General features: G+C 36.7%; 1 protein-coding gene across 1 annotated transcript; it reads left to right on the forward strand.

Moving 5' to 3' along the window:
- Nucleotides 1-24,135: 24,135 nt before the first annotated feature.
- On the forward strand, nt 24,136-24,650 carry LOC126061349 (uroplakin-3a-like). The gene is made up of 2 exons (XM_049857860.1): nt 24,136-24,274; nt 24,358-24,650. Exons 1-2 carry the CDS (start codon nt 24,136-24,138, stop codon nt 24,648-24,650), a joined length of 432 nt encoding a protein of 143 aa, XP_049713817.1.
- The last annotated feature ends 47,439 nt before the right edge of the window (nt 24,651-72,089 follow it).

A 72,089-nucleotide genomic window follows, 5' to 3' on the forward strand; every position in this document is an offset into this window, starting at 1 on the left:
TGTTGATTTTCTTACTAGAATATTAACTATAAGGAAAAAGGACCTGGTCTCTGTTTTCTATTATTAGATACCAACTCCCCTATATTATTTGGGATATAGAAGGTAGTCAATATATATTTATTTAACAAATGAATGAATGTACTGTAGTTTTACTCAAATAACACGCACCTTTTACATTTGTTTGCCATCCACGCCCTTCCTCTGCGAGGTACTTTCATAAGTGCACTATACTAATTTTTTTTTTTTTTTTAACAGTAACATGTAAGTCTGCTTAGGATTCACAGGTGGGTAAATATTTGGACCAAGAATCTACTCAGAAGACAGGCATCTCAAGCTGAGAAAAATACTAAGTGTAAGGCATTGAGAGGAAATCATAATACCCTTTGTTTAATGATCTACTAGTAGCCTGGTTAATTTAAGAGACAGAAAAAGAAGTGGAGCAAGAGTCACACAGGTGTTACAGGAAGAATTTGTTATCTTCTGCCCTATGGACTATAGTTGAAGAACTTTAAGCAGTAAAGGAGTGTGATGTGTGGACATAGTGTAGACATTACCTGTAACTGTAAGATTGTTCAATTAAACTGAATGATTGGATATAACATGTAGAAAGCTCATCATACCATGTAGAAAACTTGCTATTAAAGATAGAGAAGTAGACCTGATAATCTTGTGGAAATATTAAGAAAATTAATGACATAATAAAAGCTACAGCTAGTGAAGGGGAAATGGCACAACACAATTTAAAAAAGACTAATTTTTCCATTCATGAAAATAACCCCTGCTTGTTATTTACTGAAATTTATTTGGACTATTTCACATAAAACATTAAAAAATACAGTTGATATTTTGGATTCTTTTCTTCCATACATTTTCATATGAACTTTTACATTTGAAATCATATTATAAAATTAATTTTATTTCCTGCTTTTTCACTTAAACTGTAGCAAGTTTTTTCCATCTTCGAAGACATACTCTGTAATGGCTGCTTAATACTCCATTGTATGGAGACACTATAATTTACTAAAATATTTCCCTTTTAATATTTAGATTGAATATCATGTAAATACGTTGCTTTTCTGCAACAAAGTTCAAGCATAACAACGAGTGTAAGGATGGCTCAGGACCGGGCGGTGTTTCATTCTGTTGTGCATAGGGTCGCTATGAGTCGGAACCGACCCGATGGCACCTAACAGCAACAATACGTTGCTTTTATATCGTTAGGTAAGTACTTGGTTGGCATACACACAAACACACACATAAAACGGTAGCTTAAATAAGACAGATCCTTATTTCTTTTTTCATGAAAAGTTAAAACTAGTATTTGGCTATACTCTTGGAGGGATCTCAAGCTCAGGCTCCTTCTGTTTTACTGATATACAATGACCTAGATCGTTGGCCTCATCAACGGTCAAATTGTCAAAATGGTCCACCATATTAAACGTAAGCATAGAAGAGGAGAGAAGTGAAGACCACTTTGCTTCCCTATAATAGCTTAGCCTAGAAATTATACCGAACATGTCATTTCAGCTCTTATAAGATTTAGTCATATAATCACTCTAGAAAGGGAGAAGGGGAAATGCAGCCTCTTTTCTAGGAGGTCGTGTGCCCAGGTAAACTGCTTTTACAATGGAAGAATGAGAGAATGGAGAGAGGCAAATAAATAGCAGTCTCTCCAATGCCTCAAGTTTCTCATTCCAACAATGCCGGTTGTCTCCCAATATCTTGTTAAAATTATTGAATTAAAAAAACAAAAAGGGCAATGGCCTAAAATATACCTGTTTTTTCATTGAGATACTTTAGAATATTTAGGTAATTACTTCTTGATCTGTTAAAAATTACATGGTATTTAAGACGAACTTTGTTCTGTGGCATTGTTGATATCAATTTAGGCCAATTTGCTTTGAGGTTCAAGGTTTATTTACTTTGAAATTCATCATGTAAGTATATTAATATATTCTAGGAGGTGTTTTCTGATCAGAACATTTAACAAGAAACTAAACATTTAACAAGATTTTTCTTCTCTCTTCAATTATTTTTAGTATATAATTAAGAAGCAGATGAAATATAATTTAAAATTCCAAAAACCAATGTTTGGGATAAAATTTCTTTTTAAAAATTCTGAAAAAAAATTACTGGGTACAGAAACTGTTTTCCTGAGTTGGTAGGAAAAAAAAAAATAGATTTGAGTTGTGTCTAATAAGTATTTTATAGCCATACTATTTAAAGCCTGAACAACACAGATATTTTACTTCCAGTGGGATCCTTTCTCTTTTTTTAAATTTTGCTTTAGATGAAAGTTTACTCAGCAAATTAGTTTCTCATTGGTTGCTTGGCAACCCCACAATATGTTAACACTTCCCTTCTCAAACTTGGGTTCCCCATCACCAGCTTTCCTGTCCCCTGCTGCCTTCTCATCCTTGCCCCTGGGCTGGTGTGTCCATTTACTCTCGTTTTGTTTTATGGGCCTGTCTGATCTTTGGCTGAAGGGTAAACCTCAGGAATGACTTCAGTACTGAGTTAAAAGGGTATCCAGGGGTGTCCAGGGATTTCTCCAGTCTCTGTCAGACCAGTAAGTCTTTTTTTCTTTTTGTTACACATTTTTCTCCAGCTTTGTCTGCGACCCTGTATTATGATACCTGTCAGAGCTGTCGGTCGTAGTAGCTAGGCACCATCTAGTTGTACTGGACTCAATCTGGACTCAGTCTGGTCGTGGCTATGTTAGTTGTGGTCTCTAGTTCTTTGGACTAATCTTTCCATTGTGTCTTTTGCTTTCTTCATTCTCCTTTGCTCCAGAGGCCGCTCACAAGCTTTTAAGACCCCAGATACTACTCTCCAAAGCAGGATATCGAACATTTTCTTTATAAACTATGCTATGCCAGTTGAGCTAGATGTTCCCCAAGACCATGGTCCCCAGCCCTCAGCCCAGTAATTCTGTCCCTCAGGGGGTTTTGATGTGTCTATGAAGCTTCAGTGGGACTCTTTCTAGTTTTCAAGATACAAAATTTAATCTTTAACTTTTTTATTGTTGTTGCAAATATACATAGCAAAACATACACTTATTCAACAATTTCTACATGTATATTTCGATGACATTGATTATATTCTTCAAGTTACAAAGCCATTCTCACCCTTTTTTTCTGAATTGTTCTTCATCCATTAATATGAACTCACTACCCCCTAAGCTTGCTATCAGACTTTCTAGTTGGTTTGTCAGTTTTAACGCATATAGATCATTCTTTAACAGAACAAAATGCTCAAGGCATACATTCTTTACTAATTAAGCTAATCTGTTTGGTGGCGCAATGGTTAACTGCTCACCAGGTAACCCAAAGGTTGGTGGTTTGAGTCAACCAGTGGCTACTTGGGAGAAAAGAACTGACATTCTGCTCTCGTAAAGATTACAGCTCAAGAAACACTGTGGAGCAGTTCTATTCTGTTCTATATGGTCACTATGAGTCAGACTTGAATCGATGGCATACAACAATAACAAAAACACAACATTGTATGGTTTAAAGAAGTCTTCAGGGATATTTTAGCTTAAGATTTAAGGTTTAAAAATTGTCTCAGGGCAATAGTTTCAAGAGTTTATACAAACTCAATGGCTCCAGAAAGTCTAGATTCCATGTTGTTTGTTGTTAGATGCTGTTGAGTTGGTTCTGACTCATAGCAACCATATGCACAACAGAATGAAACACTGCCCAGTGCTGCACCATCTTTACAATCATTGTTATTCTTGAGCTCATCTCTATAGCCACTGTTTCAACCCACCTCATTGAGGGTCTTCCTCTTTTCCTCTGACCCTGTACTTTGCCAAGCATAATGTCCTTCTCCAGGGACTGATCCCTCCTGATAACATGTCCAAAGTATGTAAGACTCAGTCTTGCCACCCTTGCTTCTAAGGAGCATTCTTGTTGGTAGTTCTTCCAAGACAGATTTGATTGTTCTTTTGGCAGTCCGTGGTATATTCAATATTCTTCGCCAACACCACAGTTCAAAGGCATCCATTCTTCTTCAGTCTTCCTTATTCATTGTCCAGCTTTCACATGCATATGATGCCATTGAAAATACCATAGCTTGGGTCAGGCAAGCTTAGTCTTCAAGGTGACATCTTTGCTCTTCAACACTTTAAAGAGGTCCTTTGCAGCAGATTTACCCAATGTGATGCATTGTTTGATAACTTGACTGCTGCTTCCACGGCTGTTGATTGTGGATCCAAGTAAAATGAAATTCTTGACAACTTCAATCTTTTCTCTGTTTATCATGATGTTGCTCATTGGTCCAGTTGTGAGGATTTTTGTTTTCTTTATGTTGAGGTGTAATCCATACTGAAGGCTGTGGTCTTTGATCTTCATTAGTAAGTGCTTCAAGTCCTCTTCACTTTCAGCAAGCAAGGTTGTGTCATCTGCATAACACAGGTTGTTAATGAGTTTTCCTCCAATCCTGTTGCCCTGTTCTTCATATAGTTCAGCTTCTTGGATTGTTTGCTCAGCATAACAGATTGAATAGGTATGGTAAGAGGATACAACTCTGATGCACACCTTTCTTGACTTTAAACCACTCAGTATCCCCTTGTTCTGTCCGAACAACTACGTCTTGATCTATGTGAAGGTTCCTCATGAGCACAATTAAGTGTTCCATGAGAATTTGAAATTCCGCTCTGCGTCTTTCCCCCTTTTGATCAAGATTCTTCAATAGTTTCTTTAGAATCAAAATGTTTAGTAATGGTAGCCAGGCTCTGCAGAGATGTTACCCTCAAGAAATGTGGTCTATACCACTTGCATTTCCTGTGGCTCATTTCATATATTCAGTAAGATAAGTGGCAGAAACTCGAGAGACATAGAGGGAATATCAACTCTGTATATACTAGAAAACATTTAAGAACTCTCTGCTGTGGTGACTGATACGTAAAGACTTTGGAATCATTTGAATTCAGTTGCTTGGTCCATGGGGCTGTGGTGAGAATGGATGGACTACAGGAAAAGATGAGCAGCATTATTAGATAAGAAGAATTCATCTTTCCTTTGTTTAAATGCTTAGAGAAAATTTACCTTTGGTAGCAAAAACATTTTCTTTTCTACTCTTAATTGGTTATGACATATTTGGACAAAATGCTGATTATACCTGTGTTGTGAAATTTTTTACACACTGGATAATTTCTCAGCAACATGATGAGTGCATAATAAGTCATGGCCATAGTAATTAGAATATGTAAGAGAGTGAAGTCAGAAAAAGAGAAAACAATAAGAATGAGAATGAGGGGTAAAGGATATGAAAGATGAAGGTGAGGAAGAAAATCTAGGTCTTATTTCTAAATAAGTAATGCTGTTTTGTATAGTTTCAATTAGATTTTGTGATTACACATTCTTCTCATTTATCAACCATCTCTTTATCCAATATTTCACATTTACAACAGTAGTAGAAATCTACTATCCAACAATTTTTCATGTTAACAGTGTAACTATGTCTGGCAGTAATGAAGGCTGAGGTGCAAAAAAAAAAAAAAAAAAAAATGCGAGAGTAATGCTGGCTGTGATGGTTAAGGTTATGTGTCAACTTGACTAGGCCATGATTCTCAGTGGTTTGGTGGTTACATAATGATATAGTCACCCTCCATTTTGTGATTTGATGTGGTCATCCTCCATTTTTGCATAATGCTGGTTTTGCATAATGAGTTGATCTTTGGACCCTAGCCATGTCAATAAGTGAGGAGAAATAAATTGAGATTTAACTTGCTATATTTACCCCAACATTGATCTATTTTTATTACATATAATAGTATTGTTAAAAGTCACAAAGTTCAAAATTAATAACATTGTAAGGTGTGGGGGCACACTTAGTCATAGGGGACTTATTGTGAAAACTTCAGTTACGAAACTAGAAAAAGTGCTTTAATACCAGCAAAGATTGAGTGTGCTGTTTTATAATTATATACTCTCTGCATTTTTTCTCCAAACTGCGATGATGTTTATAATTAATTTCACTATACTTCAGGAGGAAAATAGGGCATGGAAAGAAGAAAGCCTAATCACTATTCGTAGATATGTTTGAGACTAAAGTGCATAAAAAAAAAAAAAGTGCATAGTTGTGCTGAATTTGGATACCTCCTCAGCCCTTTATCTTCAACACACTCATCTTCTCAAATGTGAGTTCATGTCTCCTCTCCTTTTTCATACACAGCTACCAAGCTAGTAGTCATATCTTCTGAACACCTTTCCATACCTCCACAATAAGGTATTTTGGGTTTTTAACTTTATTTTTAAAGGATTTCTCTTAATCACTTGCTCATTTAAATATTCATAGTTAGTTTAGTGTCCTCAGCAATTTGCAAATACAGATTTTTCTGATTTATAAAAATAGCAAATTAAGTTCACACCACCAAAGTAGAACCACTGTACCTTGTTAAAATTCTGGAGAGACAAGGAGAAATTAAGAGATTCATGTGGAAAAATTCCTAGACAAGCTAATCATAAGAAAGCTTTAACTTTTTAAATTGATTGTCTCATATAAGAATGTCCTTGTGACTTAGAAACTGGAAATCTGTGGCAGTTTTGTAAAATCTAATTGTTCGAATGAATGTTTAGAAACTAATTTTGTATTTTACGTGTTTTACTATCACTGCACATTTCTTAGTAGTTTTTTTTTTTTTAATTTCAAACTTCTATGTATGACATTTCAAGTGTCCTTTTATCTCATCTAAATATGACATTTCAATTGGCCTTTATAGACCTTTTTAGGATTTTTATGACATTTATGCTCTATTTTCAAAATAGCATGTTTGATAATAAAAGTGAAAAGTAAATACTGATGCATTCGAATGTGTTTCTTCTTGCAGTGTAGCTACTTATGCAGATTAGATTTAAATGTTAAGTTTCAAATATTTGGTAAAGTTTCAAAGGCTTGGTAAAGGGCTTCTGTTTTACACTCAAAATAGGTTTAAGTTTTAAGACACATGCCTTAGTGAACAGTTAACAATAACGCATATTATAAATCATATACTGTCCCCAGATATGCCCCCTGCTTTGGACAGTGGCATGTGAGATGATATGATCGAGCAATATAGTGATTGACCTGGGGGTTCATACTTTTCTTTGAAGAACTCTGAACTTGGGCAAGACCCTTAGCTTCTGTTGTTGGTTTCTTCATCCTTACATATTCAAAGTTCACTTATCTTACTAATTCTTTTTAGCAAATTGTTATCCATGCTCTTAACTACTGTCAGTGTTTTTACACAAACAACACACACCTTCTACATTTGTTTTCCAACTATGCCCTCCCCCTGCGAGGTGTTTTTGTAAGTGCCACTATGCTAATTTTCTTTAACAGCAATATGTAAAATACCTTGTGGGGGAAGGGCGCAGTTGGCAAACAAACTTGCATGGTAGGAGTTATTTGCGTAAAACTATGGTAACTGAAATTCCCGAACATTCCTAGTAACTAAAGCATACTAGGGTGACTATATGTAGCATCTCTTTAACACGGGTTTGGTTTGGGCTTACCTCTTCTCTTTTACGGGGTGCATATACTTACTAACATTTATAATAATCTTATATGCTCATATCGTTAGTTCACAGAAAATTCAATGCTTGTAACGTTTGTGTACATTATACATATATAAGTGTATATATGCGTAGTTTTGTTCAATAAATGTCTTTCCTACTATGTATGATCTGGAAAAGGAGCCCTGGTGGCACAGTGGCTAAAGCACTCAGCTGCTAACCAAAAGGTCAGCAATTTGAACCCACCAGCTTCTTCTCAAGAGAAAAATGTGGCAGTCTGCTTCCGTAAAAAATTACAACCTAGGAAACCCTATGGAACAGCTCTGCACTGCCCTATAGGGTCTCAATGAGTCAGAATCAACTCAGTGGCAATGGGTTTGGGTTTTTTGGGATATGATCTGGAAAAAATTTGTCAAATTTTGCCATATAGGTATTGTTGTTAGCTGCCGTTGAGTTGGCCACTGACTCGTGGCAACTCCATATACAACAGGTCAAAATAATGCAATAGGCACTTGTGACCCAGGGGGGTTTTGTTGGCTGATTTTCTGCAAGTAGATCACCAGGCCTTTCTTCCTACTCTGTCTTAGTTTGGGAACTCTGCTGAAACCTGTCTAGCAACAAGCAAGACACTGAGACAGGTAGTGGTTGTGCTTGAGACGCATTGACCAGGAATCAAACCCAGATCTCCTGTGTGATAGGTGAGAATTCTACCATGGAACCACCAATGCCCTCTGTATAAAAGAAACCTGTTGCCATCCAGGTGATTCTAACTCGTAGTGACCCTACAGGACAGAGTAGAGCTACCTCATACAGTTTCCAAGCAGTGGCTGGTGGATTTGAGCTGCTGGCCTTTTGTTCAGTAGCCAAATGTCTAACCACTGTGTATTACCAAAAACCAAACCAAACCCATTGCCATCGAGTCGATTGTGACTCATAGTGACCCTATAGGAGATAGTAGAACTACCCCATCGGGATTCCAAGGTTGTAATCTTTACAGAAGCAGACTGCCACATCTTTCTCTCACAGAGGGACTAGTGGTTTTGAACTGCCGACCTTTTGACTAGCAGCCCAGTACTTAACTACTGCACCACTAGGGATCCTTACATAGGTATTAGTCGCCTTTATTAAAATCACTGGTTATTTAATACCACTAGAGATTTCCTGAAAACTCTATTATGTTAGCTAAAAAACCAAAACCCATTGCTGTCGAGTTGATTTCAACTCATAGCAACCCTACAGGACCGAGTAGAACTACCCCAGAGGGTTTCCAAGGAACGCCTGGTGAATTCGAACTGCTGACCTTTTGGTTAGCAGCCGTAGCTCTTAATCACTACACCACTGTATTAACTACCAGTTGCAAATTCCAACATAAAATCAACCAAGCGAAAAATAGTTAAGAAGACTAAGGTTGTGTACCAAAAATGTTATTGTGTTAGTCAAAAGCTAGGCAATTGCATAATAAAACCAACCATCAAATACACTAGTTAGGGCAAGGCCCCTTGTTGAAAAATACAAGGAGTTAAAGACAGTTACACAGGATTCTATTGAGAAGGTTCATGTTGACAAGCTGTCCTTTTGCTCTCCCTCAGCCTTTAAAAAAAAAATTAGCCAAGGTAATTTCATTTCTCTCCCAAGTTACCTTAATCTTGTAGGATAGAACAATACCTAAACGTTTCACTTCCTTGAGCATGTTCAGGAAAATCTGTTTGTTTGGCATAACATGTTAGCTTATCCTGAACATCAGCCTATCCCTCTAACTGATTTATTTCTAACCAGAATAATATGAGTATAAAAATACCTGTAATGTGAAGTCTAAAGTATTGAAGTCCTGGATGGATTTATACTGCTTTAGAGTATATGATTTAAAGCTAGTGGAGGATCTCAACGTTTTATAGGCATTTAACTTTTTGGAGAAATCGCATCCTCAGTCACAGAGCATGTTATGATTTTAAAATATTATACAGTGCCACATTTTTGGAGGGCCATGGGTAGGTGGTTAGGAGAGCCAAGCAAATAGGGATTCTTTGTAATTTATTCTTACCTTTGTCTGATGGATGGAAAAGATGTCAACATTTCAAATAAAATGTTCTGGTTTTGTTGTTGCTGTTCTAAAATATAAATTGCTCATATTCTAAGTACTAAGAATGAAAAAATTCAAGTTAATATATCCTGCCACAGATAGTATACCATTTTAGTAATTAGCAATTGAAAATGCCTTGATAAAAATATTGGAGGATAAATCTGCCACTTGGGGACTGACAGTAAAATAAAGGCAAAGAAATAAATTTCTCTCCTCTGCACTGTGATCTGTAAACACATTTTCTGTCTCCTTAAGGAGAAACCTGGTCTTCAGCTGGTACTGCAATGTTTTCTAAAGGCCAGAATAATATTAATTTATTTTCCACTTCAATTAAAATAATTATTTCTGATCTTTGAGGAAATTTGACACCAGATTTAATTTGTCTTGTCATGTGTCTTGTCAGAAATATTTTCATATCAGTATTAGGTCGACTAACCACTATTGAAAAAAATCAAAATCTCAGGGGTTTACCTGCTAACATCGTATCCCAGTGACTGAAGGGCTGTGTTCCTTGCAGCGATACAGGTTCCTTTACCTCTAGTGCCTCTTTAAAAGAGAAAAGAAAAAACATAGCCCTCAAGTTGATTCTGACTCTTAGCAACCCTACAGGGCATAGTGGAACTGCCCCACACAGTTTGCAAGGCGCAGCTGGTGGATTTGAACTGCCAACCTTTGGTTAGCAGCCAAGCTTTTAACCACTGTGCCACCTCGGCTCCCAGTCAAATCCAACCAACAGCTTCTTTTTGTATGATCCTAGAACTAATATATATATATATATTTTTATAGGCTGTCAAAAATAAACAAGGAAAGCTATTGTTAGAAATCTCATGTGTTCTGCAGTGCATATGATATACAACTTTTTTTTTTTTTTTTCTTTTTAATATGGCCCGTTCTTTAAAGAAAAAGGTTGCTGATCCTCCCCTAGTGTTTTGGAGTCCTCAGCTGGATTCTTTGCTTGGCCCAGCTGATATGAGACTAGAGAAAATGCATGAGAAATTCACCAGAAATTTTCTTGGGCCTGCAGATTATGTGCATCACTTATTCCAACATTCCGTTGGTCAAAACTCAGGCACGTAGGTATTCATAACCAAAAGGGAAGCTCCTTGAGCTGGATGCTCAAGAGGAAAAGGAAAACGGTTTGGCTAATAACCAGGTAATCTCTGTCATATTTTAAATGTGACATTAAAAAGTGCCCACTTGTAATAGATAATTAATGCTATATTTTGAAAGAGTATTTTTTGGAATATGTGTTTTATTAATTATTCTGCTTAAATGAAGGAAAGCCAGAAACTTCTAGGATATACTGTTCTCCTTTCTTTCTAGTCATCCTGGTGAGCACCACCACTCCCATCTGTTAACAGTTAGGAGCATGTGACTAGCTCTGTCAATAAATTGGTACATCATTTTGGTAGCCGTCTTTAACCTACTTCACAATACTTAGCTTACAACTACCTCTAAATTTCTCTTTGTTTACGAGCAATAAAGTAGAGGACCATTTATTACCTCACTGACCATATAATTTGGTCAACATATTAACTATTGATACATACAAACTTCCCACAAATCCTGTTATTTGGCCTGTGAGGACCTCATAATTCCTTTTCCAGAAGGCCACATCTCCGTAAAGGGTGGGAAGAACAACATTTTTCAATAACAAAACTATTAGGTCCAGTTGGATTACAGTGAATCTATTTTTTTTTAATAATTTTTATTGTGCTTTAAGTGAAAGTTTACAAATCAAGTCAGTCTGTCACATATAAGCTTATATACACCTTACTCCATACTCCCACTTACTTTCGCCTTAATGAGTCAGCCCGCTCCCTCCTTCCAGTCTCTCCTTTCCCGATGGTTTTGCCAGCTTCTAACCAACCCTCTCTACCCTCCCATCTCCCCTCCAGACAGGAGATGCCAACAAAGTCTCAAGTGTCTACCTGATACAAGTAGCTCACTCTTTGTCAGCATCTCTCTCCAACCCATTGTCCAGTCCCTTCCATGTCTGATGAGTTGTCTTTGTGAATGATTCCTGTCCTGGGCCAACAGAAGGTTGGGGACCATGACCTCCAGGATTCCTCTAGTCTCAGTCAGACCATTAAGTCTGGTCTTTTTATGAGAATTTGGGGTCTGCATCCCACTGTTCTCCTGCTCCCTCAGGGGTTCTCTGTTGTGCTCCCCGTCAGGGCAGTCATCGGTTGTGGCCGGGCACCATCTAGCTCTTCTGGTCTCAGGATGATGTAAGTTTCTGGTTCATGTGGCCCTTTCTGTCTCTTGGGCTCATAGTTATCATGTGACCTTGGTGTTCTTCATTCTCCTTTGATCCAGGTGGGTTGAGACTAAATGATGCATCTTAGATGGCTGCTTGTTAGCATTTAAGACCCCAGACGCCACATTTCAAAGTGGGATGCAGAATATTTCATAATAGAAATATTTTGCCAGTTGACTTAGAAGTCCCCTTAAGCCATAGTTCCCAAACCCCCACCCTTGCTCCGCTGACCTTTGAAGCATTCAGTTTATCCCAGAAACTTCTTTGCTTTTGGTCCAGTCCAGTTGAGCTGACCTTCGGTGTATTGAGTATTGTCCTTCCCTTCACCTAAAGTAGTTCTTATCTAGTAACTACTCAGTAAATAACCCTCTCCCGCCCTCCCTCCCTCCCCCCTTCATAACCACAAAAGTATGTGTTCTTCTCAGTTTATACTATTTCTCAAGATCTTATAATAGTGGTCTTATACAATATTTGTCCTTTTGCCTCTGACTAATTTCCCTCAGCATAATGCCTTCCAGGTTCCTCCATGTTATGAAATGTTTCACAGATTCGTCCCTGTTCTTTATCGATGCTTAGTATTCCATTGTGGGAATATACCATAATTTATTTAACCATTCATCCGTTGATGGACGCCTTGGTTGCTTCCAGCTTTTTGCTATTGTAAACAGAGCTGCAATAAACATGGGTGTGCATAGATCTGTTTGTATGAAGGCTCTTGTATCTCTAGGGTATATTCCTAGGAGTGGGATTTCTGGGTTGTATGGTAGTTCTATTTCTAACTTTTTAAGAAAATGCCAGATAGATTTCCAAAGTGGTTGTACCATTTTACATTCCCACCAGCAGTGTATAAGAGTTCCAATCTCTCTGCAGCCTCTCCAACATTTATTATTTTGTGTTTTTTGGATTAATGCTAGCCTCGTTGGAGTGAGATGGAATCTCATCATAGTTTTAATTTGCATTTCTCTAATGGCTAATGATCGAAAGCATTTTCTCATGTATCTGTTAGCTGCCTGAATATCTTCTTTAGTGAAGTGCGTGTTCATATCCTTTGCCCACTTTTTGATTGGGTTGTTTGTCTTTTTGTGGTTGAGTTTTAACAGAATCATATAGATTTTAGAGATCAGGCGCTGGTCGGAGATGTCATTGCTGAAAATTCTTTCCCAATCTGTAGGTGGTATTTTTATTCTTTTGGTGAAGTCTTTAGATGAGCATAGGTGTTTGATTTTTAGGAGCTCCCAGTTATCTGGTTTCTCTTTGTCATTTTTGGTAATGTTTTGTATTCTGTTTATGCCTTGTATTAGGGCTCCTGACATTGTCCCTATTTTTTCTTCCATGATCTTTATCGTTTTAGTCTTTATGTTTAGGTCTTTGATCCACTTGGAGTTAGTTTTTGTGCATGGTGTGAGGTATGGGTCCTGTTTCATTGTTTTGTAAATGGATATCCAGTCATGCCAGCACCATTTGTTAAATAGAGTATCTTTTCCCCAATTAACTGACACTGGGCCTTTGTCAAATATCAGCTGCTCATATGTGGATGGGTTTATATCTGGGTTCTCAGTTCTGTTCCATTGGTCTATGTGCCTGTTGTTGTACCAGTACCAGGCTGTTTTGACTACTGTGGCTGTATAATAGGTTCTAAAATCAGGTAGAGTGAGGCCTCCCACTTTCTTCTTCTTTTTCAGTAATGCCTTATTTATCCGGGGCCTCTTTCCCTTCCATATGAAGTTGGTGATTTGTTTCTCTATCACATTAAAAAATGTCATTGGAATTTGGATCGGAAGTGCATTGTATGTATAGATGGCTTTTGGTAGAATAGATATTTTTACTATGTTAAGTCTTCCTATCCATGAGCAAGGTATGTTTTTCCACTTATGTAGGTCCTTTTTAGTTTCTTGCACTAGTACTTTGTAGTTTTCTTTGTATAGGTCTTTTACATCTTTGGTAAGATTTATTCCTAAGTATTTTATTTTCTTGGGGGCTACTGTGAATGGTAATGATTTGGTGATTTCCCCTTCGACGTTCTTTTTGTTGATGTAGAGGAATCCAAGTGATTTTTGTATGTTTATCTTATAACCTGAGACTCTGCCAAACTCTTCTATTAGTTTCAGTAGTTTTCTGGAGGATTCCTTAGGGTTTTCTGTGTATAAGATCATGTCATCTGCAAATAGAGATAATTTTACTTCTTCCTTGCCAATCTGGATGCCCTTTATTTCTTTGTCTAGCCTAATTGCTGTGGCTAGGACCTCTAGCACAATGTTGAATAAGAGCAGTGATAAAGGGCATCCTTGTCTGGTTCCCATTCTCAAGGGAAATGCTTTCAGGCTCTCTCCATTTAGAGTGATGTTGGCTGTTGGCTTTGTGTAGATGCCCTTTATTATGTTGAGGAATTTTCCTTCAATTCCTATTTTGCTGAGAGTTTTTATCATAAATGGGTGTTGGACTTTGTCAAATGCCTTTTCTGCATCAATTGATAAGATCATGTGGTTTTTGTCTTTTGTTTTATTTATTTGGTGGCTTACATTAATGGCTTTTCTAATATTAAACCAGCCTTGCATAAAAAAAAAAAAAAATTTTTTTTTTTTTTTTATACCTGGTATAAATCCCACTTGGTCGTGGTGGATTATTTTTTTTTGATATGTTGTTAAATTCTATGGGCTAGAATTTTGTTGAGGATTTTTGCGTCTATGCTCCTGAGGGATATAGGTCTGTAATTTTCTTTTTTTGTAATGTCTTTACCTGGTTTTGGTATCAGGAATATGGTGGCATCATAGAATGAGTTAGGTAGTATATTCTGTCATTTTCTATGCTTTGAAATACCTTTAGTAGTAGTGGTGTTAAGTCTTCTCTGAAAGTTTGGTAGAACTCTGCAGTAAAGCCATCCAGGCCAGGGCTTTTTTTTGTCGGGAGTTTTTTGGTTACCATTTCAATCTCTTTTTTTTGTTATAGGTCTATTTAGTTGTTCTACTTCTGATTGTGTTAGTTTAGGTAGGTAGTGTTTTTCTAGGAATTCATCCATTTCTTCTAGGTTTGCAAATTTGTTAGAGTACAATTTTTCATAATAATCTGATATATTTCTTTTAATTTCAGTTCGGTCTGTTGTGATGTGGCCCATCTCATTTCTTATTCAGGTTATTTGTTTCCTTTCCTGTATTTCTTTAGACAGTCTGGCGAATGGTTTATCAATTTTGTTAATTTTTTCAAAGAACCAGCTTTTGGCTTTGTTAATTCTTTCAATTGTTTTTCTGTCCTCTAATTCATTTAGCTCAGCCTTAGTTTTATTACTTGTTTTCTTCTGGTGCCTGATGGATTCTTTTGTTGGTCACTTTCTATTTGTTCAAGTTGTAGGGACAGTTCTCTGATTTTGGCTCTTTCTTCTTTTTGTATGTGTGCATTTATCGATATAAATTGACCTCTGAGCACTGCTTTTGCTGTGTCCCCGAGGTTTTGATAGGAAGTGTTTTGATCCTCATTGCATTCTATGAATTTCTTTATTCCCTCCTTAATGTCTTCTATAACCCAGTCTTTTTTCAGCAGGGTATTGTTGAGTTTCCAAGTGTTTGATTTCTTTTCCCTGATTTTTCTGTTATTGATTTCCACTTTTATGGCCTTGTGGTCTGAGAAGATGCTTTGTAATATTTCGATGTTTTAGATTCTGCAAAGGTTTGTTTTATGACTTAATATGTGGTCTATTCTAGAGAATGTTCCATGTGCACTAGAAAAAAAAAGTATATTTTGCAGCAGTTGGGTGGAGTGTTCTGTATAAGTCTATGAGGTCAAGTTGGTTGATTGTAGCAATTAGGTCTTCCGTGTCTCTATTGAGCTTCTTACTGGATGTCCTGTCCTTCTCTGAAAGTGGTATGTTGAAGTCTCCTACTATAATTGTGGAGGTGTCTATCTCACTTTTCAGTTCTGTTAAAGTTTTTTTATGTATCTTGCAGCCCTGTCATTGGGTGCATAAATATTTAATATGGTTATATCTTCCTGGTCAATTGTCCCTTTAATCATTATGTAGTGTCCTTCTTTATCCTTTGTGGTGGATTTAACTTTAAAGTCTATTTTGTCAGAAATTAATATTGCTACTTCTGCTCTTTTTTGCTTGTTGTTTGCTTGATATATTTTTTCCATCCTTTGTGTTTTAGTTTGTGTCTCTAAGTCTAAGGTGTGTCTCTTGTAGGCAGCATATAGACGGATCTTGTTTCTTTATCTAGTTGAAACTATTTTTGTAGCTAAAATTTGCATTGGTCTAACTAGATGTGATGAGATGTTTTCCCATGGTCTTTTACTATAGGATATATCTGAAGAGGGAAATAAATTTGAGCTTGCCTAGTTTTTGTAAGGAAGATCCACTTCTACAGATTCTTTACTGTAGAAATATATATATATATATATATATATATTTTATTTCAGCACAAATGTGATTGCCTTTGAGACCACTGGAGATATCTGGGAAAGGTGCAATTATGTATCATAGATTTTAAGTAAATGAGAATGTAAAATCTTATTACTTTTATCATGACCTCATTGTGACTAAAAGCTGTTAAGGCCTAAACAAGTTTGGTTTCAATCATTTCTAAGCGTTTTGATATATCTTGAATCAGTTTTCAAGGTGGAGTTTTTTTTTAATCTCATTACAACTATTCTCTTTCTTTTGTATGAGAATATGTCAGCTATTTTATTAATTTTAGCTGTAAATGCCAGTGAACACCTACTATATTAAAAACAGCTTCTTATTTAAACTTCCAATAATAATTTTAAAAGATAATCAATACCTTTGACTTAAAACAACTGAATGTAAGAAATATGAAGAAAGATTACATGAAAAACTTAAAGATGTGAGTAGAATTCTGATATTCCTAATATCAGTAGTCATTGTGGTCATCAGAAGTGTTTAGTCAAGGCAGTAATATTCTTTGATCTTCACTTTTAGATTAAGAGTTAAAGAGACTCAAATCTGAAGACCAGAGAAGGGGCACTTATAGTTGTTTACATGAAATATGGAGCTATTTCAATAAATGGCTTCATAACTTGATCATTAAATATATAGAAGAAATGAGGGATTGAAGAAAGAAAAAGATGCCTTCAAGCTTTTAAGCTTGGATTATTGGAAAATGAAGGGGCTATGAGCTAAAACTGGAAAATGAGGGAGATAATGTGGTTTAGGAAATGATGTGCTCAGTAATAATTCCATTTGAGTTTAAATGTCCACTAGACAGTTAACGGAGCCCTGGTGGCATAGTGGTTAAGAGCTCAGCTGCTAACCAAAAGGTTGGCAATTTGAGTGCACCAGCTGCTCCTTTGAAACCCTATGGGCCAATTCTGTTCTGTCCTACAGGGTCACTATGAGTTGGAATCCACTGGATGGCAATGGTTTAATGGATTAGACAGTTGAAAAATGGATTGAAATAAATATTAGAGTAAAATCAATGGTAATAATAGCAACTTTTTATGGAACAAAGGAGCCTCGATGGTGCACTGGTTAAGCACTGGGCTGCTAACTTACTGAAGATTGGGAGTTTGAACCCACCAGCAGCTTCACAGGCGAAAGATGCAACAGTCTGCTCCTGTAACGACTTATAGTCTTAAAAACCCACTGGGGCAATTCTGCTCTATCCTATAGGGTCACTATGAGTCGAAATGCACTTGACAGCAAGAAGTCTGTGGTTTATTTATGGAACCCGTATTCTAGGTTCCATGCAGATTGTTTAATACATATTTTTGTACTTAGTCTTCATTAAGCTTATGAAGTAGGTATTGGCATTCTCCTTTATATATAAGAAATTGAACATTTGTGAAGTTAGCATAATAAGTCCCACTCTGTTATTTCTAGAGATGGAATTTAAATCTATATTTGTACAACTGCAAAGCCTGCATGCTCTTAGCCCCCAAGCTCTGCTGCCTTTTATGATGATGATGTAAATTTTCAATATGACAGAAATCAGAGAGGTAATAAGCAAATGTCTGGAGATAAAAGATAAAAGAACATAAGATCTAAAGAGCTGTGTGGGGAAGGGGAATAGCCATGTAAATGAGGCCAAAGCAGAGAATCCATCAAGAACAAAACTCTTGGTATGAATCTCATGAAATTCTAGGCATGGGAAGGGCTTATGTGAGGCCAGAAAAATCAGTTCTTTCTATTATAAGCTCTTGCCTTTATTCATCCATAACCAGACTCTCCAAAATATGTTAGTATGAATGTGAGGTGTGTGTGGTGTGTGTATACATGAGTGTGTGAATTTATATCAAGTGTGAGCAGAATATCATATTTCGATAACAAAATTATCAGATCCAATTGAATTATAGTGAAACTATTTTACCACTAAAATTTGCATTGGGCTACCTAGAAGTAATCAGATGAGATGTTTTTCCACAATCTTTTACTCTAAGCAATATCTGAAGAATAAAACAAATTTGAACTTGCCTAGTTTTTTGTAAAATAATAATAATAACAATGAACTATCAGAGAGTGAAAAATTGTCCTGAGGTTGATCCCAAAATTTACTGAGCCTAAAAGGACATGCGGAATTAAATGGTAGTACTAAAAAAAAATAATAAATAAATAGCCCAAATGTTCTTATTTCATGTCCCCTTTCACTATTCCAGTTTAAATTATTTAATTGCTGTTTTATTAATGAATTTTATTTTATATATTTAGTTTTTGCAACACTTTGTGGTAAAATTTTCTTTGACTTAACATCTCTACTTCAAAGCATACCCAACTCTAAATTTGTATTGTTGGGTATTTATTATTTTAAATGTAAAGTGCTCCTTTAGACAGCTACTCTCTATTCCCAAATGAACTCAGTTTCCCTTTAATCTACTTACTCCCCTCCATGAGGCAGGCTCTATGGGAGTCCTCAAATGGATCTGCCTTTGTCCTTACAGGCAAATTAGTTAAAGCTTTGATCACACCAAAGGAGAAACACTAAAGAGCAGCCTTCTCCTTCTGGGAGCTTCCCTCTAGAGACCGCTAAGAAAAGAATTCTTTGTTTCCTTATATTTAAGAATTAAGTAATCCCCAGGGGAAAGAATGATAGGTCTCCAAGTTACTAACAATCTTTTATAAGCCACCGAGAATTTTTTAAATAAATAGAAAGCAACACCACTGCCAGCAAAATGTGGACCAAAGCTCGACCATGGAAAACATTGGAGATAAGCCTAATGCATTCTTTCTACTCTTAAAAACCTAATTCAAGCCTATTTTCAAGGGGAGTTCTTGACTTTTAAATTACTTCCTGTTTATGCTTACATGAAATATTACTCTTTTGGCATTCAAAATCATGCCTAATGATGTGTAGCTGACAGTTGCGTAATGTTGTTGTTGTTCTTGTTAGGTGCCGTCAAGTTGGTCCTGACTCATAGCTACCCTATGCACAACAGAAAGAAACACTGCTCAGTCCTGCACCATCCTTACAATCCTTGTTATGCTTGAGCTCATTATTGCAGCCACTGTGTCAATCCACCTCATTGAGGGTCTTCCTCTTTTCTGCTGACCCTGTACTCTGCCAAGCATGATGTCCTTCTCCAGGGACTGATCCCTCCTGACAACATGTCCAAAGTATGTAAGACTCAGTCTCACCATCCTTGCCTCTAAGGAGAGTTCTGGCTGTATGCCTTTAGACAGATTTGTTTGTTCTTTTGGCAGACCATGGTATATTAAATATTCTTCGCCAACACCACAATTCAAAGGCGGCAATTCTTCTTCAGTCTTCCTTATTCATTGTCCAGCTTTCACATGCATATGATGCAGTTGAAAATACCATGGCTTGGGTCAGGCGCACCCTAGTCTTCAAGGTGACATCTTTCCTCTTCAACACTTTAAAGAGGTCTTTTGCAGCAGATTTACCCAATGCAATGTGCCTTTTGATTTCTTGATTTCCATGGCTGTTGATTGTGGATCCAAGTAAAATGAAATCCTTCACAACTTCAATCTTTTCTCCGTTTATCATGATGTTGCTCATTTGTCCAGTTGTGAGGATTTTTGTTTTCTTTATGTTGAGGTATAATCCATACTGAAGGCTGTGGTCTTTGATCTTCATCAGTAAGTGCTTCATGTCCTCTTCACTTCAGCAAGCAAGGTTGTGTCATCTGCATAACGCAGGTTGTTAATGAGTGTTCCTCCAATCCTCATGCCCCGTCCTGCTTCATATAGTCCAGCTTCTCATATTATTTGTTCAGCATACAGATTAAATAGGTATGGTGAAAGAATACAACCCTGACGCACACCTTTCCTGACTTTAAGCCAATCAGTATCCTCTTGTTCTGTCCAAACAACTGCCTCTTGATCTACGTAAAGGTTCCTCATGAGCACAATTAAGTGTTCGGGAATTTCCATTCTTCCCAATGTTATCCATAGTTCGTTATGATCCATGCAGTCGAATGCCTTTGCATAGTCAATAAAACCCAGGTAAACGTCCTTCTAATATTCTCTGCTTTCAGCCAGAATCCATGTGACATCAACAATGATATATCCCTGGTTCCACGTCCTCTTCTGAAACTGGCCTGAATGTCCGGCAGCTCCCTATCGATATACTGCTGCAGCCGTTTTTGAATGATCTTCAGCAAAATTTTGCTTGCGTGTGATATTAATGATATTGTTCTTATAGTTTTCACATTCGGTTGGATCACATATACCAGTTGGAAATGTGGACAATGTCTATCAAAAAAAATACATCTTATTGTCCAGAATGAGCAGATGACTTAGGAAACATTTCATATTTCACAGATACTCATTCATCATGTCTTCTTCATTGGGGTTTGCAGATAACTTTTTCAAGTTAATCATATTATGAGAACTTAACCTATATTTTAAATCCTTTTAAGGTAAGGCCCTAAGAATTTTGAGCTTTCACCCAAATCTTCATCAATCAAGAAGGCAAGGATTTGCCTGAGGTACTCAGAGTGACAAGAAAAAAACAAAAGAAATTACTCTATAAACTACCTGTGTGGCTTCCTGTTACAACTGAGACACTTTGCCTCAATTGGAAATAAAAGCATAATAACATACTCCCTAAGGTGAGGATGGTGCAGTCTGATGGATACAAGCACAGCTGGAAGAAGGCTATGGCTGCTTCAGCTACATTGGAACCAAAGTTCATAACTTTTTGTGGCTGAACACCTATGGAGAAATACTATTCAGACAAAATATTTTACAAAGGGATTATATGTTTTTATAATTAGCAGTTCTTGCTGGGAATTAGATTTGTTTTGAGTAAAATAATTGAAAGAGAGACTACTCAAACACCAATTCATATCCTAATATACATTTCTTCAGTGTGACCACCTTTATTTCACCTATTCTGCTTCTAAACTCTAAATCATAGATTCTACTCCTTTGACCTTAGCTTTTACTCATTAACATCTGAGGTGCTGAAGGGCAAACCGTCTGAAAAATTATAATGAGACTATCATTACTTCATGGAGCAGAATTCTTAAATCTATATATGTTGGACCTAAACTGTTGAGAAAATGTTTAATGAAATTTATGTCATGCCTTTAGTGAGTGTGTGTGTGTTGGGAGGGGCGTAGGTATGAGTGTGTATGTCCATTTTTTAATGATGGAGGATGTATATTTTAAAATTAAAAATTCAAAACATTTTTATAAATGTGATGCAAAAACCCAGAGAAGAAGAATTGCATGCTTGGGATTTGCCTGCTCTGGTCAAGGCTGCTGTTCTAATCAGAAGCTGGCAGAGCAATTTTGTTCTACGTGATTTATTTTACCAAAGTAAATTGTGTACTTTTCAAAGATTTGTAGATTAAAAAAATCACAACATTCAATAAGCAAACAAGAAAAATACAATTTGGCCATGCCACACCTTTCCCTGGTCTTATGGAATGATGCCAGGTAGGGATGTGCAACACAAAAACAGGCTAGTGATATCAAGAAAGGTGGCAACATTAGTAATCCATTTGCAGTATAGTATTTTGTGAATTTGTATTTTTGGAAATAAACTCAAACACCATACTATGCACTTAAAAATCTAATGTTTAAAATAGTGTTTATTATATCACTAAAGACCACCACCCATCTTTTGGTTTGTCTTACTGTGGTGTCTTGCAGGTTGCTGTGATGCTAGAAGGTAGGCCACTGGTATTTCAAAGACCAGCAGGGTCACCCATGGTAGACTGGTTTCATTGGAGCATCCAGACTCATACAGACTAGGAAGAAAGGCCAGAAAATTAGCCAATAAAAACACTATGGATCAAAACAGAATATTGTCTGATATAGTGCTGAAAGATGAGCCCCTAGCTTGGAAAGTACTCAAAATATACAGTGGCTGCCACAATGGGCTAAAGTATACCAAGGACCTTGAAGCCAATGCAGGAACAGGCAACAGTTTTTTTTTTTTTTCTTGTACATAGGGTCATCATGAGTACTTGGTGACAACTAACAAAAGCAGTATGGCATAATTGTAGAAGAATGTTGAGCTGAACTTTCCATTGTTCAGAATCCTAGCTGAAGTCGAAATCTAAAACCGTAAGACAATAAACTACTGATTCTAAAAACTGCTACCCTTAAGCTCCCAGACACTTGAAAAATCTGCCCAACCACTTTCACCAACACCCCACACAATCTATATATCAACCTATATAAGACAGAGAAAGAAAGGAAAGTGTGCTGTGCCTCGTGGGGAGGGCAGTGATTGAGGTAAGAAGCCAATTTACTGCCAGGAGAGGCTCTAGATAATTGGTGGTGGTAGGAGGGTTGTCCTTGGGAAATTGCTCTCAGAGTTTGTCCTAATAAGGAAAATTTGCATCTACTTTAACATCCCAAGGATATATGTCAAACTGCAGAAATCAGCAAGAACTCACCACCCCCTCACAACCACACAGAAAGGGGAATTGGAGGCCTGTGCTGATGGGAAAATTGAAGAATAAGTAGGCAACTTCTCTGTAAGAGGATTCTTAGCAGCAATAAAAGAAAACGAAGCTTAAAATTTCTCCAAGAACACCATGTCCTCAACCTATGGGAATGCATTAGTACAAAGGTAAGCTAAACTAGAGAAGAGAACAGGGTCAAAAACCACACCAATATGCAACCAACTAGGTGCTATATCCTTTGCACAATCCCTCTTCCCTGCCTTCAACACTAGAGGATTTTGTATTCCAAAGTCTTGGCATAGCTGCACCGTTCCTCTATTCTTCTAAGACCCACTGAACCAAAGAATAGATTTGACACATTGAACACTAAAGATCGAAGACCAGACAAGTTGTGGAATGACATCAAGGACATCGTATATGAAGAAAGCAAAAGGTCACTAAAAAGACAGGAAAGAAAAAAAAAAGACCAAAATGGATGTCAGAAGAGACTCTGGAACTTGGTTACTGAGTAGCTAAAGTGAAAGAAAGAAATGATCAAGTAAAAAAGCTAAACAGAGTATTTCAAAGGGTGTCATGAGAAGACAAACTTAAGTATTGTAACGAAATGTGGAAAGACTGGGAAGGGAAGGGAAGAACACACTCAGCATTTCTGAAGCTGAAAGAACAGAAGAAAAAATTCAAGCCTTGAGTTGCATTGTTGAAGAATTCTATGGGCAAAAAATAGAACAGCATAGGAAGCATCAAAAAGAATACTGAAGGGATACACAGTGTCACGGAACCAAAAGGAATTGGTTAAGGACCAACCATTTCAGGAGGTAACGTATGATCAAGAACTGATGGTACTGAAGGAAGAAATCCAAGCGGCACTGAAAGCATTGGTGAAAAACAAGGCTCCGTGAATTCACAGAATATAAATTGAGATGTTTCAACAAGCAGATGCAGCACTAGAAGCACTCATCATCTGTGCCAAGAAATTTGGAAGACAGCTGCCTGGCCAACTGAGTGGAAGGATCCATATACATGCCTACTCCAAAGAAAGGTGATCCAACGGGATGCAGGAATTATCAAACAATAACATTAATATTACATGCAAATAAAATTTTGCTGAAGATAATTCAAAAAAAGTTGCAGCTGTGCATCGACAGGGAACTGGCAAAATTCAAGCCAGATTCAAAAGAAGACATGAAGCAAGGGCTATGCTGATGTCAGCTGGATCTTGGCTGAAAGCAGAGAATACCAAGAAGGTGTTTACCTGTGTTTTACTTATTGTGCAAAGGTATTCAACTGTATGGATCATAACAAGTTATGGGCAATATCTCAAAAAATGGGAATTCCAGAATGCTTAATCGTGGTCATGAAGAACCTGTGCATAGACCAAAAGGCAGTTGTTGGAACAGAACAAGGAAATACTGCATGGTTTAAAATCGGGAAAGGTGTGTGACAGGGTTGTATCCTTTCACCGTATTTATTCAATCTGTATGCTGGCCAGTGTGACCTTCACCACTAACAACCTCACGCTCACCACTGTGGCATTGGAGAAGCCGCTCTGCATGTTTGAAAGCAACGCTGCCCTTGTTGGCACCTACGAGGTCTACCTCTACATCTTCCCTGAGTCGGGTTCAAGTATGTCCTCGTCAATATGTCCACTGGCTTGGTACAGGACCAGACCCTCTGGTCAGACCCCATTCGCACCAACCGGCTAACCCCGTGCTCAGTGATTGACAAGTGGCCTGGGAGGCGGAGGGGAGGCATGGTCGTCATCACGGCCATCCTGGGCTCCCAGCCCTTCTTCCGGCTCCTGGGGTTCACGGGTGCCATCCTCCTCAGCTCTGTGGACATGGGGAGTCCAGATGGGGAAACGGCACATGACTTCCAGATCACGCAGGAGGCCGTCCCCAATTCTCTGGGGACCTCAAAGCCTTCGTACACATCTGTGAACCGGGGGCCTCCCCTGGACAGGGCCGAGGTATATTCCAGCAAGCTCCAGGACTGAGCTGAGCCCCCCACCTCAGGGAAGCATTCCCCACCAACCTGCTGAGGTTCATTCACTCACTTGACTATGGTGCACTTGACCTACAGTGAAATAGTGTGTGTTGTTCAGCAGCAGGAAAATGTTCGATAATATCTTCCCAGAGATTTGGGTTTAATAAAGTTTACAGAACAAAAAAAAAAAAAAAGGTATGCTAAGCAAATAATCTGAGAAGCTGGTCTATATGAAAAAGAACACAGCATAAAAATTGAAAGAAGACTCCTTAACAACCTGTGAAATGCAAATGACACAACCTTGTTTGCTGAAAGCAAGGATGGCTTGATGAATTTACTGACAAAGATCAAAGACCACAGCCTTCAGTATGGATTATACCTCAACACAAAGAAAACAAAATCTCACAGCTGGACTGATAAGGAACATCATAATAAACAAAGAAAAGATTGAAGTTGTCAAGGATTTCATGTTACTCGAATCCAAGACAATGTCCATGGAAGCAGCAGACAAGAAACCAAACGAAATATTGCGGTGAGCAAATCTGCTGCAAAAGACCTTTGTAAAGTGTTAAAAAGCAACGATCTCACTTTAGAGGATTAAGGTGCTCCTGAGCCAAGCCATGGTATTTGCAATCGCCTCATATTCATGCAAAATCTGGACAATTAATAAGGAAGACTGAAGAAGAATTGATATCTTCGAATTATGGTGTTGCCGAAGAATATTGAATATTCCATGGGCTGCCAGAACAAACAAATCTACCTTGGAAAGAAGTACAACCAGAATGCTTCTTAGAAGCAAGGATGATGAGATTCTGTCTCACATACTTTGGACATGTTATCAGGAGGGACCAGTCCCCGGAGAAGGACATCATGCTTGGTAAACTAGAGGGTCAGTGAAAAAGAGGAATACCCTCAATGAGGTGAATTAACACAGTGGCTGCAACAGTGGGCTCAAACATAGCAACAATTGTGAGGATGGTGCAGGACCAGGCAGTATATGTTTGTACATGGGGTTCTTATGAGTCAGAACCAATTGGTTGGTACCTAGCAACAAACAACAACAAGACCTAATCACAAATTGATATGAAAGATGGATAATGAAGACTTCGAATAAGTTACAAGATAGGGCGTATCTTATTTATTGAAAGTGTACACAAAGTTATGGAAACTTGTAAAATGCCACCAGAGGGTTAAAAAGAGGATTTGGTATGCCATGGTTAAAAGCAGCTTGTATAGCTGATTTATGTTTATCCTAAGTATTTGAAATTCCTCAATAAACCAGGTATGCATGACATTTTTCTCCTAATTTTCAGTTCCTTTTTTTTCATTGGTCATACTGATGATCTTACTATCTAATAACTTTGTACCATTTTTGAGAGGCAGACTCAAGAATTAAGCAGTGCATTACTCTCTATTCTTTGCAGTTAAATAAACCTAAATAAAATCTATGCAATATAATTTAAAATATTTTCTTCAAAGCATAGTTTGAGATATGCTTATTAATTATGAAAATACACATCAAAACCAGACAGGAAAGGTACCAAAATGGTAGGACATTTACAAATAGTGGTGGAATTATGAATAGTTTCTTCTTATCATGTCTTCCTCCCCAATTTAATAATAATAATAATAATAGTGAGTATTAATTAAACATCTAATAAATGTTAGGCACTCTTCTAAGTACTTTACATATACCCATTTAACTCCTCACAACAATTCCAAGAAACAGAAAAAAATTATTAGCCTCATTTTACAGGTGATGAATATGAAAATATATTAAACAGATTTAATATTTAAAATATTAATTATATTTATATGTTTGTATAATCCCTGAGGAGATTTTATGACATTTCTAAAACCATACAGCTAGTAATTGACAGAGCCTGAATCTAAACTCACGCAATCTTACTACAGAAGGGTGAGGCTAAACTTTTTTTTTTTAATGTGCTTAAGGTGCCAAATTTCATTTATCCAGAAAATGTGTTGTCTTAGTCTGGCTTCTTTAAAAAAAAAAAAAAATTTTTTTTGAAGGAAAATCATGAAGCGTAGAGAGAGGTGGATATTTATCTAAAGAAAATGGCTCATGTGGTTACAGAGGCTGGCAAGTCTCACAGTCTGTGGGTCAGGCATCAGCTGGAGGCTTCTTCTGGCTCACATGGCTGCAGGGGCTGACAAACCCAGAATTAGCAGTTCAGGGGGCAGGCTGCTTGCTCACAGGGCTGTGGAAGCTGGTGAGCCCCAAAGTCAGCAGATCAGACAACAGGCTGCTGGCCCATAGGGCTGTGGAGCTGGTGAATCCCAAGGTTGGCAGGTCAGATGACAAGCTGCTAGCTCAAGTCCTAAGAACTGTAAGTCAGCTGATGATGAGCCAGAAACAGGATCTAGAGCAAGTAAGTGAACTTTGACTGAACGTCCATGTATACCTTGGGTACAGGCCACACCTCTGGAGAAAGAAGTCCCCTCACAACTGATTGGCTGATCACATCAGATCACATCATGGAAGTGATTACATCATATCACAAAATGGAGGATAATTACATCAGATCACAAAAATGGAGGATAATTATATAACACTGAGAGTCATAGCCTAGGCAAGTTGACACAACATTAACTACCACATGTGTCAAGAACTGAAGAAGTCTGAGGTTTTATCCTACTTGCAAGCTAAGAATTTAGACTGCCACAGTTTCATCGATACTAGGATAAAGCGCGAGACTCCTGGGTCAGAAACATAGGACAGTATATTACTCACAGCAATAGTAGTAACAAGCATATTTTTGTCTTTCTCGTGTCAATTCTCTGAGTCCCACAGGGTAAGGTGAAGAGGTTCCAGTGACATCTATACACACTGTGGGTTGCGTTAGTGGAGAGAAACCTTGCACTTATCCTGTACTATAAGCATGTTTAACCATTTCTCCAGAGGGAGACACTATCTGTACTTTCGACGGCTGTAAGCAAACCTGCTCTTCACTCTAAAGGGAAAAACTATTTATGTTTTTCAAGGCTGTTCATTATATAAACTTCTTGAAAAATTAGTCTGGAACGAACACCAAAAGTGCTTCTGCTCACAAGATCTGCAGAAACATGACAGACCCATGGAGAACTATCTCCCTATAAAGGTCTGTAAAAGTGACTATCAATGGTGATGCTATGAGAATGCTACTTGATACTCTGGGAATGGAAATGGGTTAAACGTTTCTTCCTGGAATTTTTGGCCAATTAGAAAAAACATATACAACAAAAGATAATTGATTTTCTTTATGTCATATTTATATTGTATCATTTATATCTGCTTTTTACAATACATATGCCCCCAGAAAAAGATGCTCCTTCATCTTTCCAACCCTGAAAGCATATTTCACCCCCTTTCAGGAGACCCCAGGCTTTGTATCTTGAAATATATCTCCACTTATAACTGTAATTTACTCTGACTGAGAAAGACTAGTCTATTTTCGTTATAAAATACGTGATATTTTGTAACAAACTTGTACTGGAAGTACTTGGTTTTAACTACCTTTATGAATTAAAAATGACTTTCTTCTGCTATTCAGTAATCTTCAAAATAAATACAACTGAAAGATATTTAATATAGTCATCGATGACCTGGAGATTGAAAGATGCCATGAAAGTCTTATAGCATTAATGATTTTAATGGGGGCATATTTTTATCACATATTTAAAATATGCTTAAATATACGATGTGTTGAAAATGAAGAGTGGATCACTGTGTACATCCAAAGAGAAATCAGGAGGGACAAAGACGAGATAATTAGTATTCACTATCTTTTTTTTTCTCCTATTTAGTCTTCCCAGCAATCTGCCCATAAGGAAAAACTCTGATTCTCGTCACTATCAGAAGCCTCTTTTCTTAGACTGTTCATAAAAGGATCCTAGAAGGAGATAAGCAGGGCACATAAGGATGTATCTTGGAAATAAGGATGAAGTTGTTATTTTATTATGAATCGATAGTCATAACCGCTTACGATTGCAAGGGTCTTTACATTTTACTAAGCATGTATACATGAATCTCCCTTCAATCCTCACAATAAAATAATGATATATGCGATGTGGTGTCTTTTTTAGGTAAAAAACTGAAGTGCAGAGAGTTTATCTAATTCTACTAACGTCACAGGTTGCTGAGCAGCAGCCATGAGGTTCAACCCTATTTTGTGTGAGGAAAAAAGGAAAGATAATATTAAAGAACACAATATTCATAGTGGACAGGTTCCCTAGGATTGCCTTAGCAAAGTAACACAGACTGGGTGGCTTAAAAGAACAGAAATTTATTGTCTCACGGAGCTAGAGGCTCATGGTCTGAATTTAGGGAATCAGCAGGCCATGTTCTCTTGGAAGCTTCTAAGGGAAGATCCTTTCTTTCTCCTGGTTTCTAGTAGTGTCAGACATAACTTCATCCTCTCGTGGTTGTACTCCCTCTGTGTCTCTACTTCTCTTTTATAAGGACACCACTCAGATTGGATTAGAGGTCATCTTACTCTGGTACGTTCTCACGTTAGCTGGTATCATCTTTAAAGACTCTATTTCCAAACAACGTCACATTCACAGTTACCGGGGGTTTAGACCACCGTATATTTTTGGGGAGATACAATCCAATCCATAACAAGTAGCAAAAGCCCTGAATTTGACTCTTGATGGTGTTGGTGAATAATGATCGCCTACATTTTTACCTTGTGCACATTACCCTTCCCAAAGAAAATTGGCAAATAGAATTTCCTTTTCTTACCGTTTACACAAGTTTGGGGGATGCAAGAGCCAGAGAAACTAGCAGACCTTCAAGACTTTTGGGTCCATGGTTCCCAAACCTAGTTGAATATCAGAATCACCTGAGAAGCTCTAAAAATAAATTTACTGGGCCAGCTCTTTAGATATTTTTATTCACTATATTTAGAAGGAATCTTCATTTTAACTCCCTAGGAATTCTGATGATTAGAAGGCACCTTCCCCCATATGGCACATGTAGTAATCGTCTCCATTACCTGCTGCCTCTTGTGTGTCAGCTGAGAATAACAATTTCTCAAGCCTTACATTTTTGCATTACACCTTCATTTTCTTCCTTGCCCTTGGAATTACACGTATATATCACCTCATATGCATGCATGTAAGTGTATGTATTTTCTATACTCTTACATTGTAGGAAGACTGTATATCTATATCCCACATTTAGCTACCAATAACCATGTGACTTCGAGTAAGTTACTTAACTTATAAGACTTTCAGTTTCTTCATTGTAAAAGGGGGATTTTTTAAAATTGTACTTTAGATGAAGGTTTACAGAGCAAACAAGCTTCTCATTAAATAATTAATACAAATATTGTTTTGTGCCATTGGTTTCCAACCCCTAGACATGTCAACACTCTCCCCTTCTCGACTGAGGTTTCCCATTACCAGCTTTCCTGTCCTCTCCTGCCTTCTCATCCTTGCTCCTGGGCTGTTGTGCCCCTTTAGTCTCATTTTCTTTTATAGGCCTGTATAATCTTTGGCTGAAGGGTCAACCTCAGGAGTGACTTCGGTGCTGAGCTATAAGGGTGTCCAGGGGCCATAATCTGGAGGTGTCTCCAGTCTCTGTCAGACCAGTAAGCCTGGTCTTTTTTTCTTTTTTTGTGAGTTAGAATTTTGTCCTACATTTTTCTTCAGCTCTGTCCAAGACCCTCTATTGTGATCCCTGTCAGGGCAGTCGGTAGTGGTCTTTGGGCACCATCTAGTTGTGCTGGACTCAGTCTGGTGGTGGCTGTGCAATTTGTGGTCCGTTAGGCCTTTGGACTAGTCTTTCCCTTATGTCTTTGGTTTTCTTATGGATTGTTGTTTTTGTAAGCTTCCATACAGTCAGTTCCAACTCACAGTGACCTCATGTACAATACAGCAAAACGCTGCCTGGTACTGCGATACTTATAACTATTTCACAGTTTGACGTGAAGTTTAAAAAGAAAGAAAAACATTGCAATTGAGTTGATTCCAACTCATAAGGACCCTATAGGACAGAGGAGAACTGACCCATAGGGTTTTCAAGGCTGTAATCTTTACGGAAAAACTGGCACATCTTTCTCCTGCAAAGAGGCTGGTGAGTTGGAATCTCCAACCTTCTGGTTAGCAGCCAGGCACTTAACCACTGTGCCACCAGGGCTCAGAAAATTTAAACAAAGTGCTTGGAGCCTAGTTGATGTTCAATACATTTTATTAATAATTTTATCATATTTCATCAAAACACGAAGTATCAAAAGATGTGTTTTGTTTTACTTTGTTTTTAACTGCAAATAATCTCACTGGCAATAGTTACACTGAACTTATGTGAATATGCCATATTTGTCAACCCAGTCAGTGGAAGTATTTCTTTACTTCTAAGCTAATTTCACTCCATGTTAAGAAAGAGTAGACTTACAAATATATACTAACCTCTTAAACTATATCTACAGTCTTGTCAGTGTCTGAAGAATTAAATATATGGCCAGGTTTCTATATTGAGAGAAAACTACCCCTAGACTGTGGCACAGTGGTTAAGAGCTTGGCTGCCAACAAAAAGGTCGGCAGTTCAAAACCACCAGCCACTCCTTGGAAACCCTGTGGGGCAATTCTACTCTGTCCTACAGGGTTGTTATGAGTCGGAACAGACTTGACAGCTTGGTTTTGGTCTTTTTTTTTTAGACTATTAAAGTGGCTAGAGTTGGAGAGAGGCAGGTCAGACACATATCTCATGGTCCTTGGTGGTGCTCCACGTTTCCTCTCCTTTTCTCCTTGCTTGCTCTCAATCTAGTGAGTTCTTTTGGTTTACTGGAAGGTAGACTCTCAACTACAGATTAGATCAAATTTTTTGTAAAATAATTTGAAAACATTTTTCTTATAACTGCAATAATTATGTAAAGCTTCTTTTAAAATAACATAGGTTGATGTTTAATCTATGAAAATGAGTTAAACTTGTTTTGTTAGTATACTATTAATGACTATTGCCTTACTAATATAACTTAAAAAAAATGGTCCTGAGAACTTGGGTCTTTCTTTTACGTTCATGAATGATTGATGAAGCAGCCTTTATGTGCCATATACTGTGGATTGCAGAAACAGCAACTTTGGCTCTTTATGAGACTGAGTTTTACTACTGAGCTCCCCATAAATATCAAGTTATAAATAAATTGTGCCTCACAAGTGCTTCAACCCAATTCCATGCTGCTCACTAATTGGCCTACCACAGATGGCCACAACCAAATAACTAACAATTAGATTACCCCATTGTTACAAATTTGCTCTGTAAATAGCGAGGCACATGTGGCTTTCGACAAGGGGTTACAGAAGAAAGGTGTAGAACAATTTGTTAAATATTAAACAATACTCTAATTCAAAGTCATGTCATTTCCTCTCTGGAAATACAACTCTAACTTAGCAGTCACTATCAGCATTGTGGTTATTTGTTGGACTTTACATTTTTACCTGGGTTTATACAAATGCACATAAATACAAACACAGCTAAAATAGAAAATAAAATGAACATGTACTGTGAAATATTACTTTGGATCCTTGTTTCATGAAGATGTTATAGGCAAGACCATCCTGATGTGATCTTTCTAATAATCTCAGTAACTAAATTCCCTTGAAGAGAATGAGGGAGGGATATTCTTGCACCACGTTTTGTGCTATGATCTGTCTTTGGATAGCCACAAGAACAGTAGTAAGGGCTAAAAAAAAAAAAAAAAAAAAAAAAAAAAATTTTTTTTTTTTTTTAAGGGCTAAGCATGAGTTAATAAGTATACTTCTAATAAGAAATGAGAAACTTGAAAGAACTAAAGAAACAACATTTGTACATTAATATCCCATTTCTACAGTCTCTGTGTTGAAGAAACTTCTTTCTCTTGTGAGTTGCCATTGAATCCTCTCCCACTCATGGAGACCTTATAATAGAATGAAACATTGCCTGATCTGGTGCCATTTTCATGACTTTTGATGTACTTGAATCCGTTGTGTGGCTGTTGTGTCAATCCATTTCATTGAGAGTTTCCCTTGTTTTCCCTTACACTCAACTTTACCAAGCGTGATGTCCTTTTCTAGGGATTGGTCTTTCCCGATGGCATGTCCAAAGTAAGCAAGAAAAAGTTTCATCATCCCTGCTTCTGAGAAGCATTAGTTTTATTTCTTCAAGTGTTGGAGGATAGTTAGAATAAATACATAGAAGGAAGGTCTTCTGGGCTTACGTGAGTCAGACAACATGTGCAGAATTTAATGAACTACATTGCACATCTGGCTACATCTTGCACAATTATCTAACACTTCTTATGCCTCTGGACTCATAAATTTTAAAGGGTTTTTCACCTTAGTGACAATTAAGGCGTAGATCTGCATCGCAGAGAATAAAGAAGACTACATTTTCCTTTTTATTTTCAGAAAATGTATTTCTCGCAGAGGGATAATCTTTGAGCCACTACTTCCTTTTTTCAACCTGTTCCAGGAGAACACCATATTTTGTTTATTTGATGGGTTCAGGATCTTTATAACAGGCTGCATTTCTTAGAACTTAGAGAACTCTGAATGCGCTCCTAATTAACACCTAAATTCTTCCTTTGGGAGAGACAGAGACTATCTTTGCGTAACAACGTCTGGGGCATTTGCAAATCTCAGCTTGCTTCACATTTCTAGGGGTTGCAGTTCTTGTGACCAGAAATGCATGTGACAGCAAATTTATTACAGTCAGAGACGAGGAACAGTTAAACTAAAAATGATCTCTGATTGAGAATAGCAACTTTATAGACGTCTGACATCTGTTTCTCTAGTTGTTTTAAAACTCAACATAGACGAAGCATTTTAAATCATCATGAATCGCAAGGCATGTGATTATCAAAAAATTCAGTAGCTTCGTTTTACAAGATAACTAATTTTTAAATAGACAGCCATTAAAACACTGAACAAAAAACTGAGCAGTTCATATATGTTAAGATATGCTTTTAAAGGTTTTGAATTTCAGCTGTTTGTGCTCCTGTTCTTAGTAAAAAGAATGTGTCAAAATTCTGGAATGTGAAGATATGTACTCAGATAACCTTTTCCTAAAGAAAAGATGGCATCTTTAGGACATTTTCCTGAGGTTTGAAATAATAACTGCTCTCTTTGCTGAAGTAAATCCTTACCAAAATAAATCTGTTTTGATGGTGTACTTTTGATTGATTTAAACTTCATTATGTTTTCTACAAGTTATTATTAAAATGCTAGTAGTAAAGATAGTCGTCACTATTTATGATGGCTTAGAACCCTCGGTTGCTGATTCCACCTGTGCAATAATTTACTATTGCTTTGTTTGTGGGACGTTAGATCTAAAACCAGTAATGTATTAAACCCTAATTTCTATTTTAATATCAAGTGAAAAAAAGAAAAAGTCATCTAAAGGTGATGAATTTTTGGTGGCAGCAATCACTGTCACACATTCTAGACAAGTGATATTTTTAGAGAAGTTTTGAGAAATGTAATGAAAACTTATGAAGGAAAATCACTTCCTTCTTATGGGAAAAACTGCTGGGTGTAATTAAGAGAATGGAGACTCCTTAGCGAAGATGTCTGTTAGCATATTTGGTACTGACCACGATCTTTTCATGAGACTTTTTAAGCTAATTACTTAAACTATGATGTGCCTCCATGTATTTACTTTAAAAATAAGTTTTATAAACCCAACTTTCCTCCTTCACAGGACAGTTAAAACCATCTGAGCCATTTTGTTAGATGTTTGGTGGTGCTATCCTTGTTTGTGTGTATGTGTGTGTGTGTCCGTGTGTTTATGCATGTGTGTATGTGCCTGTGAGAGAAAAGAGTGTTTGCTGGTGTACTATGATATTTACTACACCTTAGCTAAGAATGTGACTTAGTTTCTAATGTATTTGAGCAATCCATCATACTTTGTAGTGTTGAAATTATAACTGGTAACAATTTTTGTGTTTTGACAATGTGGCATATAATATATATATATATATATATATATATATATATATATATATATATACTAGGTACTTTATATTCATCATCAGTAGATAATAAAACAAAAACCCATTGCCGTCAAGTTGACTCTAACTCATAGCGACCCAACAGGACAGAGTAGAACTGTCCCATAGGGTTTCCAAGGCTATAATCTTTATGAAAGCAGACTGGCACATCTATTTCCCAGGGACTGGCTATGAGTCGGAATCGACTTGACGGCACTGGGCTTGGTTTTTTTTTTTTTTTATGGTTTGGCTGGTGAGTTCGAACTGCCAACTTTTTGGTTAGCAGCTGAGCTTTAACCACTGTACCACCAGGGCTCCTTCATCAGTAGATAATAGCGAGGATCAAATTTGTTAACATAAGTAAAGCATATGTAAGTTATAGGGCCTAGCAAAGGCAAAGAACCCGCAAGTTGTTGTTATTATATTGTGTAATTATCAAATCAATACTACGGAGTAGATACTAATTTTCCTCATTTTTGACTGGGGAAACTGAAGCTTGGAAGGCACTAAGGAAGTTGTCCAAGGTCAACTCGTGAGTATCAGGATCAAAACTGTGCAAGCTGATTGTGGGGTTCATCCTCTTAATTGTTACCTTCTGCTATCTAATTCTCAAATGCATTCTATTCCCATCCTCCTCAAAATTCACGCATGATACAATTATCTAAGACTATTGTTGGGATTGTGTTATTTCACTCAGAATACTTTAATGTCCAATGTAGAATAATTGGAGAAATAAAAAGTTAAATGGAAATTTCTAACATGAGTGACTGATACATGAACTTAAAATAGGATCTACCACGTGGTTCTTCTTTTCCCAATCATTAGATGACATTTATCGGTGAGTGGCAATTTTTTAATGATCTTAAGGATTTTATGTGCAGAGGTTTATTCTGGTTGTTAGAACTAGTGTTTGGTGGTTAATGGAATATAACTAAAGCTGCAACAAAGCACAGACATGTTAAATTGACTCACCCCTTACATTAGCAGAGACCTGACCAGAGAATGATATGTGCCCTTTCTTGTGTGAGTCTTGTAGCCTATGGAGAAGTAAGATATAAGACATCAAGAACACAATGGGACAGAGTAAGGTAAACGAAAGCATACTGCTGTTGAAGGAGACCTGGTGGCACCATGGCTAAGCACTTGGCTGCTAACCAAAAGGAAACACTTACAAATTATACAAAGGGCTATTAGCTAAAACATACAGGAGAAAAAACAGAATACTACAACATACTTGAGTTGCCCAAAAGGTAGCAGGAAATGAGAAAAAGATGAGCAAAGAATATATACAATAAGTTTAAAAGAATAAAATAAAATGATAGACGTAAACACAACCATATCAATAATTGCATTAAATGCAAATAGAATAAACATGTCAGTTAAGAGATAAACGTCAGATTGTACAGGCAGTCCTCAGGTTACAAATGTCTGACTTACTTACAACCCACAGTTAGGAACTAACCCCTGTAAAGCCTATTATATTAAAAATCTGAGGTACATGCAATGGTTCAAAATAACAAATGGGGGCTACTATGTCATATGCATCAAAACATTATTATTACTGTATTATTATGTTAAAGATCTTTTAGTGTATCTGAAAGTGTTTCTTTAATATCTTCTATGCATAGAAAGATTCTATACACCTACTCCTCACTTATCAACTACCATGTTATGTAACAGTTCATGTTTATGGCAGTAATAAAAACTACCATCCAACTATTTGTGCTTTAATGATGTACATCTGGCAGCAATGAATGCTGAGGTATGAGGTGAGATTAATGCTGTCTGTTATTGTTCAGGTTTTGTGTCAACTTGGCTGTTCCATGATTCTCAGTGGTTTGGTAGTTATATAATGATTTAATTTGGCAGTTATGTAATGATTTACTTTGGCAGTTCTGTAATGATGTAGTCATCCTCCATTTTGTGATCTGATGTAGTCATCCTTCATTTTCACATAATGCTGATTTTCACATAGCAACCTGGTCTTTGTGACCTAATCATGTTGACAAGTGAGGAGTGAGTTTATACATACACTAAGGCAAACATTTGACTAACTGATATTAGCTATGAGCCATAACTAACTATTCCATCTTACATACAAATTTGACTTTAAGACAGACTTAGGAAAAAATTCATTCGTAATCTGGGGACTGCTTGTACAAAAATGTATAAGTAGCAAAATTCAAATACAAATTCATAGAGAAGTTCAAAGTAAAAGAGTGGAAAGAGCTATATCATGTAAAACTGAGTATAGGAAAACTTGTGTGATTGTACGAATTTCAAATAAAATAGACTTTGAGAAAAAACTATTACCAGAGATAAGGGAGATATTTCATAATGATTACAGTGTCAGTTCATTATGAAGATATAACAATTCTAAGTGTATTTTTGTCTGATAACAGAAATTCAAACACATGAAACAGAAATTGACAGAACTAAAGTAGAAATAGGCACATTTGCAATCGTAGTTAAAGATTTTGACACATTGCTTATGTAATGAATAGAGCAAGCAGACAAAATAAATCAGCTTGACTTTATTGATATTTATTCAACACCACACTGTATAACTACAGAACATACATTCTTCTGAAGAGCATGCGAAACATTCACTAAGGTGGAGCACGTCCTTAGACATAAAATAAGTCTTAATGAATTGCAGTGCACTGAATCATGCAGAATATATTATCTAAACACAGCATTAAATTAGAAATAATACAGATTCATTGTTGTATTCAATTTTTCACTTACAATAATATTGAAAACCTCAAATTCCTAAGAATAAATCTAACAAAAGATGCTCAAGACCTGTCAACTGTAAAACATGGCTGAGAGAAATTAAAGACAACCAAAATAAATGGAGACCTAAATTAATGTTCATGGATTGAGTCAATATTGCTAATATGTATATTCTCTAAAAATTGGTCTATGAATTCCACAGAATACCAATCAAAATCTCAGTAGGAGTTTTTTAAATAAATTGACAATCTTATTTTTAAATTTAAATGGAAAAAACAATTATGAAAATAAACATTTGGAAGACCTGTATTACCTGATGTCAAGATTGTAAATACTGTAAATACAGCTACAGCAGTAAGGATAACAAATAGTCAATACAATAGATGGAGAGTTCAGAAAAAGACTTATACATATCTGGTCAATTAATTTTGACCAAGGCACCAATTCAATTCAATGAGGAAATGAAAGTCTGTTTAACAAACAGTGCTGGATAAACTAGACATCCATCTACAAAAACTAATCCTGACCCTACTTCACCTTTTCCACAAAAATTAACTTCCAATTGATCATGAACCTAAATTTAAAAACTATCACCATAAAACTTCTAAAAGAAAATATGGAAAAAGATAAACAATGTTGGATAGATAGAGATTTTCTTGATAAGTCTGAAAAATTAATAACCATAAAAGAAAAAATAGTTTATAAGATTTTAAAATTTATGCTCATCTAAAGATACCATTAAGAAAAATGAGTACATAAGCAATAGAAAGGGGGAAAATATTTGCAATACATATAATTGACAAAGAACTTATATTCAGAAACATAAAGAAATCCCACAAACCAGTATAAAAAAATAGATGAATAGTCCAATAAAAAAATGGGGAAAAAAACTTAAAACAGACTTTTCGCAAAATAAGACCTAAAAATGGTAAACAAACATGAAAATTTGTTCAACATCATTTACCATAAGGAAAATGCAAATTAAAATGCAGTGATATACCATTTTTCACCCACTGGCAATAAAATGTTGGTAAAAAATAAATAAATAAATAAATTTTTTTTTTTTTCAAGGGCGTAGATCAATTGGTGTGCTCCTACTTATTTCATTCATACTGGAATGAATGGAGTATAAAATGATGCAATCACTTCAGAGGACTGTTTGCAATCTTGTAAAGTGAAACATGCAACTATCTACCCTAGCACCAAGGCAATTCCAACCCTAGGTATTTACCTTAAGAGAATTGGAAATATATGCCCACAGAAAGACTTATTAACAAATATTCATAGTAACTTCATTAATGATGGCCCCAAACTTGAATATCCCAAATATCCATCAATAGGAGAATAAATTGTTGTGTCTTCATACAATGGAATACTGATCAGCAATAGAAAAGGAATAAATTATTAGAATATACAACAACATAATCTCAAAAACATAATGATAAACAAAAAACAATAAAACTGAGAGTGCACATTTAATGTTTCCATTTATCTGAATTATGATAGCAGACCAAACAAATACTTGGTGATAAAAATATTAACAATTTCAGAGAGAGGGGGTGGTTGAATGGAAGTTAGTAAAATGGAAGTCTTTGAAGTGATAAAAACGTTCTCTGTCTTATCTTGTATGGTGGTTACAAATGTACAGTTGTTGAAACTCATTGAAGTGATCATGTAATAACTAAATTAAAATGATCTTTATTCACAGATGGCATGATTGAGTCTAAAGAAAACTCAATGAAATCTACCAGAAAAAAAAAAAAAAAACACAACTATAATTAGTATGGGAATTTACTAAGTTTGCAGGATGCAAGATCAATAAACAGAATTAATTTTATTTGTATAAGCTGCAATATATATGTATTAGAAAATAAAATTGGTAAAAACACAAATTTAAATACGTTAAAAACATCAAGTCAAGTAAAATTATATATAAATTATATCTAAATTGTTAAAAAAATTTGTTTAAAATGTCATTACTAAAAAACAAAACAATCATGTCACCCCAAATATTTATATTATTTACCCAATAATCCTTTATAGTTTATTTTCTCAATTTTCTGAACAACCAACATTGGCTGGAATACAAAGATTTCCTCATCTGTAGGTGATTGTACTAAGTCCTATGTTTTAATGTCCTCCAAATGGCATAGTCTAACTGCCCATCTCCCCTACAAATGAATTACATATGACCAATCTCTTCCCTCTATACATAAATGACTGCAACACCCTACCTAAAAATCTCCTTATTTGCTGGGAATTTTCAGGCTTCAGCTCTGAAGATTTTCTTCTTTTTTTGGCCACTACAAAAAAGACAGCAGACATTCTTTGACCGCTTTGTTTCTTCCCTGGTCTCACCATTCTCCCAAGTACTAAACTATGCAGTCATTGAAATTCTTCACTCTCTTTTACCACCTCTCATCCAGTGAGTACCTATCTTAGCCACAGTTCTATAAAGAAACAGAACCTGTAACATATATACTTATATCAAAGTTTTTGTTATCTGCCATTGAGTCAATTCTCATGCATAGTGCCAAAAAAAGAAATTGCTTCCTGGCTCTGTCTTATAATTGACAGTGTATTTATGTCAATTGCTGCAGCTATTGTGCCAGCCTATCTTACTGAGGGTCTCCCTTGCCCTCACCAGCCCTCTACTTCACCAAACATGATATCTTCCTCTAGCGATTGATCCCTCCTGATGATGTGTCCAAAGCAACCAAGTCAGACAATGTACTGTTGTGATCCATAAGGTTTTCTTTGACTAATTTTCAGAAGTAGATCATCAGGTCTTTCTCCCTAGTCTTAGCCTTAGTCTGGAGGCTCTTCTGTTAGTATTGGAAATACCAGTGGCATAGTTTCCAGCATTATAGCAACACTCAAGCCAGCACATTAAATATAATAAACTGAGAAGCAGGTGTTTATTATTCAGGATTATCATTCAAAAGTTGGAAGGAATATACCGAGTCACTGTACCAAAAAGATTTGGATGACATTCAAGCATTTCAGAAGGTAGCATATGATCAGGAACTGATGATACTGAAGGAAGAACTCAAAGCTGCACTGAAGGCATTGACAAAAAAAAACAAGGCTCCAGAATTGACAGAATACTAATTGAGATATTTCAACAAATGGATGCAACGCTGGAAGCTCTCGTTCACCTATGCCAAGAAATTTGGAAGACAACCTGGCCAACTGACTTGAAGAGATTCATATTTGTACCCATTCCAAAGAAAGGTGATACAGCAGAATTTGGAAATTATTTAACAATATCATTAATATTACACACAAGTAAATTTTTGCTGCAGATAGTTCAAAAAGTGTTGCTGCAGTAAATCAACAGGGAACTGCCAGAAATTCAAGCTGGATTCAGAAGAGGATGAGGAACCAGGGATATCACTGTTGATGTCAGGTGGATCTTGGCTGAAAGCAGAGAATACCAGAACGATATTTACCTGTGTTTTATTGACTGTGCAAAGGCATTTAACTGCATAGATCATAACAAATTATGGATAGCATTGTGAAGAATAGGAATTCCAGAACACTTAATTGTGCTTATGGGGAAACTGTACATAGACCAAGAGGCAGTAGTTTGAACAGAGCAAGAGGATACTGCATGGTTTAAAATCAGGAAAGGGGTGCTTCAGGGTTGTATCCTCTCAGCATAATTATTTAATCTGTATGCTGAGCAAATAATCCAAGAAGTTGAACTATATGAAGAACACGGCATCAGGATTGGAGGAAGACTCATTAACAACCTGTGATATGCAGATGACACAACCTTGCTTGCTGAAAGTGAAGAGGGTGTGAAACACTTACTGATGAAGATCAAAGACCACAGCCTTCAGTATGGATTATAGCTCAACACAAATAAAACAAAAATCCTCACAACTGGGCCAACAAGCAACATCCTGGTCAACAGAGAAAAGGTTGAGGTCGTCAAGGATTTAATTTTACTTGAAACAAGGATTTAATTTTACTTGAAACCACAATCAATACTCATGGAGGCAGCAGTCGAGAAATTAAAGGATGCATTGCATTGGGCAAATATGCCACAAAAGCCCTCTTTAAAGTGTTAAAAAGCAAAGATGTCACTTTGAGGACTAAGGTGTGCCTGACCCAAGCCATGGTATTTTTAGTTACATCATATGCGTATGAAAGCTGGACAATAAATAAAGAAGACTGAAGAAGAGTTGATGTATTTGAATTGTGGTGTCTTCCAGAAGAGCAAACAAATCTGTCTTGGAAGAAGTACAACCAGAATTCTTAGAAGCTAGGATGGCAAGACTTCATCTCACATTCCTTGGACATGTTATCAGAAGGAACCAGTTCCTGGAGAAGGACATAATGCTAGGTAAAGAAGAGGGTCAGCGAAAAAGAGGAAGACCCTCAACGGCATAGACTAACACAGTGGTTGCAACAGTGGGCTCAAATATAGCAATTATTGTGAGGATGGCACAGTGCTGGGCAGTGTTTTGCTCTGTCGTTCTGTTGTACATACGGTCCCTATAAGTCAGAACTGACTTGACGGCCCCTAGCAACAATACTCAGACTCACTCTCTCACTAAACTCTAAGCTTCTAGATGGCAAGACTAATTTCATATTTATCTTTGTCCATAGAAGATAATCCATAAATATATACTCAAGTGCCTAATTATAAATAGAACATATTGAGATAATTGTAAATTTCTACTTTAGCAGTAATTTGTATGACTTTCCTTTACGTTCAAAATGTGATTTTCTGGAAAGAAACAGCATAGAAACCTGAAATGAGTGATTGCATGTGTATTGGCTCAACCTATAGTCTCATAAACATGGAAGTGTTTAGTTTCAAGCAATAGGTGTTAGCTTTTGCAGTTTATTTACACTGAAAGTTAATGCTACTTAAACAGTGAATGAGTCCTTTTAGCTAGAAAGGATGCTCCGAAAGTGAAAGAGACTTTCACCTGAGATGTAATAAGCAATGAGTTCCATTTTCTGCAAGGAGATTTCTTCATAGGAATTACAAGTACCTATTACATTGTTTTGCATTAGGAATTTTACATTATTCTAGTCCTATAATTGGAAATATAAGAAAACGCTGAAAGCATATTATGGTTGTTTAATTCATAGCATTAAATGAAACATAAAAACTCAAACCCTCAAATGAAGCTTTTCACTGTTCACGTGACTGTTCCCCTTGTTATATGCAGTGGTAAGATCCTCCAGGTTTGCTTTACACATATTTCTCAGGCTTGCCTCATTTAATCCCTAACATAGTTTCTATCATAAGGAGCGTTTTCCCTACTATTTACTTCTTTTTGGTGTTGTTTGTTACTCTTTATCTTTGATTAGTATTAGTATGTTTCCTTTAATAACTCTCTTTGGTCCCCATTTTCTCCCTTTATTTCCCAAAACTGCTTCTAGTGTTTTGAGAGCTTGCCTAGTGCTTAAGAACTATGGCTGCTAACCAAAAGGTCGACAGTTCCAGTCCAACAGGCGCTCCTTGGAAACCACATGGAGGAGTTCTACTCTGTCGCGTAGGGTCACTATGACTCTGAATCGACTCGAAGTCAATTGATCTTTTTTTTTTTTTTTACTCTTTGAGCAGATTACTTTTGCTTTGATAGAAGAGTCTACTAATAATAAATGCTTTCTCATTTCTCATCTGACTTTATTCATATAATTTTTAAAAGCATTTAAATGGTTTTTAAGAGAATGACATGGAAAATGATATTTCACATCAAGGACATTTCTAAAACTCCCATTTCTTCTAAATATAGGTAAATCTTAGCAGTCGTAGCCATTTTCTTTCCCTCTTCAGTTTTTCAGTTTAGTTTCAGTTTAGTTTCTTAGTAACAGCCGCCATTTATCGAGCATGTAATCTATGTCAGGCATTGCTTCAAGCATTTTATGTTTATTATCTTATTCCAGCTTCATAACGGACCCTCAAGGCAAGTGTTATTATCTCAATCTAAAAATGAGGAAACTGAGATACCAAGAGTTTGAACGGGCAAGAAATAGCTGATCCTGAAATGAAACTCAGTTCTGAATGATTTCAAAGCCAATATCCTCAATGTCTTTCTTAATATGTTATGTATGAGAGATTTTTCCATTTAGTATCTAGATCCCTCTCCATAAAATGTCTTCAACAGTCTGATGAGACTAGACTGGCATATTAATGCTAATAAATCCTGAAAATTCTTACTTTTTACAAGGACATATACAGAGAAGCTAGTGTATTATAGAGAGAAAGATTCCTATCTAAACTTTTTATAAAGGTAGCCTAGAAATACGAAACCTGTGTTGAGCCCATCTTCCAATTTCAGGCAAGAAAAAAGCATGCTGGTCATAAATCTATTGCTATCCATGTTTGTCTCTGAATCGGTTGAGAGGTTGACTATTGTCAATCCCTATCCATGGTGAACATCTGTATGAAGTTGCATGTGTACAGTCATGATCATTGGGACATGCATTGTAAGGACTTGCACATTCTGCCACTCACAGAGGAAATAATTTGATTTTTTCATGAGAAGCCAATTTATGATGTTTTTGGAGTTGAGTCAGCCAGATGATTGGCCAGGGTTTGGGTCCCTCTCTATTCTTCAGGCTAAATGTTGCTGTTAGCTGCTGTCAAGTCAGGTCCTGACCCATAATGATCCCATGCCATCCACATGACGGGTTGTGAATCAAACCATTGTAATCCCATAGGGTTTTCACTGGCTAATTTTTGGAAGTTAATCACCAGGCCTTTTTTCCTGTTCCAAATAGAAAAACCATAAAGGGCCTTTTTCTTCATTAAACCTTTCAGAAATATATTTCTAGTACCTATCTCGAATTTAAGATTATTATTGAACTTTTGATTTCAGATAAGGTGGTTCTCTTGCCTATAGAGAGAAAGGAAAAAAAAAAATATTTTAGGGATTACTAGGTAAAATATTTAATGCCCTCTTCTTCTTCTTATAGACCAGCTATTCGAAGTATTTGCTCTAATTGAATAAGTATGATGAAAGGATACAACTCTTACACACACCTTCCTGATTTTAAACCACACAGTATCCCCTTTTTCTGTTCAAACAGCTGCCTCTTGATCTACGTACAGGTTCCTCATGAGCACAATTAAGTGTTCTGGAGTTCTCATTCTTCATAATGTTATCCATAATTCATTATAATCCACACAGCCAAATGCCTTTGCAGAGTCAATAAAACACAGATAAACATCATTCTGGTATTCTCTGCTCTCAGCCAAGATGCGTCTGACATCAGCAATGATGTCCCTCGTTCCACATCCTCTTCTGGATCCAGCTTGAAGTTCTGGTAGCTCTCTGTCGATATACTGCTACAACTGTTTTTTAATTATCGTTAGCATAATTTTACTTGCATGTGAGAGTAAAGATATTGTTCAATAATTTCCACATCTTGTTGGGTCACCTTTCTTTGAAATGGGTACAAATATGGATCTCTTCCAGTTGGTTGGCCAGGTAGGTGTCTTCCAAATTTCTTGGCATAGACAAGCGAGCATTTCCAGCCTTGCATCCATTTGTTGAAACATCTCAATTGGTATTCTATTAAATTCTATGGGTACATGTGCTTAATTTGTTGCTTTGAGCATATTTTATTTTTTTATTTTTATTTTTTAAATCATTTTTATTGTCCTTTAAGTGAAAATTTACAAATCAAGTCAGTCTGTCACATATAAGCTTATATACACCTTACTCCATACTCCCACTTGCTCTCCTCCTAATGAGTCAGCCCTTCCAGTCTCTCCTTTCATGACAATTTTGCCAGCTTCTAACCCTCTCTACCCTCCCATCTCCCCTCCAGACAGGAGATGCCAACACGGTCTCAAGTGTCCACCTGATACAAGTAGCTCACTCTTCATCAGCATCTCTCTCCAACCCATTGTCCAGTCCCTTCCATGTTGATGCGTTATCTTTGGGAATGGTTCCTGTCCTGGGCCAACAGAAGGTTTGGGGACCATAACTGCTGGGGTTCTTCTAGTCTCAGTCAGACCATTAAGTCTGGTCTTTTTATGAGAATTTGGCGTCTGCATCCCACTGATCTCCTGCTCCCTCAGGGGTTCTCTGTTGTGCTCCCTGTCAGGGTAGTCATCGGTTGTGGCCGGGCACCATCTAGTTTTTCTGGTCTCAGGATGATGTAAGTCTCTGGTTCATGTGGCCCTTTCTGTCTCTTGGGCTCATAGTTATCGTGTGACCTTGGTGTTCATCATTCTCCTTTGATGCAGGTGGGTTGAGACCAATTGATGCATCTTAGATGGCCTCTTGTTAGCATTTAAGCCCCCAGATGCCACACTTCAAAGTGGGATGCAGAATGTTTTCTAATAGAATTATTTTGCCAGTTGACTTAGAAGTCTCCTTAAGCCATAGTCCCCAAACCCCCACCCTTGCTCTGCTGACCTTCGAAGCATTCAGTTTATCCCAGAAACTTCTTTGCTTTTGGTCCAGTCCAGTTGAGCTGACCTTCCGTGTATTGAGTATTGTCCTTCCCTTCACCTAAAGTAGTTCTTATCTACTAACTAATCAATAAATAACCCTCTCCCACCTTCCCTCCCTCCCCCCCTTGTAACCACAAAAGTATGTGTTCTTCTCAGTTTATACTACTTCTCAAGATCTTATAATAGTGGTCTTATACACTATGTATCCTTTTGCCTCTGACTAATTTCACTCAGCATAATGCCTTCCAGGTTCCTCCATGTTATGAAATGTTTCAGATTCGTCACTGTTCTTTATTGATACGTATTCAATTGCGTGAATATACCATAATTTATTAATTATTTATTTAACCATTCATCTGTTGATGGACGCCTTGGTTGCTTCCAGCTTTTTGCTATTGTAAACAGAGCTGCAATAAACATGGGTGTGCATATGTCTGTTCGTGAAAAGGCTCTTGTTTCTCTAGGGTATATTCCGAGGAGTGGGATTTCTGGGTTGTATGGTAGTTCTATTTCTAACTGTTTAAGAAAACACCAGATAGATTTCCAAAGTGGTTGTACCATTTTACATTCCCACCAGCAGTGTATAAGAGTTCCAATCTCTCCGCAGCCTTTCCAACATTTATTATTTTGTGTTTTTTGGATTAATGCCAGCCTTGTTGGAGTGAGATGTAATCTCATCGTAGTTTTAATTTCCATTTCTCTAATGGCTAATGATCGAGAGCATTTTCTCATGTATCTGTTAGCTGCCTGAATATCTTCTTTAGTGAAGTGTGTGTTCATATCCTTTGCCCACTTTTTGATTGGGTTGTCTTTTTGTGGTTGAGTTTTAACAGAATCATTTAGATTTTGGAAATCAGGTGCTGGTCGGAGATGTCATAGCTGAAATTTTTTTCCCAATCTGTAGGTGGTCTTTTACTCTTTTGGTGAAGTCTTTTTTTTTTTAGATGAGCATAGGTGTTTGATTTTTAGGAGCTCCCAGTTATCTGGTTTCTCCTCATCATTTCTGGTAATGTTTTGTATTCTGTTTATGCCTTGTATTAGGGTTCCTAACATTGTCCCTATTTTTTCTTCCATGATCTTTATCGTTTTAGTCTTTATGTTTAAATCTTTGATGCACTCGGAGTTAGTTTTTGTGCATGGTGTGAGGTATGGGTCCTGTTTCATTTTTTTGTAGATGGATATCCAGTTATGCCAGCACCATTTGTTAAAAAGACTATCTTTTCCCCAATTAAGTGACACTGGGCTTTTGTCAAATATCAGCTGCTCATATGTGGATGGATTTATATCTGGGTTCTCAATTCTGTTCCATTGGCCTATGTGCCTGTTGTTGTACCAGTACCAGGCTGTTTTGACTACTGTGGCTGTATAATAGGTTCTAAAATCAGGTAGAGTGAGGCCTTCCACTTTCTTCTTCTTTTTCAGTAATGCTTTACTTATCCAGGGCTTCCTCCCCTTCCATATGAAGTTGGTGATTTGTTTCTCTATCACATTAAAAAATGTCATTGGAATTTGGATTGGAAGTGCATTGTATGTATAGATGGCTTTTGGTAGAACAGACATTTTTACTATGTTAAGTCTTCCTACCCATGAGCAAGGTATGTTTTTCCACTTATGTAGGTCCTTTTTAGTTTCATGCACTAGTACTTTGTAATTTTCTTTGTATAGGTCTTTTACATCTTTGGTAAGATTTATTCCTAAGTATTTTATCTTCTTGGGGGCTACTGTGAATGGTATTGATTTGGTTATTTCCTCTTCGGTGTTCTTTTTGTTGATGTAGAGGAATCCAAGTGATTTTTGTATGTTTATCTTATAACCTGAGACTCTGCCAAGCTCTTCTATTAGTTTCATTAGATTTCTGGAGGATTCCTTAGGGTTTTCTGTGTATAAGATCATGTCATCTGCAAATAGAGATAATTTTACTTCTTCCTTGCCATTCCGGATGCCCTTTATTTCTTTGTCCAGCCTAATTGCTCTGGCTAGGACCTCTAGCACAATGTTGAATAAGAGCAGTGATAAAGGGCATCCTTGTCTGGTTCCCATTCTCAAGGGAAATGCTTTCAGGCTCCCTCCATTTAGAGTGATGTTGGCTGTTGGCTTTGTATAGATGCCCTTTATTATGTTGAGGAATTGTCCTTCAATTCAGATTTTGCTGAGAGTTTTTATCATAAATGGGTGTTGGACTTTGTCAAATGCCTTTTCTGCATCAATTGATAAGATCATGTGGTTTTTGTCTTTTGTTTTATTTATTTGGTAGCTTACATTAATGGTTTTTCTAGTATTAAACCAGCCTTGCATACCTGGTATAAATCCCACTTGGTCGTGGTGGATTATTTTTTTGATATGTTGTTTAATTCTATTGGCTAGAATTTTGTTAAGGATTTTTGCATCTATGTTCATGAGGGATATAGGTCTGTAATTTTCTTTTTTTGTAATGTCTTTACTTGGTTTTGGTATCAGGGATATGGTGGCATCATAGAATGAGTTAGGTAGTATTCCGTCATTTTCTATGCTTTGAAATACCTTTAGTAGTAGTGGTGTTAACTCTTCTCTGAAAGTTTGGTAGAATTCTGCAGTGAAGCCGTCTGGGCCAGGGCTTTTTTTTTGTTGGGAGCTTTTTGATTACCGTTTCAATCTCTTTTTTTGTTATAGGTCTATTTAGTTGTTCTAATTCTGATTGTGTTAGTTTAGGTAGGTAGTGTTTTTCTAGGAATTCATCCGTTTCTTCTAGGTATGAGTACAATTTTTCATAATAATCTGATATGATTCTTTTAATATCAGTTGGTTCTGTTGTGATATGGCCCATCTCATTTCTTATTCAGGTTATCTGTTTCCTTTCCTGTATTTCTTTAGACAGTCTGGCCAATGGTTTATCAATTTTGTTAATTTTTTCAAAGAACCAGCTTTTGGCTTTGTTAATTCTTTCAATTGTTTTTCTGTTCTCTAATTCATTTAGTTCAGCTCTAATTTTTATTATTTGTTTTCTTCTGGTGTCTGATGGATTCTTTTGTTGCTTGCTTTCTATTTGTTCAAGTTGTAGGACAGTTCTCTGATTTTGGCTCTTTCTTCTTTTTGTATGTGTGCATTTATCGATATAAATTGACCTCTTAGCACGGCTTTTGCTATGTCCCCGAGGTTTTGATAGGAAGTATTTTCATTCTCGTTGCATTCTATGAATTTCTTTATTCCCTCCTTAATGTCTTCTATAACCTAGTCTTTTATGAGCAGGGTATTGTTCAGTTTCCAAGTATTTGATTTCTTTTCCCTAATTTTTCTGTTATTGATTTCCACTTTTATGGCCTTGTGGTCTGAGAAGATGCTTTGTAATATTTCAATGTTTTGGATTCTGCAAAGGTTAGTTTTATGACCTAATATGACCTAGAGAATGTTCCATGTGCGCTAGAAAAAAAAAACTACACTTTGCAGCTGTTGGGTGGGGTGTTCTGTATAAGTCTATGAGGTCAAGTTGGTTGATTGTAGCAATTAGGTCTTCCGTGTCTCTGTTGAGCTTCTTACTGGAAGTTCTGTCCTTCTCTGAAAGTGGTGTGTTGAAGTCTCCTACTATAATTGTGGAGGTGTCTATCTCACTTTTCAGTTCTGTTAGAATTTGTTTTATGTACCTTGCAGCCCTGTCATTGGGTGCATAAATATTTAATATGGTTATATCTTCCTGGTCAATTGTCCCTTTAATCATTATGTAGTGTCCTTCTTTATCCTTTGTGGTGGATTTAACTTTAAAGTCTATTTTGTCAGAAATTAATATTGCTACCCCTGCTTTTTTTTGCTTGTTGTTTTCTTGAAATATTTTTTTCCATCCTTTGAGTTTTAGTTTGTTTGTGTCTCTAAGTCTAAGGTGTGTCTCTTGTAGGCAGCATATAGACGGATCGTGTTTCTTTATCCAGTCTGAGACTCTCTGTCTCTTTATTGGTGCATTTAGTCCATTTACATTCAGCGTAATTATATATGAGTTTAGTGCTGTCATTTTGATGCCTTTTTGTGTGTGTTGTTGACGATTTCATTTTTCCACTTACTTTTTTTGTGCTGAGAAGTTTTTCTTTGTAAATTGTGTGTTCCTCATTTTCATAGTAGTTGAATTTATGTTTGCTGAGTCATTATGTTTTTCTTGGTTTTTATTTTGAGTTATGGAATTGTTAGACCTCTTTGTGGTTACTTTAATATTTACCCCTATTTTTCTAAGTAAAAACCTAACTTGTATTGTCCTATATCGCCTTGTTTCCCTTTCCGTATGGCAGTTCTATGCCTCCTGTATTTAGTCCCTTTTTTTGATTATTGTGATCTTTTACATAATGACTTCAATGATTCCCTGTTTTGAGCATTTTTTTCTTTTTAAAATTAATCTTATTTGTTTTTGTGATTTCCCTATTTGAGTTGATATCAGGATGTTCTGTTCTGTGACCTTGTGTTGTGCTGGTATCTGATATTATTGGTTTTCTGACCAAACAATTTCCTTTAGTATTTCTTGTAGCTTTGGTTTGGTTTTTGCAAATTCTCTAAGCTTGTGTTTATCTGTAAATATTTTAATTTTGCCTTCATATTGGAGAGAGAGTTTTGCTGCATATATAATCCTTGGCTGGCAGTTTTTTTCCTTCAGTGTTCTATATATGTCATTCCATTGCCTTCTTGACTGCATAGTTTCTGCGGAGTAGTCTGAACTTATTCTTATTGATTCTCCTTTGTAGGAGACCTTTCTTTTATCCCTGGCTGCTTTTAAAATTTTCTCTTTATCTTTGGTTTTGGCAAGTTTGATGATAATATGTCTTGGTGATTTTCTTTTTGGATCAATCTTAAATGGGGTTCGATGAGCATCTTGGATAGATATCCTTTCGTCTTTCATGATGTCAGGGAAGTTTTCTGCCAACAGATCTTCAACTATTCTCTCTGTATTTTCTGTTATCCCTCCCTGTTCTGGAACTCCAATCACATGCAAGTTATTCTTCTTGATAGAGTCCCACATGATTCTTAGTGTTTCCTCATTTTTTTTTAATTCTTTTATCTGATTTTTTTTTCAGCTATATTGATGTCAATTCCCTTATCCTCCAGCTCTCCCACTCTGCATTCTAATTGCTCGAGTCTGCTCCGCTGACTTCCTATTGAGTTGTCTAATTCTGTAATTTTACTGTTAATCTTTTGGATTTCTGAATGCTGTCTGTCTATGGATTCTTGCAGCTTATTAATTTTTCCACTATGTTCTTGAATAATCTTTTTGATTTCTTCAACTGCTTTATCAATATGTTCCTTGGCTTTTTCTGTAGATTGCCGTATTTCATTTCTGAGGTCATCCCTGATGTCTTGAAGCATTCTGTAAATTAGCTTTTTATATTCTGCATCTGGCAATTCCAGGATTGTATCTTCATTTGGGAAAGATTTTGATTCTTTAGTTTGGGGAGTTGTAGAAGCAATCATGGTCTGCTTCTTAATGTGGTTTGATATTGACTGCTGTCTCCAAGCCATCTATAAGATACTGTAATGATTTATTTTATATTTGCTCACTGAGTCTTATCTTGTTTTGTTTTCTTTCAGTATATGTAGACGGGCTACTAGATTGCACTGTCTTGATTGTAGTAGCCCTTGAATCACTTATGACCTATTACCAGCTGGTTTGGGCTGTTACCAGATATATAAGCCTAAGATTCCATTTGCTAATCTTGAGTAGAATCTGATTTTGGGTCACCAAGTGTGTGGTGCAGACTGTCACTTATCCACTTAGAGGAGTAGTGGTGATAGTTGTGTGCACCAGCTTCTAGTAGCAGCAGGAGTTCACACTCCAGGGGGGTGGCAGGATGCTGACAGGCTTCCCCCAAGTGCCAGTGAGGTAGGTGTGTCTGTATTCCTAAAGCTCCTTGGTGGGTGGGATCTGCAGCTGTACCTTAGGCACCCAGTGCACGTACCTCTACAGATTGGTAAGTGTCACCCTCCTTAGACCCCTAAGGCAGGAGACTAGGTGGTCTGGGGGGAGCTTCAGCCCTTAGTTCCCCGTTGTGGGTCAGTGAGAGCTCTGTTTAATATGCAGAGATATCAGACTTGGGAAACTTGCCTTTCCAGTAATCCACTAAAACAATTACAGTCAGATCCCTATCAGAATTGCCTTTGCATTATAATAGCCACCTTGTTCCCTGAAGGGACGAAAGCTCAAGACTGTGGATCTCATATGCTTGGCTGGAGCTTGTTCTGTATTTTTAGTCCAATTTCGGGAAGTCAGGGAAGGATTTTTGGTCCCTGGGTTTTTTGTAGCTGCTTCTCTCAGGCCAGGAGAATGGGTTAGGAAAAGACCAAAAACAAAAACAAAAAAGACTGCAGAGCACTTCACTCTCTGGGTCAGGAAATTCCAATGTTAATGAAGCCTCCTGGGAAGGGGAGTGGAGGGATCAGATAGAGAGTAGCACCCAGGAATATAGACAAAGTTACTTATCTTGCTTGGTGATGAGTGTTTTATCTGAGATTCCCGAGGAGTGTTGTGTAGCCTATTGGCTGGGTCGAGATTGCCCCCGAGGGTCAGGCCTGTGTTCTGTGCTTGTGCTGTCTCAGAAGCCGTGGTCAGTTCCTCCGCTCCCAGTCCAAAGCCCAGTGCCGAGGTTCCCTGCCTGGGACGCTGCACTCCACCCTCCAAAACCAGTCACTGCCTCCCGGTGACTTCTCCTCCTATCAGCCGCGTCACTGCGCGGCCTGCGTGCACTGGGTGGTTGAGCATATTTTAGATTGAAAGTTTTGCAGATGTTGTGCAAGAGTCATAGGTTGAAAAAATTAAGGACAGCATCTTTACGGTCTGCTTCATACTCCTTGAAATATTATAAACCAGCGATTATGTTTTGTATCTTCCTTTTTAATCACTACTATTGTAGTAATTTTGTGTACAACTAGACTGGGTAGCTCCCCTGCCACATCTCCCAAACTTTCTTATCTTCTTCCTATTTAATTTGCAGAGGGTTGGTTTTCATAAGTCATTCAACATATATTTATTGTTTCTGTCATTGTTCTGTATACTGATGCCTTCTTCTCCTTTTTTGATCAAAATATAGGGCAGGTCAGAAGACATCATATAGGTCACTTTTATATGAAAGCTTCTTTTTTGAAGTCTGACATTTGAGTTGCAATTATACTAAGTGATATCTTTGACTTTCAGCTGGCAGATGTTTAGGAAACTGTGTGAACTGTCTCATCTTCATCAAATTATATAAGTGGTAAAACAACTGTAAAACAGGTACCATGCAATAATATATAGTAAAAGCTTTTCCCCTGTCATCTCATGTACCAGTTCTCATGTGTGCATGTGTACACAGAAAGAATTGGAATCATCATCTCCATGAAATTGGTGGTGCTACTCTTTGGCCTCACCTTGAACTTCTAACACCATGGTTCCTTGCAATTCATCGTAAGAGAGACTATGAGAAAGTGATGCATGAATCAGAATAATCTATCACTACTGATAGAGAACTATTCAAAAATGTAGTGGTTAGCACTTTTAAACCAGTACATTTATTCTCCCTTCTAAAGATACTATAATTGCATCATCATTATCAGGTTCTTAAGTATTATTGAAGATCAAAACAGGGACCAGTAGTTCTAATGTTGCATCTTGCTGTGAATATGTTGCACTTCTAATTTCCAGGACTCAGATGGTGCCTAGGTAATGATGATAGATAATGTTCTCTACATTATCCTTCTCTTGTGCTTTGGTGTGCTATGGTGCATACACTTACAAAAAGCGCTATCCTGTACATCTAAAGGAGCCCTGGTGGCAAAGAGTGGTGAAGAGCTTGGCTGCTAACCAAAGGGTTGGCAGTTCAAATCCACCAACCACTCCTTGGAAAACCCCATGGGGCAGTTCTACTCTGTCCCATAGGGTTGCTTTGAGTCAGGATTGACTCGATGGCAATGCATATGGGTACATCTAAAAGAAAATCAATTAGTCACAATGATACAAATATTTGCTTAATATGACTCCTTAGGGGGCAAGTATTAATCAAAGGCTTGGAGTAATATGTAATTAGTGCATCAACTGATTGTACTTGTTCTAGTGAATGATTCGAAAATGCTTAAATGTTCTTGAAATATGTTAGTCTTTATTATATTTGACATATTTTCCCCTGATATTTTATTTAAATTTCTTAATCCAAGACATTATTGTTTTCTACCAGGGCTGTAACCCTAACCTTCTAACTTCCGCTTCAAACTTTGTGTATGAAGCTCAGATAGAGTAATTTTTTGATAATATAAACCAAATCAAATCTTTCCTCAGATTAAAACCCTCCAATAGCAGCTGTAGCTCTTAACCACTGCTCTACCAGGGCTCTAATAGTTTGACATCACAATAAAATAAAATTCAAATTTTGATTCCTGCCTGCAATTCCTGTTTCAGTCCCTACCAATGTCTCCCTCACACTCTATGTTCCAACTATACCAGCCTTCTTTTTGCTTGAGCTTTGTTCTTCTAGATGGCTCTGCATTTGCCATGCCCTCTGCCTGGAATGGAGTCTCTGGGTGGTGTAAATCGTTAACACTCTCAGCTGCTAACCAAATGTTGGAGATTTGAGTCCATCCAGAGGCATTTTGGAAGAATGGTCTGGAGATCTACTTTCAAAACATCAGCCATTGAAAACCCTATGGAACACAGTTCTACTCTGACATACATGGGGTCAAAATGAGTCAAAGTTGACTCCGTGCCAACAAGTTACTGCCTAGATTGCATTGCGATGACTGCTTCTTGTCCTTTCTGTTTCAATTCAGTTGTGTCTCTTCTATACACACACATTCCCTAACTCCTCGATCAAAATATGCTCCAATTCAACCAGTAACTCTCGACATTTTCCCTATTTGAGTTTTATTTGTAGCTTTCATTGCTTTATGAAATCTTTTCATTGACATCTTTGTTTATGTTTATTAGATGTAAGCTTCATGAAAGCAAGCACTTCCTATTTAAAGCTGTTTCCACAAAACTTAGAATAGTGCTGGTCAAATAATAAGTGCTCAATATAATTTGCTAAATCAAAAAGATGTTAGGAGGGGACTTCTCTCCGTCTTACATTTTCTGACTTTTAGGACAGTAATTCACAAGTTTTCTTTTTTAATTCCTCGTGGACTTTTTTTATTAGGTATTGTTGTTGTTAAAGTTAGAAATTTTATTAATGGGAAAGATCTAAAATTTTGTGTATAAAATAGAAACTTTCATTCACTTTATCAAATGCTTGGGGGAAATGGAGAAATAATTGATGTTCTGAGGCCTGCACAGCATTTCTTAAAGAATTTCTAAACTTTAGTAAGTTTCTGGCCTTACTGATACTTTTCCCCTTTTACAGTGTCTTTTTAAAGAAATAGCATAATTTGAAATTCTAATAGGGAAAATAACCAACTGTGTAAATTGCAATTAATTTGCATTTCATCTGATTCTAAAGAATTTCTACTTTTTTTACCATAAATTTGCCTGGCTTATCTTGCCCCCCACTTATCTACTGTTCCATTGTTTGCCTGAATAGCGCTCTGTTGTTTTCTTTGTGAACCAACTCTAAGAGAGATTAAAGTAAACCAGCTGAGTGGTTTTGCAATAAGAAATTACAATCCATTTAATTATTCTAGAACTAAAGCAAGTCACTGTGTGGACAGGCGAGTGAGCCTGTAGTTTAGTTTTTTTTTTTTGTGGATGATCATATCACCTGTACCTGTACTACGAAATAAGTGTACCTTGTGCTTATAAAAGGGATTAAAAGAAGGCACTGTGTCCATTTATTTATTTATAGATTTATTTTTTGATGTGATGGAAAAATATGAGTCCTCTACAGGTAGTTGGATTCCTCTGCTCAGCAATACAGAAAAGAAAAAAAATACATATATTTGTTCTCTTTACTCTGAGCCTTTAATATGGTAACAATTACGTTTTGAAATTCTGTAAGAGATATGAGGTAAGCTAATTGAGATTCAATTAGTACATCACATGCTTTTTGCTATGCAGAAGCTAACAGGCGGTCTGTCTGTTAGAAATTACTCATAGCTGGATGAGAGCTGGATGAATAGTAATTTAGACCTTGAAAGACACACAAGTCTATAAATGGAAGTAAAAGTGAGGCTAATGGAAGATCACCCAAGAACTTTACAGAATTCCCTAATGAGAAACTCTAATTTTCATATTTGGCATTAAGGCTTATAATAATAACAAGACCTCAATATTGAGTACAATTAGGTCCATAAAATGTATTACAAATATCTTGAAAACTACCTATTAAATTGAAATTTCAAGCAGGGTATGTCTCATTGCCTTATGATTTGTTACATGAGAAATTCTGGATTTACTTTTCTTTGGCATTAATAACTAATGTAATTATGTGTCATCTATATAATTATACATAACAACCAAAGTGATCTTCTCAAAACCAAAGACAAAATGCCACTTTTCTGTTCAAAACACTAAGAGGGCTTCCCATCTTCCTGAGAGTGAATTACAAAGTGCTTACCATGGCCTTCTAGATCCTCCATGATCTTCCCTCATCCCTGCTCTCTGACCTCATCACTCTGCACTCTTTCCATTTGCTCATTCTGTTTAAGTCACTCTAACTTTCTTTGTCTGTTTCATGACCATGCCAGGTAGCCCTTTTCTCAGGACCTCAGCACATTCTGTTCCCTTAGCCAGGAATGTAGATATCCACATGGCTCCCTTCACTTCGTTCTGCTTTTCTCAAAGGTCACCATTTCAGAGAGATGGTTCCCGATTAAAGCACCTAAAATAAAAGCACCCTTCTTCCAAAACTCATCACCTCTGTAATTCTTATCTTGCTCTATTATTTTTGTTAGCACTTAAAAAAAACCCATTGCCCATTGCCATCTAGTTGATTCTAACTTATAGCTACCCTATATTTTTATTCTGTATTCCATTAGAGTGTAAGTTCCCTGAGACCAAGCACTTTGCAGTTGTTCATGACTGTATTTCCTGATACATATTGTTGTTAGCTGCTGTTGAGTAGGCACTGACTCATGGCCACCTCATGCACAACTCCACTCCTTTGACACACCCATGATCAGTTGCAGATGTGACTGTCGTGGTCCATAGGATTTTCATTTGCTGATTTCCAAAGTGGATCACCTGGCCTTTCTTCCTAGTCCAGTCTGTCTTAGTCTGGTAGCTCTGCTGAAACCAGCTCAGCATCACAGCAACATGCAAGTGTTCACTGACAGACGGTGCTGGCTGTCCATGAAATGCATTGGTTGACAATTGAACCTGAGTCTCCTGCATGGAAGGTGAGAACTCTACCACTGACCCACCACTGCCCCTTAATACATATTAGGCACTCAATAAATATCTGTCCACTGAATGAAGGATTTATGAAGGAGAGTCTGTCTTTGGGATTTTTCCACATCAGCTAATTGTGCATTCACTCAAAAAGAAACTAGGGTAACAATTTTTACAGGAATTATTAGAGGTTAGTCTTTGGGGTAACAATTTTTACAAGAATTATTAGAGGTTAGTCTTTGTGTTATAGTAACACTATTGTTAAAATTACTTGCATAATATTAAATTTGAAAGAAGTGTCCCTATGTCTATTTTCATAGATATTATTCACTAATCATACACTTCCTATATATGATCTCTGACATAAAAAAAAAAATCTCTTCAACTAGTGCTTAACATTAATTAGTTTTTGATAAAGCAGAGAAATGATCATTAATAATAAAAAAAAAATCCAAAATCGCTTTACATAGCATTATTTTTCAGTGTTTTTTTATTGTGGTCCAGGCAATGGAAATTGCAATCAAAAACAATTTTTGAGACTATACAAAAGTAAAAGAATAGAATCACCCAAAATATTATTAGCCAAATTAATATGCTACCAATATAGAATTTAAGGATAGATACCAGAAGCAATTTTATATGTCTCATTTCTTTAAACTTAATCTCCTCATTTTTAATGTCAAAATAATTCTTCAATCTTAGAAGATGCCTGCATAGATATTATTTGCCTTACATTTATTATTTTTCACATGAAAAAATCAATTTACCAAACCAAAAACCAAACCCATTGCTGTCAATTCTGACTCATAGAAACCTTGTAAAACGGAGTGGAACTGCCCCATAGGGTTTCCAAGGAGCGGCTGGTGGATTCAAACTGTCTACCCTTTGGTTAGCAGCTGAATGCTTAATCTCTGGACCACCAGGGCCCCACAGAGTTTAAATTCCTAATCTCACGGTTTATATAATATTCTGAACAGTTGTAGAAAGGGACTACCATATATATATATGGTAGTCCCTTTCTACAACTGTTCAGAATATTACATATATATATATGTTAATAAAGACATATTTATAAAACTCTTATCTCTACTAATGTACCCAAATTTCTATCCTCAGCAGGGGATGGGGACAACTTGAGGAACAATGAATAGATTTTTTTTTTTTTTTTTTACTGTTTTCCCCCCAAAGAATTCATTCGAGCAGCAATGTGAGTCCTAACACATTGTGGGATATTGGAGATAACACTGACTCAGTGGGGAAAATTTCATTTACTGCATCACTACTTCCTGTGGTTTATGCCTGAATTTACCACAGTGAAAATGCTCACACTCAACATTATTTAAGTCATAAAACAATTGGTTATTAGGATCTGCAGGAAACCAAACAAAATGAAAGAAAATGAACTACATGGAGCTTTTTATGTCATTTACATTTTTCAAGTGGCTCCAATTTCCATGAGGAAAAAATACCTAAATGACCTATCTTGAACATCAAAGCTTTTACCTGTATTTTTTTTTTTCTGAAATGATTATTGTATGAAGAAGCAGTATTACTAGGAATCTGTAACCAGGTTTCATTATAATTTTGTACAATATTAGAAGTATCAACCCTTCTCTGCGAATTTACTTTGAGTATGAATTGTCAAAAACAGATAATATTTACCTTCACATAGTGAATTTTTTAAATTATTCTTTCAAAAGGAAAATGATTTAACACTGTAATAGTGGGTTTTTAAAATACCATTGATGTTCTAGTCATAATTCTTTTTCTTTCATTGCCATTTATATAGAGTTAAGGTAAGGTTTTTAATACTTTTTATAAAATGGCCATCAATCATTACTGAATAAAGCTAAATCAAATCCTGATTCTATTGTATTTTGCCTCTATGTGGCATTTTAATAAGGAGATCAGATAAATAATTGCTAAGAAAATAATTGCAGGATCAATTGGACTTGTTTTTGTAGCTACTTAACAGCTTTTATATTGCGTTAGTTCATCTGAGTCATATGTGAAAAAAATAGAGTAGCTAGAACTTTATAAAATACACATGGTCCAGTTACTTACTGCTGCATAACAAATTACCCCAAAACTTAGCAAATTAAAACAAGAATGATTTTATTACCGTGTATGATTTTTGTGGGTCAGTATTATACTGGGTCATTCCTCTATGCCTTGTGTTGTTGACTAAGGTAGATAGTTTTTATTCAGCAGCTTGATGGGCTGGTCTAGAAGGTCTAAGGTAGCTTCACTCATATGTCTGATGCTCGGTGAAAGTGGCTGAAAAGTTGGGCTCAGCTGGTATTTTTGACCCAGTGCCTACCCTTGGCCCACCAGGATGATGGTGTCAGGGTCGTTGGACTTCTTAAGTGGCAGCAAAAGCTGCCAGATAGATGACTTAAAGAGACTGGAAGTAGAAGCTGCCTGCTTGTTAATGCCTGGACCCAGAAACTAGCACATTTTCTCTTGTTCCATAGTCTATGCGTCAAAGAAGTCCCAAAGCCCACCCAAATTCAAGGGATGGGAACATAGGCCCCAACTCTCAATGGGAGGAGCAAAAAACTGGGGCCATTTTTAATCACCCACAATATGTAATGTTTATTTTTCCTCTTTACAGAATGTGCCTGAACATAGAACAGGAATTCTAATTAATACTAAAACTCTCCTGAAGGTAATCTTGATATGTAGAAGAAATATATTTTATTATGTGAAAATATTTTCTCTCAGTAACTCTAAAGCTTCATCTCTTCATTCTTCTTACCTTTCCTCAATGCATTGTCAAAACTCTTTTTCTACAGTTGAACAAAAATGGAAACCAAACCAAATATTACAAAATGAAAGACCCAGAAATTCCACTCCTAGGTCTATATCCAAAAGAACTGAAAATACATACTCAAAAAAAACTTCTACTCAGTGCCCATAGACAAATACCTAAACTAGTAAAAAGGGGAAACAACCCAAATGTTAACCAATATATGAATGGATAAACAAATCGTAGTATGTCCTTACAATAAAATATTATTCAGCCTTAAATATCCATACAGTAAAATATTATTTAGACCGAATAGAAATGTGGAACCATGGTGGCACAGTGGTTAAGAGCTCAGCTGTTAACCAAAAGGTTGGCAGTTCGAATCCACCAGCCATTCCTTGGAAACCCTATGGGGCAATCCTACTCTGTCCTATAGGGTTGCAATGAGTCGGCATCCACTCAAGGGTGACATGTTTAAATAGGAATGAAGAAATGCTGCAGCAATGGGTAAAACTCAAAAACATTATTCTAAGTAAAAGAAGCCAGACGCAAAAGGTCACATATTATATGATTCCATTTGTATGAAATATCAAGAATAGGTAAATCCATAGAGATAGAAAGCAGATTTATGGTTGCTAGGGATTAGTGAAAGAGCCCTGGTGGTGCAGTAGTTAAGTGCTTGGCCACAAAATTAACTCTGAGGGAGAAAAATGTGGCAAGTCGGCTTCCGTAAAAGTTACAGCCTTGGAAACGCTTTTTGGCAACATCAGCATTCATCAGGTCAATCAAGTTATAAAACTGTAATTTAGTGCTGATTTGTCTCTCTACCTATCTAACCCTGCGACTACTCATATCTCTTGAGTAACCTATGGGGCAGGTCTACTCTGTCCTATAGGGTCACTATGTGTTGGAATCCACTCAAGGGCAATGGGAATTGGTATGAACTGGTGGGAGGGTTGAAAGAAGAGTTACTGTTTAATGATGATGAGGTTTTATTTGGGGATGATGAAAAGGTCTGGAACTAGATAAATCTAGATAAACGTGACCATTGCACAATATTGAGAGTGTACTAAATGCCACTCAATTATTCGCTTTAAAATGGTTAATTTTATATTATGTGAATTTCCCCTTGATAAAAGAATTAAAAATAAATAAATAAAAGAACCCTCCCTTGTCTCCTTATCACTCTCTCATTATGTCTACTTTTTCTGTTCCCTTTGCCAACAATTTTCTTACATAATTACTGCACAGGCACTGTCCCCACAGCTGCTCCTTTACCCACTGCAATGTGTCTTCTTTCCCAGGTGTTTTTCAGAAAGACTGTCACTCTTATTACCAATGACCTTCTAATTGCAAACACAACAAACCCTGTTCAGGCCTTAATGAACTTCTCTGCTTTCTTTGACACTGTTGATCTCTCCTCTATTCCAAAGTTACTCATTGGCCTTCTAAGTCAGCACAATCTCCTGGTTCTCCTAGTTCTACATTGTCTTCTCTTGAGGCTTCCCTTGCTTAGTCCAGCCTGTAGATGTTCATTTTCTTCAGACTGCTGCCACTATTGTCTGCTATTTTTATTCTGCAGTCCCTTCCTAGGTGATTTCATCTTTGTTCACACTTGCAAACATCCTCTATGTGCCGACGACTTATGTAGCTGTATCTTTTTCAGAATTCTAACCAGAACTTTCTAGCATTCAAACACCAGCCAGACAACTCTAAATAAATGTCTTAGAGGTTCTTTAAATTCAACATGTCTAACCTTGATCACCCTCTTATATTTACCTTTTTGGCTACATCAGCAACCATCCGGTCAATCAAGCTGTAAACTGTGACTTATTGGTAATTTGCCCCTCTCTATGCAATTCTCCAACTACACATAGCCTTTATGTAACCAAATCCTCTTGATTCTACCAATTAACCATTTTTTGTGTTTTAAAACTTTCCTGTCATTTTTTACTAACACTGTCCTAATTTGGATACCATTATCTTTCAAAAGGTGTAATGTAACTGGCTCCTATTTGGTTTCTCTGCCTCCTCTTATGTCCTTCCAGAAACTAGAATGAACTCTGCAAATCTAACAATCACAACACCAGGCTTCACAACATTTAATGTCTTCCTATTGTCAAGAACGGAAACCCTGGTGGTGTAGTGGCTAAGAGCTAAGGTTGCTAACTCAAAGTCCGGCAGTTCAAATCCACCAGGCACTCCTTGGAGATTCTTTGGGGGCAGTTCTACTCTGTCCTGAAGGGTAGCTAGGAGTCGAAATTGGGTTTGGTTGTTTATTTATTTATTTATGGATTGTCAAGAACAGTATTTTTAAACTGAAGATAGTGGCCCATTAGTGAATAATAAAATTAATTTACTCCCACCATTTTAAATTAAATATAATAGATTGAATAACAAATTACAAAGAGCTTTGTTTTTAGTGAGGGTGATACAGTCTCCTGGTTGTTTTAGGTGTGTGTGTCTGTGTGTATACATATGCTGGATCACAAATGATCACAATGTTCTTACTCTAGAAAAGTGAGACATGAGTATTTAACCTCCAGGGGGTTTACAAAATAATCCAGTGGGGGGCAAAAAGATTATCTGGAACTTCCATTTATTTTATCTAAAAAGGTAAGAAAGAACTTCAGTTTTTCTTGTATTCAATACGCAGTTGGGAATTGGCCCTCTCCATTGGTCAGAAGGTCAGAAAGTCCAATTCACGTGACTACCAAATCTGAGGTATTCAAAAGAAGACATGTCCCAGCATGGGAGGTGTAAAGCTGATACTCTCACTTGTTTAATCTCTTTCAGTTTACTGCAGTTTTTCTGTACCTGTTGAAGTAGAGTAATCAGAGTCTTAAATAAACTAACCCTAGCAAATAGACCTGTGGCTTAAAAAATAACTACAAAGAAACCACAAAATAAAGACATATCTATAAAGCAATAAGAGAACATTAGAGTTGACACTTTTAGTCCTGCCAGGATAATTACAAGACTGAATCAAATTGACCCAAATAATTGTGCCAAAGTCATCCTTTCCTAAGGCATCAAAAAAAGACTGGAATAGGACAAAACAACTGATTTTTTTTTTTATCCCAGTCCATATTTATTATTTGCAACTGTACCTATATACTTTTGAGAATCAACTGAGTCATTTGAAAAAAAAAAAATTCTCTAGTAATTATTCTAGCCAGGCACTAGGCTGGATGCTGACTCATAGGTCACCCCCTTCCCAGCTCCTTTCAAAATAGTTGGGAGGTTAATTCTTCCCCAGAATCCTCATGATAATCCATATAAACTTCTCTCAATGCACTTATTCATTATAATAAATAATACATATAAAAAAAGCATCTGTCTCCCCAGTGAGTTCTATGGTACCTAATTACCTCTATACTTCCTGTGTCCTGCATCATTTCTGACACAAAGATGACACACAAAAATGGTTAATCCAAGAGTGTGACTAAGGGTGTAAATCCATAAAAGTATCTAAGTTAATGCTTTGGTTTACTGTTTAATTTGAGCATGAGGATTAGAAATGCAAGAACTTTGCTTCATTAAAATATAGATGATCTATTCCTATTTTAACCTTTTTGAGTATCATGTGTTTATTCCAGAATATTCTGTGCACACAAAAATATGCAAATTAACAGAAAATTTAGAGGCTATTTGCAATCTGTTATATACATAATTATATCTGAGGCTTTGCACATACTGTATTGACTGCACATTTGCTGATGTGAGAAAAAGCAAAACAAGAAACTTAGAAATTAGCTGTATATCAAATGTTTGCTACAATCTTTGCACATTGAATAAGACATATTTTTCAAGTTGTTTCTTGGCTCTGATTTTTCCAGATTTATGTACAATATCAACGTCACTCAAAAACATAGGGTCACATGTTCCTGGGTGATTATTTGAACATATTAACTTGTGTTTACCTCTAGAAACTAGAATAATTACTAAATTGCTAAACCCATTCCAGAATTTACATTGTTTGTATCAATGTATTAGGATTGCCTTAGGTTTTTTATAATACGTTAAATAATCTAGCTCTTAAATAATAATTATATAGAAGCCATCTAACTGAATATGTCCTCTAAGAGATTACTTAGAAGGCATTGTGGTTAAAATATTCTCATCCTACAGTGGTTAAAGTCAGGAAAGCTCTGCGTCAGGGTTGCAGCCTTTCACCATACTTATTTAATCTGTATGGTAAGCAAATAATTCGAGAAGCTGGACTATATGAGGAAGAATGCAGCATCAGGATTAGAGGAAGACTCACTAACAACCTGCAATATGCAGGTGACACAACCTTGCTTGCTGAAAATGAAGAGGACTTGAAGCACTTACTGATGAAGATCAAAGACCATAGCCTTCAGTAGGGATTGTACCTCAACATAAAGAAAATAAAAATCCTCACAACTGGACCAATAAGCAACGCAATGATAAACAATAAAAGACTGAAGTTGTAAAGGATTTCATTTTACTTGAATCCACCATCAATGCCCATGAAAGCAGCAGTCAAGAAATCAAACAAAGCATTGCACTGGACAAATCTGCTGCAAAAGATCTCCTTAAAGTGTTAAAAGCAAAGATGTAACCTTGAAGACTAAGGTGCGCCTGACCCAAGCCATGGTGTTTTCAATGGCTTCATAGGCATGTGAAAGCTGGACGATGAATAAGGAAGATGAAGAAGAATTGACGCTTTTGAATCATGGTGTTGGTGAAGAATACTGAATATACCATGGACTGCCAAAAGAAGTAACAAATCTTTCTTGGAAGTGCAGCCAGAATGCTCCTTAGAGACAAGGATGGCAAGACTATATCTCACCAATCTACTCGATGGCAATGGGTTTGGGTTTTTTTGGTACTATGTCTCTTGATTGTTAATCAATAACCATCTAAGTATAGTAGCATTCATTCCCTTATGTTACTATTACCTTTGTTCATAATTATAGTATGAAAAAGTGTATGACACTGAGTTCTTTTCTGTACAAATGAGATGACAGTTACTCTTGTCCTTTGGTAACTTATATCTTAAAGAATAATGTGCAAATAAGTGTTTGAATTTCCTGTTTGGGTTGAAGAAACTGTATGTTCAGAGTCTAGGAATATAAGTTCTGTGGAGAGAGGACATAATACTAAGTCTAATCCTATTAGGTAAGTTCCAATTAAAACTTTATATTTAAGAATATATTCATGGGTAACTTGAAAAGAATATTTGCCATAATAAACCAAAAAAAACCAAACCCATTGCCTTCAAGTTGATTCTGACTTATAGTGACTCTATAGGACAGAGTAGAACTGCCCCATAGAGTTTCCAAGGAGCACCTGGTGGATTCAAACTGCCGACCTTTTGGTTAGCAGCTGTTGCTCTAAACCACTACACCACCAGCGTTTCCATTTGCTGTAATAGATGTGTAAAATTTCTAGGAAAAAAAAAATCCCTTTCATCCTAGATATGGATTTAAATGAAACATTCTAAAAGTGGTTTTACAGTCACTGGTTCTTGAGTCTAGAGAGTGGGTAGGTTTCAAACAATCCCAGCTGTCTTAAGTGTGACTGATACATATCATTAAGTTTGTTACTCAGATAGGCTTATCCATCCTGTAACATTTCATAGACAGAGAAACATAATTTTACAAGAACTAATAGTTAATATGTTAAAGGGTATAAATAATACAGCTTCAGGTATTTTTATGATCCAGATATAATTAATTATCATTCTTACTTTTCCATCATCAGAAATTTTTTTCCAGGTTTGAGAAGAACAAATTCATTCAGAACCTTTTTGGACTTGTTTGAGATTTGGTCTAAAATTCCCTGAAGAGTTTTGTCTAGTGTTGGCAAATCTTTTAATCATTCTTCTTCCAATATTTTCAATTGTCTCCTGTCTCTGTGAGGCAGTATATCACAATGGTCGTGGCTGCATATGAGGTGCATCAGCCAGGAATTAAACCTGGATCCCCTGCCTGGAAAGCAAGAATTCTACCACTGAACCACCAATGCCTTACTGTAACATCTTTGGCTTAAACATCTTTAAACTGTTCATTTAACAAAGTAGGCTTAGGCCCTTTAACATGATGTAGCCCATATCAGAGGAATGTGAAATAAGTCACTAGGAATACAGTGTTTGTACATAATGAGTAAAATTGGTAAATTCTTAGAAAAAAATATATGAATGGAAATGGGGGCAATATTTTGGCCAAGAGAGTTAGATCATTTTTCCTCAAGTCCTACAAAGTCTCCTGTAATTCAGCTGTCATTGACAGCTGTTCTCCCCACCTAGGTCACTTTAATATATTGCTCCTGGCACCTCAAATCAGATCACTTCTGTGAAAGGCACAACAAATAGAGAACCTGGAGGATAATAAATGAGTTTTTACTTTCTCAGCCCAGAAGATTCACATGCCCCTCATATTTGATAGGCCAAAGCTAGTCACATGTCCATGTCCAACTGCAAAGGGGCTGGAAAATGTAGCCTTCCACGTGCCTTAGAGAGAACTAGTTATTGGTGAATACTAATGGTATTATTTACCACTCTTGTCTTCATAGAATAGTGAGTTTTATGTTTCTAAATGGAGCCCTGGTGGCACAGTGGTTAAGAGCTTGGCTGCTATACAAATGTTCAGCAGTTCGAACCCACCAGCTGATTCTTGGAAACCCTATGGGGTAGTTCTACTCTGTGTTATAGGGTCTATAGGGTCACTATGAGCCAGAATCAACTTAACAGCAACAGGTTTGGTTTTTTGGCTTTGTATGTTTCTAAAAAATTCAGGCCGGTTTCAGAACAGGACGTGGAACCAGGGATATCATTGCTGATGTCAGATGGATCCTGGCTGAAAACAGAGAATACCAGAAGGATATTTACCTTTGTTTTATTAACTATGCAAAGGCATTTGACTGTGTGGACCATAACAAACTATGGGTAAAATTGTAAAGAATGGGAATTCCAGAACACTTACTAGATCGAGAGGCAGTTGTTTGAGCAGAACAAGTGGATACTGATTGGTTTAAAGTCAGGAAAGGTGTGCATCAGGGTTGTATTCTTTCACCATATCTATTTAATCTGTATGCTGAGCAAATAATACGAGAAGCTGGACTATATGAAGAAAAATGGGGCATCAGGATTGGAGGAAGACTCATTAACAACCTGCATTATGCAGATGACACAACCTTGCTTGCTGAAAGTGAAGAGAACTTGAAGCACTTACTAATGAAGATCAAAGACCACAGCCTTCAGTATGGATTGCACCTCAACATAAAACAAAAATCCTCACAACTGGACCAAGGAGCAACATCATGATAAATGGAGAAAAGATTGAAGTTGTCGAGGATTTCATTTTACTTGCATCCACAATCAACAGCCATTGAAGCAGCAGTCAAGAAATCAAAAGACGCATTGCATTGGGCAAATCTGCTACAAACGAGCTCTTCAAAGTGTTGAAGAGCAAAGATGTCACCCTGAAGACTAAGGTGTGCCTGACCCAAGCCATGGTATTTTCAATCGCATCATATGCATGTGAAAGCTGGACAATGAATAAGGAAGACCGAAGAAGAGTTGATTCCTTTGAATTGTGGTGTTGGCGAAGAATATTGAATATACTATGGACTGCCAAAAGAACGAACAAATCTTTCTCGGAAGAAGTACAACCAGAATGCTCCTTAGAAGCAAGGATGGAGAGACTGCATCTTCCATACTTTGGAGATGTTGTCAGGGGGGATCAGTCTCTGGAGAAGGACATCATGCTTGGCAGAGTACAGGGTCAGCAGAAAAGAGGAAGACCCTCAGCGAGGTGGATTGACACAGTGGCTGCAACAATGAGCTCAAGCATAACAAGGATTGTAAGGATGGTGCAGGACCGGGCAATGTTTCATTCTGTTGTGCATGAGTCGGAACTGACTTGATGGCACCTAACAACAACAACATGTTTCTAAACGGTTGTTTTTTAAAGCAATAGAGTATCATATCTGCCCATAGAAATCTATTTCATGTCTATGTTGAAAAATGTCAGGGTAATTTTCAGTTAATTCGTTGTTTTAACCAAGTCATGCGTTTTATATCATCAAAAGACATACTTGTGTTTCTCTCCGTTGTATCCTTTTTGCCTAGCTCTCATACTTATTAAGTGCTTAGTATTTATTGAATTAATGATGAAATTCTCTTTAACTATAAATAATCAGGCTACATTAGGCCAGATTAGGTGGCAGTTAATGTTTCATCATAAGAAATAGTCATATAAGTAATTTAGGTACTTATGAACTTATATGATCTATGAATAGGTAGCATAAAGGTCAAAGTCTGGAACCTTTGTTCTTCTAGTAATACACTACTATGGGGAGCTACTGACTTAGGCAGATGCCTGTTTTATACAGATATGAAAAAGCTACATAGTTTTTGGTACTCAGGCTTATCCCCCTGGACAGACTTCTGCCACCAATGCTGAACAATACATCCCAGTAACCTGAGGTAAAAAATGGTGTGAATTTTCACAAACCGTTTTCAGTAGAGTTAAAATAGATTTGTAGGACTTAACCTTTATGTTTGATGTAGTTTTTATATAGCAATATATTTGAAGTCTCAAAAATCCAAATTATATTTTAACCACAGGAATGCAGTTTTTTTCCTAAGTCACATGTATCACCTACTCTGATTAAAAAAAAAATTACCTGATGATAATTCAAATGTTGGGCACAGAAATTAAATTATTGTGCAACCAGGTGGATTAGAGCCCCATATTTGTAGATGGCAATCACTGTATTCACTCTAATGTGGCTATGGAAGTAAGACAAATTCTTGCTCATGGCAGTTGTCATTACTGCCCAAAGCCCAAGGTGGAAACACTTAGTAATTCAGATAGGAGGACAGGGGAGGTTTTGTTTCTCCAGCATTTACTCAATAGAACTCTTTGAGATGATTTGGTGTAGATAATCCCCTCCCGTGACAGCCAAGTCTTCACCAGAGCCATATCAAACTCTGGGTACCACCAATCAGGAATATGGAGATCTGAGGTTTGGAGTAAAGGTATGGAGGGGTAGAGAAACAAGCTCTAATTTCACGTGTGGGTATCACTATGAGTTCACTTTCTCCACCAGAGAGAGCTGCTCCTAACTTTCTTCCTAAATCATTAAGACATAAGAGTATCTAGCCAAGGGAAATAATTTAATCTCTTGAGACCTACAGGGTCTAAGTCTAATTGGAATAAAGAATTCAACTAGCATGGCTTTGATTTGCCATTTTGAAATACTAGATACCTTAATTATTGCTTTGAGAAAGATTTGGTTCTTTCCTGTTCCTGCTTAAATGCAAAGCAATCTGTTTTTGCTACTCAGTACACAGTAGTACACGATCTGATCACATTTCTTTTTATTCTAAGCATTTTAGTAACTGGAAAAGGGATGGTACCAGTTCATCATGTTACACTTAAGCAGAATGTCAGTTTGGCTATTTTGAAGTTATAGGAGGACCCACATAAGAATACATTCATGTATGTGTACAATTTGTTTAGATGGGCATTTCTTAAACCGAGTACTTGAAAGGTCCATAGCACCCTGTGCTCATCCCTATCATGGCACTTATTATATTGTGTTAAAGTGCTTATTTATTTGAGTTTATCCTTCATGGTGGTGGGTGGTGGATACTTTGAGCCAGAGTCTATGACTTGCTTACTTCTGTATCTCCAGCCCTTAACAAAATGGCTAGCACAATGTAGGTGCTCAATACGTATTTGATGAACGTGTGAATAAAGAATGCATCAGTAATTTTTTTTTTTTTTTTTTTAACAAACAACCAGAGACTTAGTGCTTAAGACAATGACCATTATTGTTTATGAGTCTCTTGGTCATTTGGGCATTTCTGTCTCTTCATTATGCTGTTCCTGATTTGTATCATTTTTATTATAATATAATGGTAATCACAATTATAGGGCTTCCCTGTGTTCTGTGAGCGATTCCACCAAATTATTGAAACTGAAGGAGTAGTGAGAGTCAGTAGGTTAGAAGTGAGGGTGTCACAAGTATCCCAAAGCTCGTAGCTGGTGTCTAAGTTTTGGGCAATTTGGCTGTCTGGAAGACTTGTGAGCTCTGAACGAGCTCTGGTGGTTATTGTCAGAGGAAGAAGTACTACATTTTCTGTTGGTGTCAGAACAGAGGTGAACAGAATTGAATTTACTTAACCCAGTCTAGGCTCCAAGAGCTTAATAGAAATTCCAAGCCTTCCTGAGTCCTAGGTTCAGAGACACAATATCATTTTTAACTCGTTTTTTTGGTCAGAGCAAGTCACAAGCAAACCTATATTTAAGGCATGGGGAAGAGAATTCCACCTTTTGGTGAGAGGAGTTGCAAATTATTTTGATTATTTTTAAAATTCAGCATAAATAATAAAACATCCAGAATGTCACAAGAAAACTAGCTACAGTGAAGTGATAAAATCTGAATGCTTCTCTCCCTATGACATTAGCAACATCATTAACATCTTTATGTTCTGTCTGCCTGGCATCTCAGTCCCCTTCAAAAATCGCTTCAATGCTGGTTATTAGCTTTATTCCCTGTAAAACATTTTTCTCTCTGTTATCACAATTGTACAACCTCTTAGCCTCTTTCTACCTGGAGAGGCTAGATAGAATTGAAAATCTAAGCAAAGCAAAAAAAAAAAAAAAACTACCCTGCTCATAAAAAGAAGGTGGTTTAAAGAACAACCAGGAATTTCGGTGACCTAGCCCAAGCCTGAATTTATAGCTTATTTTAGTTTTATTTTATGTCTTGGTTCTACTCAGCCTTAAGAAGAACATACGTCAGATAATAATAGCTCATTTCTGAAGTGGGTTCAACAAAGAAAAGCTTTGAGCATTCTTTTACCCTTCTTTTAATAGTGTGACTATCAAAAGCTATTTTTTTTTTCCTTCTTTTTTTAAAGCAGGTGGTCTAAAGCATCAGGTATTATAAGAACCCCTCAGGAGTTCACAGGCTACAGTAGGTGGAATCATTGAGTTTGGTGATGTCTATAAAGAAATAATGGATATGTCATTAAAATAAACACTAAGCATTGTGAGTGAGAAAATGAAATATTAGGTAAGGTGGTTTTCAGAGCCTGGTCTTAGTAAAACTGTGAGATTGGTGAAATTCCTTCTTGGCAATCCATGACTTAGACTTTTCATCCTGCTTTGTCTCAAAAAGTTGTCTGTCTTCACTATGTCCTCATGGATAATATTTGAGTAGCTTTTGTAGCGATGGATGTTCAAAAATGGAAATACCTTATGACCAGGAAGAGTGAATTTAAGAGTGCAAGTGGATGTGGGTGGCAGCCTTTAAATCACACTGTGGAGGTCACAAACTGCTCTTAAATTATCTTGAGTACTTCCATGCATGCCATCATATATTTTTCCAATAAACATTCATTGAGCACCTTCTATATATCAAGCACTGAGACAAATACATAGAATAACGAGGTATGTCATTATCTTCAAGAATTATGCTGCCAAGAAAAGAAGGCCTACAGGTAAGCTGATAATAAGTTATGAAGTAGGATTAATGTAAGGTGTACTCGTAGCATATGGGGAATGTAGCTAAATATTATGTACAGATCTGGAGGTAAAATAACAGGGGAGATGATGTTAAGAGGTGGATCAAAACCAGTATCTATTCACCATTCACAACTCCAGTAGATTTTAGGCAGCGTGAATAGCATAAACCAAAGCATAGAAGTGAGAAGTAACTTAATCTTTCTGAGAGATTAAAAGACAATTCAGTTTTCTAAAGCAGGAGTTATAGTCAGGAAGGTGCTAATATTTTTTAAATAAAATATGGCTTAATCAGAATTACTAGTGTTCAAATTATTATTTAACATGCAAACATTGGTATGGAGTATATCACACACTCCCGTCCTCCAAAATTATATTTGGATGTTTCATCTCCTATACCTTCCTATGTACCTGGATTTTAGTGATTTTCATATTGTATTTTACTCATTTCATAATATCTATGTTTTTAATTGACTGTAATCTTGAGAACAACACTCTGTCTTATCATTTTTCTGTCTCCTATATCTGGAAGATCCCCTGATGTATAGTAAATGACTTTAATAGTTGTTGAATGCTTTTCTTTCTTCATATATTACCTTACTTCTTTCCAGTCTTAGTCTAAAACTGGTTACCACTCCTTTAGCCTATTTTATCTTCCCAAGCTATTAATAACCCCCACCGATAGCCTTGGACTAGAACTAAGCATTCACTTACGTCTAGATTAGTGTCTTAGCTACAACAGGCCCAATAAAAGCACTGAGCCATTAGAGATGTACAGAAGTGGCCAAAGATTCTAACACATTGTCATTTGTACACCAGGGTTTATTCAAA

Source organism: Elephas maximus, chromosome 18, assembly GCF_024166365.1.
Source record: "Elephas maximus indicus isolate mEleMax1 chromosome 18, mEleMax1 primary haplotype, whole genome shotgun sequence".
NCBI lineage: Eukaryota > Metazoa > Chordata > Mammalia > Proboscidea > Elephantidae > Elephas > Elephas maximus.

Excerpts from the sequence above, each read along its gene's own strand:
- LOC126061349 (XM_049857860.1), top strand. The coding sequence starts at position 24,136 with ATGCTGGCCAGTGTGACCTTCACCACTAACAACCTCACGCTCACCACT. Across the intron at positions 24,275-24,357 it reads CTACATCTTCCCTGAGTCGG|TAACCCCGTGCTCAGTGATT; the intron begins GTTCAAGTATGT and ends GCACCAACCGGC.